The sequence below is a fragment of the Dipodomys spectabilis genome, unplaced genomic scaffold (genome assembly GCF_019054845.1).
Source record: "Dipodomys spectabilis isolate Male_0828 unplaced genomic scaffold, ASM1905484v1 ptg000107l, whole genome shotgun sequence".
Lineage (NCBI taxonomy): Eukaryota > Metazoa > Chordata > Mammalia > Rodentia > Heteromyidae > Dipodomys > Dipodomys spectabilis.
The window spans coordinates 5,678,355-5,749,958 of record NW_024870784.1 but is presented as its reverse complement, the minus strand read 5'-3'; the positions used below and the strand labels follow the sequence as shown (position 1 = coordinate 5,749,958).

General features: G+C 51.2%; 1 protein-coding gene across 5 annotated transcripts; it reads right to left on the bottom strand.

Annotated features, from left to right (window-relative positions):
- Positions 1–25,023: 25,023 nt before the first annotated feature.
- On the bottom strand, positions 25,024–53,141 carry B3galt5 (beta-1,3-galactosyltransferase 5). Of its 5 annotated transcripts, XM_042687360.1 has the most exons (5): positions 44,077–44,246; positions 43,646–43,865; positions 31,249–31,479; positions 28,869–29,035; positions 25,024–28,038 (listed from the first exon to the last, which is right to left on the bottom strand). In XM_042687360.1, exon 5 carries the CDS (start codon positions 28,036–28,038, stop codon positions 27,109–27,111), a length of 930 nt encoding a protein of 309 aa, XP_042543294.1. In that variant the 5' UTR covers positions 28,869–29,035; positions 31,249–31,479; positions 43,646–43,865; positions 44,077–44,246; the 3' UTR covers positions 25,024–27,108. The 5 variants fall into 5 exon arrangements, with proteins under 5 accessions (XP_042543294.1, XP_042543293.1, XP_042543295.1 ...); XM_042687359.1 differs by lacking the exon at positions 31,249–31,479; XM_042687361.1 differs by lacking the exon at positions 43,646–43,865 and having other exon boundaries at positions 44,077–44,091.
- Positions 53,142–71,604: the final 18,463 nt, after the last annotated feature.

The window sequence follows — 71,604 nt, the reverse complement described above, 5'->3', positions numbered from 1 at the left end:
GCGCGCAGTTGTGAAGTGGACATCTTGCCAGACTCAAGGGTGGCCTTGAATTTCAGCCACTCCTCAAGTCACTTTAAGGCCATGTAGAAAGTGCAAGAGTCCATGATTTTGTTACTCAGGCCCCGCCTGAGCAACCTTGAGACAATTATCAACAAGACCGCTTGGTGCCAGGTCCGGCCGCCCCTCTGTGCCGGCCTGGGATGCTTTAACTTTACAGAAAGGAGACCCAGCCGCGGGAAAGCCATCTTCCAAGACTGTGAATCCCTCCATTGAGCCCAAGGCCCAGCTCCGGACCCTCTAACAAGGGAGGCAGAAGAGGAAAGATCCCTGAGGCGACTTCCTGGAGTGTCAGCCAGGCCACCTGCTCTCTTTCTCCTCCATATTGCTTTACCAAATGTCCTTACCACCTTTGGGCCGCCCCGATTTGGACTGTGAGGTCAGGGCCCATTGCTGAGGGCCCTGAGCTTGGCAGGGAGGAAGGTGGGGGGGGGGGGGTGCAATGCTGTGCCCAAGCCTGCAGTGCAGACCTAGGCACCAGTCCCCAGGTTCCAGGATGGAGTGGCTCCATCCACTGAGGCAAGACCGATGGTGATGGGCCGTCAGGTCCTGGCACTTCCACCAGCTGTGGTGGGGCAGCTGGGATGTACAGCAGGTGCAGGGCCTCCTCCCCAGGACCCCCCGCCATCGGTGGGCTTCTTGTCTTCCTGAGGCCCGGATGGCTTTGCCAATAAGATCCTCGATGGCCCTGTGAGTTCGTGCAGCTCCTCACCCAGGACGGAGGGTTGGGGCACCCGCGCCCGGGAATCCACCTCTGGGAACAGGCCTGGATGACGAGCTCCCAGACACCAAGCGGGAGACGGCCCCAATGGCGGAAACAAGGCTGCCCGCCGGAGGCTAATCCACACCAAAGTCAACCACTCAACAAAACAGAAGGGCCATCTTGACCCCATCCTCTCCAGAGTAGCCGTTCTTAAAACTCATTGTCATACGGTGAAGGAACTGGGTTTTGAATTCCCTGCACCAGGTCCCGCCCTGCTTCACGTCACATAGACAGACGAGGGAAAGTCGCTCGCATTGTCCCCTGAACCAGGCCTACACAAGTCTTAGCGGCTTGTTGGCGGAAGCTGTGCCCGCAGGAAGCTCGGGCCTGGCCGAGGCCCCGCTGCTGGACACGAATCAGCGCTACCCCGCAGGGCACGGCTCGCCGTGACTCTAGGGAGCCACTGTTTCACTCAGAGTCACACAACAGCCTAGAACCCTTCCTCCCCAGTTTGAGAGTGCCCTGAACTGGATGGCACCCTCTAAAGGGAGGGGCCTGGCCCAGGGGGGCACTGTTAGGCAGTGGGAGGGACTCCGCTTCCCTTCCCTCCCACCAGAGCGGCCTGGCTGGGTCTGGGGTCCCCAGACCTCACCTGATCCAGAAGCAGGCAGTGAGGGATGGCCGTCTCTCCACTGAGTCCCTGGAGGCTCCCGCCCCCTCCTGGAACTGAACCTCCGCCCCGGGAGAAGGAGCCTGGAGAACAATCAGGCGGTGCCCTCTCAAACCCAGGAGTGCCACCTGCTCTGTGCACAGAGGCCGGCACCGTGGCTGGAGGGGCCAGAACGGTCGTCTCTTCCGGGCCCATGTGCCACAGTGTCATGGAAAACAGTCAGGGAAGAAGCCAGCGGCACTCAGAGTACGGAAGAAGCCAGCTTTCCTGCACCCACGGGCACGGGGCACTCCCAGCAAGGTCTGAGCCCGACCTGCGGCAGCGGCCTCCTGGGCTCTGGGTCTTGGTCGCGGGAGGAGCACAGGTGTTGTGAGTTCTGGTTTACCCCAGAGCTTACAGTGTCTCAAAACCTACATTTCCCGGCAATGTCAGGTTGAGCTAGTTCTGATCGTGGCAGGTTTTCCTCATCACAGACGTGAACCGCGAGTCCCCCAACCTTCCTGGCTTTGGATGCTGCCTGCCCTCCAGGCTCTTGCGAGCTTTCTGGGTGATGCTGCTGCCTCCCCACAGAGAAGCCTTCGCTTCTCCACCTCTGGATGGCCACTCCATGGTGACAGAACTCTTCAGTCCCATCCCTGAGCACCCAGTGACCCAGGCTCCAAAGGCTTGAGCATGAGTCTAAGCTGATTTCAAATCCCATCGCTGCCTTCATCCAACTCTTTGGTCTTAAGGAAGTTACTAGAACTCTCCAAAGTTTCCAATTTAGGAGAAAACAAACCCACAGACCCTCCAGTTATATCTGAAGTGCAGGTAAGCGACAAATCATTGCCAGTTATAAATATTTCCCATGTGTTTACTAAATAAAAGGTGTCTTTGCTTATCTGAATATTCAAGACACGCCAACACAAGATCAAAGAGAGCTGTAGATTATCTGAAATTAACTAGAAGTCCAGTGTATCATCTGACAGCCTTACCATTCCCATATTTTGATCATTAAAATAGAGTAATTCGACTTAACTTTCATGGGGTTACTATGAGCATTTTGTTTTGTTTTGTATTTGTCAGTCATAGGGCTTGAACTCAGGGCCTGGACACTGTTCCTGAGTTTTTCTGCTCAAGGCTAGCAGTCCGCCACTTTGAGCCACAGCACCACTTCTGGTTTCCTGTTGGTTCATTGGGAATCAGAGTCTCACAGACTTTCCTGCCCATGCTGACTTCAACCTCAATCCTCAGATCTCAGCCTCTTGAGCAGCTAGGTTTACAGGTGTGAGCCACCAGCATCCAGCTACTATGAGTATTTACTATGAGTAAAGCATGACAGACTTCAGAGGGGTGAATGTGATCAAAGTATACTGTAGCATGTACAGACATGGCAAATGAAAATCCCCTTTGTGTGACTAATTAATGCAAACAAAGAATGCTGGAAAAGATTGCATCATAAATGCCAGTGCAACCTTTACTCATCCATCTATTATAGGTTGGCTCTTAACAGCTTGGTGTATGCTGGTTACCCTGGGAAGTTACTGATGGGTTCCCATTTTCTCATTGAAATCACCTGTGTTTGGTGATTACCTTAACAGGTCAGCAGAGGGACCAGATGTTTCTTGTAGATTGACTGCAGTCCTCTGTTGTAACCACCAGATGGCACTGCAGGGTAATAAACTGAGAATTGCGTGTACATAACTTTTTATTTCACAAAATCGTGGGTTCCACAATCATACACATACACAGTACACTTTAATGGTATCTTCCTCATTGTCCTCTCTAGTCCCCTGAGCCCCCTACTGCCTGCCCAGTTTCCCCTCCTAAAATTCATGTTTCAATTTGCTCGTCTGTTTCTTTTTAGATCTAGATTTCACATATGTGAGAAAACAGCTGTTTTGGTTTTTTTTACTTAATATCATGATCTCCATTTCATCCATTCTCTTGCAAATGATATAATCTCATGGTTCTTTGTGTTTGAATAATAATACTTCCCTGTGTATATAAAATGTGACTTTGTATTTCTCCATTGATGGGCACCTAGGATTTTGTACTTTTAATCATCTTAGTGCTAGCCTCACGTGATTCTGTTTTTTTCTTTTTCCTCATGACTAGTAATAATAAATATCTTTTCACAGCTGTATATGTGTATATCTCCATGGTAGAAGCATCTCTTCAAATCCTTAGCACATTTTAAACTTGTTATTGACCTTTTTACTTGTTGAGCCATTAGAGTCGTTTGTGTGTGTGTGTGTGTGTGTGTGTGTGTGTGTGTGTGTGTGTGTTCCTTATCAGTTGATAGGTTCTTCATTAATATTTCTCCCATTGTGACATGACTGTGCCAGGGATCACAACCCAACCTTCCGTTCTATCCTGGTGCTCGGTATGTCCACCTTTATGCAGAACACCGTTTGATTGCTGTAACAGGAGGGCAGGGGAGAGGACAAGTGGGAAGGGGGAGGGAAGGGAGAGGGAAGGGAAGGAGGAGGGAAAGGAGAGGAAGGAAAAGAACCTGGGCCTACCCAATAACCCTCTTTTGAGCCATGTAATCTTGGGACAGTTACTTGACTTTTTTGAACCTCTCATCTAAAATGACACGGTAATGATCACCTCTGATCCAGTCGATTCTGATTACAGAATGGTATCACTGATGGAACATTAGGTTGGTGTCTGATATGTTGAGCCAGAGCTTTGAGAGAGCGGCGTCTCGATCCACAAGCCTCAGGCAGGCCTCACATGTTGCCCTTGCTTTTATGTGCTGACTGTGATGAATTCAATTGCTTTCTTTTCTTTTTTTTTCTTTTTCCTGCTGGCTGGGGCTTCAACACTGCCCCCGAGACCCAGACACTGCCTCTGAGCTGCCTTGGCTCAAGGCTAGCACTCTACCAGTTGAGCTATAGCTCCATTTTCCAGCTTTTGGGGTAGTTCATTGGACCTAAGAGTCTCATGGAATTTCCTGGCTGGGCTGGCTTTGAACTGCCCTCCTCAGATCTCAGCTCTTGAGTAGGCACGATTACAGGCCTGAGCCACCGCGCCCGGCTATGAATTAGATTTCTGTCTCAAGCTTCCCAAGCCAGCCCTTTCCCCGCAGAAGCAGCCTTGCTGATCGTTTAAGGCAAACTCCCTTATCTGGATGGACACTGTGGATCAGACCGCCAGGGCGGCCTCCCCTGCTCCCCTCCGCGGGCCTCCGATAGCATCTCAGTGCAGGACAGAGTCTCGGGTGTCACCAGACTGGCATCTGCGGGGACAGGGGACACCTCCTGGTTCTGGGCCAGCCTCACGCAGAGTGTGGACGTTCCCTCAGGCCTCCCAGGCTGCGGGTTGCTGCGGCCTGAGGACAGAGGCCCGGCTTCAGAGGCCGGGTCTTGGGGCCTGGTCGGACTGCAGGTTTCTGAGCACAATGCTTCACTTTCTGGGTTTTGATTCTAGGTCAGGAGAGCTCCTCCGCCAAGGCCAGACATGGGTGGAAAGGGTGTCGGCCAGGCCTACAGGACAGCAACAGGGCAGCGTCCCTCCAACGCGCCCTGAGCTGCTGACACAAGGCACTCACTTGGACCCACGCACTTTCTTAACGGGGATTCTTTTCATTCATTTACCTGTGCATAGATACAAGGGTATGCCTTCAGACTTCTATAGCTTTCCTAAGACCTTCGACCTCCTAGATGCTGGACGCAGGCACCAGGCAAAGTGTCAGCCTTGCTGTATCTGCATACTGGCCTCACCCTTGGGATCCTCCTGCCTCGGCCTCTGGAGTACGGGGATTACAGGCGTGCACCGCTATGCCTGGTAATACCCCACCATCCTAAACATACCCTCGTGGTGACATGGGGCTGTGTGGGGCATGAGAATCACAAAGTGGCGCACCTGTCGGCACGAGCTACGAGCATTGCTTCTCCCCAGGGGCCCGGGCTGACAGGACGATGGAAGTTAGACACTGGAGAGAAACGAATGCCCTGACCACGGGGCTGACCACGGGACTGAGCTCCCTCCACAGTGATGTGTCTGCAAGACATGGATGTGTGGCCACTGGCTCTTAATTCAGCACCTACTAAAATGCTCCCGTGCCCTGCATCAGGAAAGTGGCAGCCATGCCGGCCACGCCAATTCCGAGTTCTGTTGATGACATTCTCTTAAGACGTCAACAGCCATGACTGGAAGGCCAGCCCTGCTCCTGCCTTAGTGTCCTTGTGTCCCTCCGAGTCCCTGGCATCACCACAGAGCTCACGAGGAGGGATCCAGAGGCTTCTGTTAGCACCAACGACCCCTCTGCTCACTGCCCCGGTACAGCAATGGCTGGCCTCCGTGCACTTTGTGGTTCTGTGTGGTGGCCTCCTTTGTACGTGTTAAATGCGTTTGCGAGATTGGGTAGGCAGGCAGAGCGGGGATAGGAAAACACACAGAGCCAGGGAATAAACGTAGGGCCACTTCTGCCAAACCACCTGCTTCACAAGCAATGCTGGTGTTAGGGTGGTTCTGCCTGTCAGTGAGGCAGACAACAGGTACCTGGCCTGAAAGATCTCAGGTTGGACACCTCCAGCTGGGCCCTGGAAACCCCTTAGCAGGTAAACCTCTCCCCCTCCCATAGAGCTTGATGCCAACTTCTTTCCCTCCAAAGGATATTCCACCTCCTCCGGGGATGCACAGCGTCTGCAGCCGCTTCTGTCTGCGTTACTGGGTCCTTGTCTGTCAGTGGAAATTGTAAACCTGTTTTGTTTTGTTTCGTTTCCACTAGGGATACAGTTAAGTCGAATGCCCGCATGTGTCCTCCGTGCACAAATGAGCTGCCCGTGGGGCCGGGTGAGATGCCAGGAGGTGGAGCTGTAGCTCAGCCGCGGGCAGCGTGTGCTGCATGAAGACACTGTAGGCTCCGAGTTCCCGTACCTTTCACCTCCCCCATATCACATGACCCAGTGGAACCAAACCCTTCCTCCGAAGCTCTGCTGCTGCTTTCTAAGAGGCCGCAGTCACCTGATCCCCTGCCCCTTGGACCTCATCTTCTCCACCTCTGTGCCTGTGGATGCTCACTGCAGGGGACACAGAATCACCTGGAGGACGGAGGGAGCAAAGAGCCTGCATCTCCACTCCCTCGTATAGAGGCGGCGAATCCCTAGGTCAGGGTTTCGATACGTTCGGATGATTCCGGTCCAAGTTGTCACCATGACACGCACTTTAAGATGGCTGGATTCCGTTGTGAGTTCCCAGGTAGCGTGTGACCTGAGCTCAGAGGGGCTGATTGCTCCCATGTTACACTCAGTCAGTAGAACACTGAGCACTTTCGACTCTATGCCTGGCAGCCAGGCCCTTCCTTTCTGGAGTTCATACACACCCGAGAGTCATGGGCGTATGACCAGTGGAGAAGGAGACCCCTTTCTGCCTGAGCAAAGCAGAAGATCCTACTAAAATTCCTGCCAAACTCACAGTCTCAGAGTCAACCTCTGCTGAGATCACAGGAACATCACCATGTCCAGCTCCCCTCGGCAGAGATGGAGTCTCTCAGACTCTTCTGCTGCGCTTGACTTGAACCATGAGCCTTATCCTCGGCTCTCTAAGTAGCTAGGATTATAGGCATGAGCCACCTGTGCCCAGCTTTTCTTATTTTTAAATAAGAAAACGGAACAACAGCAGTGATTAATTAGCAAGTTCTCCAGGTTTAAGTTGGGATCATATACAAAGATGGCAAGCCTTGTTTAAGGCTAAGATACATAGATCTATAACCTCATAAACTAGCACGGGCATTCCTGTAATTACCCTTTGTAGTATGCTCACAGGATTTAGGTGCCGTCGGATACACGTCAGTTGTGGGGCGATGCGAAGGGAATGCGACCTTCCTGATTTCTAGGTGTGGAAAATGACAGGGTATTTGCCGAAGCTGCTTCCAGGGGGAAATCCTGTGGTATTTACTCAAATTCCCAATTACACTCTTGGCACTTTGCCTTGAGATCTCAGTCCCGAAGGCCTTTTCCCTGGGATCTGGATTACGCTGTTCATTTGCTTAGCAAACACTTGCTCGGAAGTTTAACCAGAAGTGTGAGCAACACAGAGGAGCAGTGAGTAACCGCGGGCAAAGGCCCGGTGATGAGACTGTGTCTTTCTCTGAGCATCCTTCTGCCCTCAGCGACTCGCCCCCGAGGACAGGAAAGCAAGCCACCCACCCACACACGGGGCCCCCAGAGTGACGGGGCCCCTCAGACGCCCCCCGGACCAGGATTCTTCAGATGAACGTCGGCGAGAAGCCAGGTCGTGCGGATGATGAAAAGTAGCCATAGTTCGTCTTCATCCTGAACATATCCAGCCGGCCGGGTTTGGTGATCAAACTGACGCACCCAGAGCACGGGTCCGCGGCGCTCACTTGGGCGGTGTGTCCCGTGTTTCCGCATTGCACGAAGGAAGGCACGTGGGAATGGGTGGCATCCTTGCCAGGACCCGGTGAGGGGAAGCTGCCCGCCGGCGCCTCTCCAGAACATCCCGTCGCCCAAACCCCTTCCCTGCAGAGAAGCTGCCCTTCCACCTCTCCCTCCAAACACGATCTTAACCCTCACCCTGACCTGCTCGTGGGGACAGAGTCCCGGGGGTGGCTGCGACACACCCCCCCAGGGCTCCCCACCCCACCCCCACGCTGCCTGGGGGAGGAGGGGGGCTGCGTTGGGGCCGCAGAGCTGGCCTGTGCAAGCCAGGTCCCCTGCACCCGAGCACCCAGCACAGCACCGGACGCCTGGCTCACCACGATAAATCTCAACCTCAGTGGGTTCTCAGAACCCAGCGCACAGAGGAGGCGTCTAAAATAGCGCACTCAGTAATAACCCTCCCGCTGCTGAGGGCCCCTGTTGGTACAGAATGTGTTCCCTGACAGCAGGTTAGTTTAAGGCTGTTCTCACAGACATGTGGGAAAGATAAAAGATGGATTGACTGACTGGCCGATTGACTGGCTGATTGATTTAAGCTAAAACAGAAACTGGACAAAGACCCAGCTTGAGCACAGCACCTTCCTCATGTGACAATCTGAAGTTTACATGCTGAAGTCTTTACTCCCCAAGTGCTGGGCTTCTGCCTTCCAAGACCATTGTCAATGCTCCGTGACTCTAAGAGAAGAATGGTCAACATCCCTAGCCATAAAAGAAATGCAAATCAAAACAACATTGAGATATCACCTCACTCCAGTTAGAACGGCAAAAATCAAGAACTCTAACAACAACAGATGCTGGAGGGGATGTGGACAGAAAGGAACCTTACTTCATTGTTGGTGGGAATGTAAACTTGTTCAACCACTTTGGAAAGCAGTATGGAGGTTCCTCAAAAGACTCCACATAGAGCTCCCCTATGACCCAGCAATCCCACTTTTGGGCATTTACCCTAATGTTTACAAACAAGACCACACTAAAGCTACCAGCACAACTATTTACCATAGCTAAGATATGGAACCAACCCAGATGCCCCTCAGTAGATGAATGGATCAAGAAAATGTGGTATATATACACAATGGAATTCTATGCCTCCATCAGAAAGAATGACATTGCCCCATTTGTTAGGAAATGGAAAAACTTGGAAAAAATTATATTAAGTGAAGTAAGCCAGGCCCAAAGAAACGTAGGTCCCATGGTTTCCCTTATTTGTAATATCTAGTATATGTATGAGTCAAGCGGAAAAGGTCAGATAATGTGATGTCAGGAAAATGAACCCTTAGATGTGTATTTTAATGTTTTTTTCTTTCATGCATGTGTTTCTAACACATTTATAAGATTATCTCTTTGTTGCTTTGTATGTCCCTCCCCCACAGTATAACCCTTGCTTTCACTATATTTGATGTCATTATAACTTGTGGAGGAGATGGGGAAAAACCAGTTGTTTAAGGATACAGGTGGACCTGTTGCAACAATGAGAAGTACAAGTTGTCATGTCCAAAACGAACTTTACAACGTTGGTGGGGGGGGGGGGGCTGGGGGGGGAGGAAGGAGAAGGATTGGGATTGGGGGGGAGGGGGGAGGCTGGGAAGGGATGTGAAGGGTAAACAAAGGAGGAGGCTGCAATGCTTGGTAAGAAATGTACACATTATCCTGCCCATGTAACTGTAACTCCTCTGTACAGTATGTTCACAAATAAAATTAAATTAAAATAAAAAAAAAAACTGAACATAAAAAAAAAAAAAAAGAGAAGAATGGCTGCTGCTCCTCCAGCCACAATGTCTCCTCCCAGGTAGACAACATCAGAGATGCACAGGAGCTCCACAGGAGCTTCCGTCTCTGTCTCATCAGCTGCAACAAATTCGAGTAAGAAAGAGTATGGCGTGAGTATTCCAATAATAGACCGAATCTACTGCTTCTGGAATTCAGGCTGTTATTCATAATGTTTCATTGATGTAGCATTGACTATGTACTTATTGAAGATGAGGCTGGACATTAAAGGATGGGAAACAATTCATAAAAAAACACAGGCAGGTACCAAGATAATGATGCCCATGTTAAAATCAACAGAGAAGTATAGAGAGGATTCACTCACAAGAATACCCCATTCAGTAGAGCAGAATGATATGAAAATTTATAGTGAGTGCATATCTAACAGCTCCAAAATATATCAAGTGAAATCTGCAATGATGGTGGGAGAATCCTAATGTTTCTCTGCAAAAATTGACAGATCAAAAACAGAAAAGCAAAGGTGGACATGGGTGACATTAGGTAAGATCTATGAGATAGCGGAGAAATGCTCCCAAATTAGGTAGTAAGGGCGTTCGTCAGTCTTCAGCTCGAGTTGGAAGTTTATGAAAATGCCACATACTAACATGTGTGGACTGCAACTACAGAGGAAGAATTACATCGCTTCAAGACATCGGTGGAAAGGGAAAGGGCTGAAAGTTAATGAGCAAAGAACCTAATAACGCCAGGAGCAAGAAAAGAAACAGCAAGTAAGACGGATGGAGAACCCCAGCTGTCAGCAGATGCTGACAAGAGGCGGCTGCACACTCTCCGCTTTTTTGACACTAATTGAGAAGACTCTCATCAGAACTCCCGAGGATGCCAGCCACACCGCCATTTTGGTGGAGCTAGGAGAGCTGGTGACGTGGAGATCAGGGGGGCATCTGGGCCTGGGAGACCTTTCCCAGCTGCTTGTGTGCTGCTGCATCCGCAGCCTGCCTGTGAACCCAGGCGCTGCTTCCCTTCCCGGGAGAACTGACAAGTTCCGTGCTGGGGACACTGGCTGGACAGCAGGCAGAAGCTGGGGGGGGGGGCGGAGCTGGTGCTGGGGACACTGGCTGGAAAGCAGGCAGAAGCTGGGGGGGGAGCTGGTGCTGGGGACACTGGCTGGAAAGCAGGCAGAAGCTGGGGGGGGGGGGGGAGCTGGTGCTAGAGACACTTGCTGTGGAGACACTGGCTGGACAGCAGGCAGAAGCTGGGGGGGGGGGGGGGGAGGGGCAGGGGCTGGTGCAAGGAGTAAAGGTGCCAGGAGCAGACGTGTTTCGGAGCTCACCTCACAGCCAGGGCTCATCAAACGCTACCTATGTATACCCCACACACACCTCTTTTGTTTTTAATTTTTATTTTTTGTGTCGGTCCTGGGGCTTGAACTCTACCATGTGAGCTACAGCTCCACTTCCAGCTTTTTATGGTGCTTAATTGGCGTTAAGATGCTGAAATATGGACACAGGATGACCCACTGTAACAATGAGATGTACAAGACACTATGTTGAAAATGACCTTTACAACTTGGCGGGGAGCTGTGGAGGGAAGGGATGGTAGGGGAAAAACAAAGGAGGGGTAACAATGCTTGATGGGAAATGTACTCATGTAGCTCTAACCCCTCTGTACAGTATCTTTACAATGAAAAAGCATATTAAAAAGGAAGAAGAAGCTCACGGACTTTTTCTGCCCAGGCTGGCTTCAAACCACAATTCTCGGCTCTCAGCCTCCAGGGTAGCTAGGATTACACGTGTGAGCCACCAGTGTCCACCTGTATCTTCCCTTTTTAAACATAAAAGACAAAGAGAGTAACATGACATAAACCAAAAACCCAGCCATAATCAGGGCTCAGGTGCATTTAGTACATACTACAATTGTGAGTAGCAATGAAATCCAGCAAATGTAGTTACTGCCCAGCGAATGATATTACTATACACCCTTTAGGATGGAAGAGTCTTGAACACACAGGAGTTGGCCAGGCGACAGGCCTGGCCACGCACTGCGGGTGGGTGGTAGCTCGGAACCCAGCCGTGGACGTCAATTTGGCAATGGCATTCACTGCTCAGACAGTTCGGGCATCTTGCTCTTTGATATTTACCCAAAGGCTTTGCAAAGTTCTGTCCACACACAACACCTGCCCACAGAGGATTAGAACAGCTTTGTTCATAATTGTAAAACCTTGGAAGTCACCAGATGTCCTTCAGGAGGCGAATGGCTGTACCGTCGTACATCCAAACAGTGAGCTACGGCCCAGCACAGAAACAATGAACAAACAAGCTGCCCAGCAGCGCTCTAGTGCGCGAACAGAGCCGGTCTGTAAAGGCTGTGTGCGTACTTACCATGAGGATCCAACTCTAGGACAGTGCAGATAAGGCCACAGTTGGACAATATAAAGATCAGGGTTGCCTGACCTTGGGGGAGAGAGGGCCGGCATGGGTGCAGAGTGGGAGACGGAGGAAACAGCTGTGCTGTCTGGGGATGTGTCTTGATATTCAGCCCCACCAGGGGGGAGCCCTGACGGCTCCAGACCAAGTGATGTGTCAGTGTGGGGTCAGGAACCGTAAGGGGTGAACATGGGGGAGACGTTGAGCCTGGAGGGGTGGAGGGGCTGCGATGGAGTCAGCCAGGGCTGCGGGGAAATCCTCCTACCCTCTCCTCTGCATTGTGATGGACTAGGTGAAGGCTTTTAGATGTAAAAGTATCTCATGCTAGATACATAAAACACAAAGACAAGACTGCTCCAGGAAGGCTTCTGGGTGACCTGTCAGATAAAGATGCTTTCTTCTGCTTCCTGTCCTAGAAGCTAGGATTTGAGAAGAAAGCTCAGGTCTGGAGAACGGTGAGAAATCCCCAAAGAAGTCTTTCCCGAGCTCTGGAAACCCGGACCAATGACTTCCCAGCCTCCGGGAGAGACGGCCACCAAGACCTCCACAGGGCCGGGCTTGATCACCTAGAGCCTCTGTTTTAAGAACCACACCCCAGACTAAGGTAATCATGGAGTCTTGTCTTCTTTAAACAAGTTTTAACTTGGTGTGTGTGCGTATATACACATGTGTGCATGTATGTGTACTGCATGGGATGAGCGGGAATGTTGGAATGATCACAAATGTTTTCATGCCTATGAAATGATATAGTTTTAGAATCAAAACCATACCACGGAAGTCGATCTGGCCATTTGTCCCTCATCTTTTGATGTCCCTGCTTTGTCTAAGATACTCCAGTGGTTACAGCCAATGAAGCACTCACCACACAGGACCTTTGTCACCTGGCCAGGCTGAACAGAGGGAGACAGGTCTCCCATCCCAGTTATGTGGGAAGCAAAGGTAAGAGGCTCTCTGCCCAAGGATGACTCAATGCTATTTGAATCTGACTGAACAGGGAAGCAGAGAGACTGAGATGTGACGCAAACGTTAAGCACCTGCCTCACAAGGGAGAGGCCCTGAGTTCAACCCCCAACACTGCCAGCAAACTAAATAAAGAAGTATAGCACATGCAATTACATACAGTACACGGTGGTTATGATAATATAGGACGTGCTTGTTGTGTATTACACTATACTTGGTACTATTGTTTTACAATATACTCCTAGCGATTGTGAGAAGCCCTGGGCATGGCGGGAGGCGGGCCAGGTGACCTGGGAACTGCCTCCAACACCTCCTGTTTACCAGTCCCCAGCCTGTAGCAACAAGTCCCACCCCGCATCGTGAGATCACGTAACGACACGTCCTCGCCAATCAGTGACGCACAGCTCTACAAGGACCTGGCTACCAGAAGGAGCAGCAGAGCTGGCCAGGCCCAGAAGCGTGGGCTGTCACGGTTCTTTATGGCTTGTCAGCACCTGTGACATTGTACTCGGAGTCTGTGCCTCATTGAGATTATGATCATTCCTACCATCCTTCATACAGGAAAATCCACCAAAGAAAATTTAAGAATAAACATCCATTATATGAGTTTAAGCTTCATCCGCATTTAAAAATAATACTTGAATCAGGCGCTGGTGGCTCACGCCTGTCATCCCAGCTACTCAGGAGGCTGAGATCTGAGGATCACAATTCAAAGCCAGCCCGGGCAGAAAAGTCTGAGAGACTCTCATCTCCAGTGAACCACCAGAAAACTGGATGTGGCTCAAGCAGTAGAGTGCTCGCCTTGAGCTGAAGAGCTCAGGAACAGCGCCCAGGCCCAGAGTTCAAGCCCCACAACCGACAAAAAAAATGACACTCAAAGTCTTCCCAGATGTGTGCTCACTGTGTGGTGTCAGAGCTGCCATTTCCAGTGATGCCAACAAGCCTCTTTCCATGTCACCCTTGCAGGCCACCAAGTGAGCGGGATAATCAGGACAGGCCGCCTTCTGTGGCCTTCCACAGCCATTGTCCACAGCTGCAAGTTCCACCGGGCCTGGGCCTCCGGCAGAGAGGACAAGCCTCGGGCACGCCGCTGGCACTGACCCCTGGGCAGGGAACTTGGTCCCAGACCAACTTCAGGAGCCGCTAAGGAATCCACGGGAGTTCACGGGTCATTACGTGAGCTCACCACACTCTGCCATGGTAGAATGGCCTGCCAAAATGGATGGGCAAGGAGAAGGAGAAGCGGACGAACAGACAGTGGTCCCAGCACCAGGAACACGGACGCCATGTGCTCTCCTGTCAGCCGTCCTGGGGCAGGAAAGGAGAAGGTGTGCTGTCAGTCATTAACGGACGGCCTCAGGAGAGCTGTGAGTGGTCTGGCAGGTGCAGGCTGTGTACACACATGGTCTTCTGCACCATTGCCAGCAGAGAATTTCCTTGCTGCTTACCCAGTCCTTAAATATGTTAACCCAAGCGGGATCAATTGAGTGGCTTACTGAACAGGTGATCTCTGAGTCACACAGAAGGTTCTAGAAAGCCTCTGTCTTCCCATGTACACATTCCTGACTGGGGGGAGAGGGGCGGGGGGAGATGGCCATGCATCCACCCTCAGTCAGGACAGACCTACATCCTGGCTTTCCTTAACCTTTCTAACACACTTGGTCTTTCCAAGGTGACATATGATTATTTCCTCTCATCTTCACCATCATCAAAAGCGACAGCGATCGCTTAGCTTTTATTTGTTCTTGTCTTTGCCGAGCTTTTCTTTTCTCTTTTGTAGTGGTGACAGAAGCTCTCCTAATAAGAAAATAAGAGATTGGAGACCAGAAATGCAGCTTGGAGCCCCGGTGCTGTGAGACTGGAGGCTTCTGTGTCCCCACGGGATGGGTGGAGCTGTGGCGGCACAGCTGACAGTGCAGGACACCAGGGCAGCTCCCTGGGACCTGAAAGCCACCGCCGAACTCCCTGGGGGGCCACAGGGTGGCTCCCGGCAGCCATCCAATCACCGAGGGAGAGGGGGGAGGGCGGGACTTGTGATGGCTATGTTCACTGAGAAATACCAAGCTGCACGGGGGGAGTCTGTGGGTCTTTGGTGGAGTCCTGGGGACGAGGACAAAACATGGCATACGTGAAGGAGAAATAGATGGCAGACATTCGGAGAGAAAAACAAACCGGAGGAGCCCCCACCCACCCACCTGCCAGTTTTCATTGACATTTATCCCACTGACACTCCCTGCCCGGAAAAAGCCGCTTCATCAGTCCTGTGTGGCCAGTCCCCATTTCATGGCACCGCTGATCTCAGGTAAGCTGTCCTGCAGTGGTTAAAGTGATGCGTCCCATCAGGGCCGTCAGCACTGTCCTACGGCGCGAGCCGAGGTCCAGGGGCCGCTCAGGAGCTGTCTCAGAGGATCTCCTAGGAGATGGCCGGCGTGGAGCCATGCCCTCCCGAGGGGAGGGGCTGGGGCTGCTGCTTTGCCCCAGTGGCAAGGTGTCATGTCGGAGATGGGGTGCCAGAGCGGGCTCTGTGAGGGCTGGGATCCCCCCAAAAAGACTGCCAACATCGCACCACGAGGTTTGACTTGCTGCCACACGCTTTCTGTCGGCACTAATTAAGGTTTATTGTTACAACCAATAGAAACTGACTCAGGCAAAACGCAGCCTCCCGGCAATGGCAACAGAGCGATATCGGATTGCTGACAGAATCGATGAACACTCTGGCAAAGCCGGCGTGTACCATGGACAGTGGCCGGGGTGGCCATGGTGGATAAACCGGGGCCAACAGCAAGCGTCCGGTGCTTCAACCCCCGCAGCCAGAGGCAGCTCCACCCAGACTTCCCCCTGCAACACCCACCCCTGAGCCGGGCCCCTGCTGTCGTGGGTGAGTGACCAGGCCAGGCCCCCCGGACCCCCAAGGCCTCTGTGGCTCTTGACTTCATCTTACACCTGTCAGCCTCCAGAGCTGTGAGAAAAACCTTCCTGTTCTTGTCGAGCACCTGGCTTCAGGCGTTCAGTGCTGGCAGCTCCAGAGGACTGAGCTACACAGCCAGGACACACAGTCCCTAAAACCAGGCTGCTTACATAGCCTGGGGAGGAGGATGTGGCTGAGCACTGTGTGTGCACACGTGCTTTGGGACCTCCGAGGGAGAGGCCTGCTCCGCACTGAACCTTCTCCCCTTTTCTTGTGCCAGATGGAGCACAGAGGCAGACGTGGTGGCAGACCTGTTTTTCTCCCAAACTCTCTTCCGATTGTTCCTTCTCATCATAGTCTTAATTTCCAAGAAACCTCTTTCATTCCTGTTCTTTTTTTTTTTTTTTTTTTTGTCAATGGTGGGGCTTGAATTCTGGCCCTGGGTGCTGTCCCTGAGCTCTTCAGCTCAAGGCAAGTTCTCTACCACTTGAGCCAGAACACCATATCCAGTTTTTGGGAGGTTCATTGGAGATAAGAGTCTCATGAACTTTCCTGTCCAGACTGGCTTTAGACCTCAATCCTCAGATCTCAGCCTCCTGAGTAGCTAGGATCACAGGTATGAGCCACTGGTGCCCGGCCAGGTGTTAGATTTTTAAGTGATATGATTTAATGCGTCATTCAAAATTTTAAGATAGCCCAAAGTACGGAGAGCAAAAGTAGAAAGTCCTTGGCTCTGGTAGTCTTCTTAGCAGCGTAGGTCAAACTCAACTATGCGGACTAAGCAGCAGGGAAGCTGGGCCCATTTGTGTCCACGGCCCTGGAGCGGCTCAACGTTGCCTGTTTTCTATCTGAGATGAGCATGTGTTTGCTTGGAGTACTGCAGCTAAATGAGCGAATGGAAATGTTATCTAATCTAGAAGCCACCTGGTTGTCATCAGGGAAAGGGCTAACTGCTGAGTTCCAGTCTTCCTCTGCTCACAAAAGACCACACACACACACATACACACACACACACACACACACACACAGACAGGAAAGTTGGGGTGTGTCCAAATGAGAAAATCAGCAGCTGCTGCTGCCAGGTGAGATGGCTGGGGCTGGCCAGAGCCCCGGTAGAAGCTGGACATGATGGTCATGGTCCAGAGACATCGGCCATCAAGTGAATCACCTAGAATTCCAAAGATAGCGCTGTGGTTTTCTGCCCAAGTAATTCCTTAATGTTGTGGCTCCCTGTGGTTCCCTTTCCCAGGATGGGATGCACTGCTGTTGTGAGTAAGGAATTCAGGACAGCACTGCTGTTGTGAGTAAGGAATTCAGGACAGCACAGCTGTTGGGAGTAAGGCATCCGCAGGCCTTTCGGCTTTCATTCGCTCTTCTGTGTGACAGTAGACAGCCCTGAGGCCAACGTCAAGGGAAGTGATGGTCGCCGCAGATTTTCCTTTGGCTTCTTAATGATTCAATGGACGCCACTGTGTCTGTCCTGCAGTGGGGACAATTCTACTCATTATGCAAACAAGACTCACCTGAAATAATGTCTACAACCAACCATTTACACATGGCAAATGCTTATGATCGGCTGACGGATAAGCTTCTCAGGAGCGGTGGACTCATGAGGAGGGAATCTGGACACTGCCTGAGAAGGAGGTTTTAAGAGGTATCTTCTAGAATCTTCTCTCAGACAGACAGACAGACAGACAGACACACACACACACACACACACACACACACACACACACATCATTCGTCTGTGGGAGCTTTATCCCTCTGTCTTCTGAGCTTTGCTGAGCATCTCTGCAGTGGACCTGGATTACTGGACTGGGTGATCCTTTGCACGGAACGCAGTATTCCTGTCGCTGCCCCTCTGTCCCCCTCGCAGTCCTGACTGCTGTCCACCTGTGGCACAGCAGGCCGGAGGACCTCCTGTGGAGCCATCCCCAGAGCCAGCCAATGAGGCCCCTCCTCCCACAGGCGTGGGGCTCTGGGTCCATAATTCCTGTCACTGCAGAGGCTTGATCCCACAGGAGGCAAACAGCCGCCACATCCTGAGGTCAGCTCCACTGAAGCCGGGAGCTCCCTTCCCCGCCCTCCCCCAAGCCTGGGGGAGGATTCAAGACAAGCCTGAGAAGAGGGAGGGGAGAGGCGGGAGGAGGGGGTGGGGAGAAAGTTGGAAGAGGTGGCATCGATCCAGATGCACTGTCTTTGTGAGCTGCTTTGCTACATGGCGACTCCGTTACACAATTTCTTAAAGATAACAATTTTTAAAAGAAAATAAATGGCCTCTGCTTACAGCTTGTTGGGATTATGTTTCTATTGTTGACCATTAAAAATACCTCGGTGTTGGGGTTGGGAAGGTGGCTCAGTGGTAGATCGCTTGCCTTGCATGAATGAGGCCCTGGGCTTGATTCCTCAGCACCACATAAGCAGAAAAAGCCAGAAGTGGTGCTGGGACTCAAGGGGTAGAGCGCTCGCCTTGAGCTGAAGAGCTGAGCAACAGCGCCCAGGCCCAGAGTTTAGGCCCATCACCGACCCAAAAAAAAAAAACAACAAAACCTTAGTGTGAGCATTTGTTTTCAAATTCTACTTCACATCTTTATTACTTAGTAATATCCTAACAGAGTGCTGTATTCGGGCAAGCATTCATAATGGGCCATTGTAGTATGGACCACAGAGACGGAGGAGGAGGAGGCTGCTGGCTCACGCTTGTAATCCCAGCTACTCAGGAAGCTCAGATCTGAAGATCAAGGTTTAAAGCCAGCATGGGCAGGAAAGTCTATGAAACTCTTTTCTCCAATTAACCACCAAAAAGCTGGACGTGAAGCTATGGCTCAAGTGGTAGAGCGCTACCCTTGAGCACAAAAGCTAAGGGGCAGTGCCCAGGTCCTGAGCTCAAGTCCCAGAACTGGCACCAAAAGCAAAAACAAAGGAGAAAGAAAGAAAAGAATATTACTGGAAAGAAGAAGTCTCAAAATCATTGAAGAAGGTAGTAAGAGTGTACTGTGTGCTGTGGAATGTTCTAGAAGGGAGCTGTGGGTGGGTGTGGGACATGGTGGACGCTGCGCCTACAGCAGGGGAGAGGGAGCTAGCAGCAGGGAGGACCGGACAGGGTGGAGGGGGCTTCGCTTCCCCACCGTGCCCCAGGGGGAAGAGGAAGCCAGCTGGGGAGGGCCCGCAGCCCTTCACCTGGGAAGTTGCCCATCCCTAGGCATCCGGATCCCCACGCAGCCCTGCTGCCCCCAACTTCTTTTTGGTTCCCGAGGCTGGCCGGCCAAGGATGCAGCAAGGGGCCAGACAGCTTCCAGAACGGGGAGAAACGGACACCAAAGCCGAGAAAGAACAGCAAAACAGATCTGTGTCAGACTTTATTTCCAGTGTCAGGACATTTTGAAAGACTCAGGACCCCAATCTGTACCTCAAAGGTCAAGTATCCAAGTCCTCCAAAGATACGATCAAATCAACCCATAGCACTTGAATTCTTAAATGACAGAAAGAATACCTGAGAAAGAAATTCTTAAGGATGCCCCTGCCTCATAATGCCCCGACTTATCCCGGGCCAGACCCCTCACCCCGACACTGCTACGCCCCAAGACCCACCAAGCTGCGGTGCACAGTGAGCGTGCTTCCAAAACCCAAGGCAAACCGTAGGCCCCGGCTCACAGACGGCCAGAGTGCCCCGTACTTCCGCAAACACATACAAACGACATCCCATTTCCAAAAACATCTTTTTCCAAACACAACTAAATACAGAAAACATCAAGATGGAAAAGATAGTCAGTTTGGACCACACATTGCCGGCTTTCCAGAACAGTCCAGCTTTATCCTCGCATCTATTTATAAGTCAAGAGCCTTACATTCTACTCATAATCTGCTTTTTAGTAAAGATAAATACCAAACACTAGCAAATCATAAATAAATACAGAGACCCAATGAGATTCGGGATGAGGGTCCCCGTAACACACAAGGGAATAAAGAGTTTCCAAAATCACCCAGTGACAGAAAATTTTTGCTTTCATTTCTTACCATTTTAGGAAAAGCTAACAGTTGACCACCAAGTCTCCTTGGGTGCTGCCAGGTAATTTCCAGTCATGGAGTTTTTTTAATGTTTTATTTGTCCAGATGAAACAAACCAGCTCTCCATCGACTGGTACTTCCCAGAATAAAATACACCTTAGCTGTCAGCACCTTGGTTTACCTTGCAAGGGACTTCAGGCAGGACTGTGGAGGCCTTGGAGCTGATGATCCCAGGCCTGTGTCTGTGAGAGGAGTCTCTGAGCCTGGCTGTGTGGCCTCGCTGAGCAGTAAATTCAGCATGTGCAGGGCACTGGTTTCTCACACCAGAGAATGGAGGTGGCTGAATTACGATACTCTGCAGACACAGAATGATAGGGGTTGAGGTACTGCGTGTGCAACTGATATGCAGCATGCTTGGGGCCTGAAGTCCCACCCCCAGCATCTAAACTCACAGAGCAAGAACACACACACACACACACACACACACACACACACACACACAGGTGACAATTGCCTATGGAATGGATTTTGCCACTAGTATTAAAAAACTGGTTGTCAGGTATGGTGGTGCATGCCTATAATCCCAGCACTCGGGAAGTTGTTGCAGAAGAGGAGGATCATGAATTCAAGACCAGTCTGGGTGACATAGTGAAACCATATCAAAAACATAAAAATGTACAAAAGTAACCCTGTCAGATAAATTAGGGGCACACGTTTGCTAAAGACTTGCTGGTTCTGTCTCCCCGCGGTGGGTGCCAGCATGGCCCTCCGTGGCTCCTCGCTGTACCCTGAGGGTGGTTCTCCTCACCCTCTGCTCCAGGCCCAGCCCGAGGCTCTTGTGGCTCCTTTCCTGGGCATTGTACATCCAGTGCAGGGAAATCAAGGGAAGTTAAGAGTTCAGGAGATCGTGACAGATTTCTCCACACCATCCGCGCAGCAGTGTCACGCCCATTCCCCCCAGAGACCTGCAGCACGTATCTGCCCTGCACCTCAGCCGGGTGACACATGGTGGCATGTCCCAGCTGTTGCATCTGGAGATCTACTTCAAGAACCAAACAAACAGCAAGTGAGTGAGGACCGACGCTGGAGGGACCTCAGCCCTCCCTTTCCACCCGTTACCGGAAGGCGGACGCAGCCTTGGTGAGACCCCAGAGAATCCAGAAGATAACTATCAGCTGGGCACCGGTGGCTCAGGCCTGTCATCCCAGCTACTCAGGAAGCTGAGACCTGAGGATCACAGCCAGCCCAGGCAGGAACGTCCAAGAGACTCTTATCTCCAATGAACCACCAGAAAATTGGAAGTGGTGCTGAGGCTCACCATGGTAGAGCGCTCGCCTTGAGCTGAAGAGCTCAGGGACAGCACCCAGGCCCTGAGTTCAAGCCCCATGACCAAAAAAAAAGACCAGGTAATTCCAGGTGTCTCCTCTGCAGCAGGTCTGGAGTGGGGACAAGACAGAAAGAACAAGTCTGCGGGGAACCCCCCCCACCCCGAAACAGCCAGAATGCCAGGCGCCACATGACAGACGCTGAAAGGTAATTCCTAATTAAAGAAGAAAAATGTTATAAGAAAGCGAATGCTTCCCAGGGAGAGACGGCCAGGAAACACAGGCAGCGTCTCATCTATTTTTAACACGGTGCACAGCTGCTGTCACAGTAAGTCAGCCTCGTGAATTATTTAATCCTGGCAGGGCCGGTGTGGAGAGCCATCTGGGAGGCTGGGAGACAGCGGGGCTCCCACGGTCCTGACCCTGCCGGCCCGCGCCCGAGGTGCACTTCCTCCCCCAACGCCCTGCCACGCCGTCCCCCACCCACCCCGCCACACAGGCCGGCCTGCAGCGCACACCTGCCATCTGGTAAGTGTGGAGCTGATGGTGCAAAGCTAAGAACCAGGGATGCCTCACACTCACCCTGACGGCTGAGGGAAAGACGGCACCTCCCTAACCAAGTGGCTGGTGTCTGTGACCAGAGGCCTGACTCAGGATGCACGCATGTGCGCGCGCACACACACACACACACACACACACTCAGTGTGCTCTGTGATAGAGCCCAGGACCTGACTCAGGAGGTGCACACACACACACACACACACACACACACACAGAGTGTGCTGTCTGTGATAAAGCCCAGAACCTGACTCATGAGGATGCACGCATGACTGCACACACGCGCGTGCACACACACACACGTCTGGAGTGTGAGGGAGCACCGGTGAGGATGGCTGGAGCAGTGAAGGGTTAGGCTGCGAGCGGACGCTTGTTTAGATGTCAAGTGGGAGCGTGAGCCCGCCCACCCAGGCCGCTCAGGATAGGACGGGGCGGGAGAGGACGCTGTTCACCAGGCCCGTCTCAGGAGAACCACGGGGGTCCCGTGGCCACATCTGAGGCTCTGACCAGCACCGGCCCGGGGACATCATGCTGGGGTCTAAGCCCCAGGGAGAGCAAGACAGAGGCCGAACAAACACGTCCGGGGGCAGAGTGTCATTCCCGGAGGTGACCGCAGCCTGCCTTCGTGAGACCGCACGTGCACACAGCACTGCCTCAGAAGACACCCCCCTCCCGTGCCACACACAGACGCGAACAGGGAGACAGCCATACAGCCCCTCCCCACCAAGCAACACCACCCCACGAGGGCTGACACACACACAACACACCCAGCGCCACCCCACGATGGCTGACACACACACAACACACCCAACACCACCCCACGATGGCTGACACACACACAACACACCCAACACCACACCAAGATGGCTGACACACAACACACCCAACACCACACCAAGATGGCTGACACACACACAACACACCCAACACCACACCAAGATGGCTGGCACACACACAACACACCCAACACCACACCAAGATGGCTGACACACACACAACACACCCAACACCACACCAAGATGGCTGACACACACACAACACACCCAACACCACACCAAGATGGCTGACACACACACAACACATCCAACACCACACCAAGATGGCTGACACACACACAACACACCCAACACCACACCAAGATGGCTGACACACACACAACACACCCAACACCACACCAAGATGGCTGACACACACACAACACATCCAACACCACACCAAGATGGCTGACACACACAGGCCACACCCAGCGTCACACCAAGATGGCTGGCACACACACAACACACCCAACACCACACCAAGATGGCTGACACACACACAACACACCCAATGCCACACCAAGATGGCTGACACACACAGGCCACACCCAGCGTCACACCAAGATGGCTGGCACACACAGTCCACACCTAACACCACCCCAAGATGGCTGACACACACACACAGGCCACACCCAACTCCACACCAAGATGGCTGACACACACAATCCACACCCAATGCCACACCACAATGGCTGACACACACACAGGCCACACCCAACTCCACAAAGATGGCTGACACACACACACGACACACCCAACTCCACAAAGATGGCTGACACACACACAACACACCCAACTCCACAAAGATGTGACACACACAATCCACACCCAACACCACACCAAGATGGCTGACACACACACAGGCCACACCCAACACCACACCACGATGGCTGACACACACACAACACACCCAATGCCACACCACGATGGCTGACACACACAGGCCACACCCAGCGCCACACCAAGATGGCTGACACATACACACAGGCCACACCCAACACCACACCATGATGGCTGACACAGGCCACACCCAATGCCACACCACGATGGCTGACACACACAGGCCACACCCGTGCCAGGCCCTGTGCAGAGGGCTCTGTGTGGATGGCCTCTCACCACGCCTGCGGAGTGGACGTGTTAGGAGTGGCTGCTCTCCTTGGGCGGGGAAGGCAGGTGCCCTCCTGGCACTGATGGCTTCCGCAGGCGCCCCAGCTGCGGCCTGAGGAATGTGAGCCCCGGCCCGCACTCCGGAGGCAGCAACACCAGTGCCGGGGCCCTGGTATAGCCGTCCTCACAGATCACCGGCGGGACACTGGCGGGCACTGAGGCCGGGCTCTGTACTCAGAGGGAGGGGCACGAGGGCTGGAGCAGAGGCTGGCTGGGGCAGGATGGCGTGTGAAGGCTGCGGCCGGGGCGGGGAGACGGCCCACAGACCACACTGTTCCTCTCCGTCTACCGGGGCCCTGAGCGTGTTCCTTGCAGAGGGAAGAAGACAGGATGTGGGCTGAGGAGCCTGCCCTGGGCATCTGGCAGGTCACACAGCCAACAAAAACCGGCATGTCTGGGGCTGTGTTTGGAAACCCTTCCTTTCATTCACCTATTATTATTATATCAGATTCACCCCTTCCCATCTAAACCGCCTTCCAGAAAGGATAATTCAGTGCTAAACAATCAATACTTTTATTGAGCCTCTACTCATTATTGCTGGGTCCATGTAAAAATTCAGGGTTTGTCAGCGAAGACCACGGAGATAGAGCGCACAAAGCTTACATCCCAGTCTACTGGAGCATAAACAAGAAACAAAATAGCAAAATGGCTAAGTTGTCATACATAAATCTTACAGGCTTTGTTCAAAATTGTTGAGTGCAATTAGAAACATAGAAGGCCATGGACTCGGGGTGGGTGAGCTGAGCAACAAGGAATTCACATGTGACCAAAAGGACTAGGAAAGGAGTGAGCCAGGGGAATGGCAGGATAGGGAATTCCTGGCTGAGGTGCCAGCCAGTGCAAAGGCCCTGTGGTAGATGTTCAAGAAAAAGCATGGTGACTGCTGCGGCTAGAACAGCAAGGCCCTGTGAAGGATGTCGCTGCAGACAGGGCTTTGATGAGGATGGGAAGTGTGGGAAGCTCAGCGTGGAGGCGGGAAATGCCCAGCTCATCTTTCTCTGTGTTACTGTTACACCAAGGTACCTGAGTCAGGGAAATTTACAAAGGAAAGAACTGGGTTCAGGTTCTGGGAATTCCAAGAGCCTGATGCGTGGTGCGGTGTAGCCCAGGGTGGAAGGTCAAAGGTCAGAGTGGAGAGAGTCAGACTCACTTATTTTTTGGGTTCGTCGTGGGGCTTGAACTCTGGGCCTGGGCGCTGTCCCTCAGCTCTTCAGCTCAAGGCGAGAGCTCTACCACTCCAGCCACAGCACCACTTCCTGTTTTCTCGTGATTAACTGGAGATAAGAGTGTCAAGGACTTTCCTGTCCAGGCTGGCTTTGAACCAGGATCCTCAGATCTCAGCCTCCTGAGTAGCTAGGATGACAGGCGTGAGCCACTGGGGCCCAGCTCAGACTGGCTTTTATAGCAACCCACTCTAGCGTTAACTCCTGCTGTGATACCATTAGAGAACAGAGCTCCACCACCTCCCGACCTCTCACACCCCACCTCCCAGCACCCCTGCACTGCCATCTGGGGGGGGGGCACCCTCAGCTCCGGCTGTGAGGGCAGGGCGTGGGGGAAGGGTCGGAACCGCAGCTGGCTGTGTGCTGGGCAAAGCCGGCGGGTGGGGCGGCGGGCGGGGCCACGGGGAAGGTGGGCCAGGAGATCAGATGACCTAGGCCTCCGGTTCAAAGCCAAGGCGCTGGCCGGGGGCTCCAGCTTTCCTCCCCCTCCATCTGGAGAGGCAGGCACTGAGCAGGGGCTCAGAGGGGGTTCAGGAAGTGCGTCTGGAGCAGCCCCCCCAGCCGCTTGCGCCGGGCGGGGGGAGGAAGAGGGAGGGACCTGGGTGTGACTCTGTGGCTTGCATCCTGCTTCTGCTACATTCCCACGGAGTCACCTCAGGTTGTTTGTTCTTCCTCCTGTCCCGTCTTGCTGTTAACTGTAAACCACAGGTGTCGGCATGCACGCATGCACACACGCACGCTCGCACACATGCACACCTATGGAGCCACCGGGAACGTGTCACTGAGGTAGAACGCAGAGAGCCCTGCCAGGGCTGGGCCGGTGGTGTTTGGTCACAAAATGGCCTGTTGCAGATGGCTGGGAGCAAAGCTCCCGGGACCTAGCCAGTGTCACTGCCAGCACGCCCCTCAACTGGGGACCCACACCGCACCCCACAGGAGATTGTGCTGTGCAGCCTTGGGCCAGCCCCCGGGCCTCTCTGGGTTCCACATCCATCCTACCCCAGAGAAGACCGGACTGTGCCGACAGCAGGTTCCTTCCAGTCCTGGATCACAGAAACACGTTCCCCTAAAGAACACAACACTGCTTGTCTGGAGAAATACTATGGCAGGCACGGTGCCCTGCAGGGAGAGGTGGGGGAAAATGGCCTCATCTGTCCCCAAGGCCAAGGGCTGGGGGCCGGGGCTACACTCGCCCCCCCCCCCCCCCCAACGCAGCCGGACAGCCGAGCCCAGGCCCAGACCTCCGGCCAGACAGATGTCATCCATGACGCATCGGGGCGGCCAGCTGCTGGACTGAGCTGGGCAGGGCTGTTCTGAGCTCAGGGGTTCCAGAACCCACTTCTTCCAGCTGAGCCCTCTGAGTATGGTGCTGTGTGTGCGTGGCCACGCACTGGCGTGCACGCGCGCACACGGGAAGAGCCGTGCAGAGCGGACACCGGGCCTCCTCCACAGCTGAGCGCTGTCCCCACAGCGGTTCCTGAGTTCACGCGAGAGCTGGGCCCACGCCACTGTCCCTCTCAGCCCGGAGACGGGAGAGAGAGGGGAGAGCCGTGCTTCGGGGTTCCGGGCGGACAGGCCTCTGCGTCTCACGCAGACACTGCGGCCAGGCACCAGCCCTGGCCAAGGAGCCTCTAGTCTTCACCCAGCCCCGCAAAAGAGGTTCGTGCAGACATCTGGGGGAGAAAATGACAGGTGAGACGCAAAACCACAGCGCTGGGCTGTTTCTTGGCCGCGTCACAAATCAGTGCTGCTGAGCTGCCTCGGGCTGGAGCCAGAGACACAAGGAGACCGAGGTCGGGCCGCCATCCACGCTGTGTCCTGAGTCCTGAGCCCAGACCAGGCCTGCAACCGTGCTGCATCACTGGGTCCCGACCGAGGCCAGGCCCGCGTCCGTGCTGTGTGTTCTGGGATCCTGAGCAGCTGGACACGAGTGCACCACACTGTGCCCTGCTGCGCTTGGCGCTGACCTTACACACCGGAAGTGCCCCACGGAGGAGGTCTGCAGCTAGTCCCTGCTGATCAAAGACAAGTCACCAGCCAGACCAGGTCCCCTGAGATGCAGACTGCTGTCCCGGGCGGGGGGGCGGGGGCGAAGGGGAACAGCCAGAGGAGGGAAGGGGCCTCCTCTGGTTTGCGCAGAGGACAGCAGAGGAAGTCTGGGGGCACAGCAGGCTCCCTCAGGCCGCCGTCTGACAGTCCTCCTCCCGGGCGCCCTCCAGGGCCTGCCAGTAGGCCAGCAGCTCCTGGGGCGTGACGAAGTGGCAGGCCACGATGGTGCGGAAGCGGCAGGCGGAGAAGCGCAGCCCCTCGGGGAAGAAGGTCTGCCGGGAGTGCAGCTCCTGCGGCCGAATCTTCAGCTTGGCCAGGCACAGCCCCACGAAGACGTCCTCCAGCTTGATGAAGGGCACGCTCTCCGAGACGTTGTACACCTGGCTGGCCACGTCGCTGGACAGCACGTAGCCGGTGCCCGAGCAGAAGGGCGGGTATTTGTCCCAGGGGTACTCGTACTTGCTCACAAACCACTTATTGAACCTCTTCCTGATGGGGAACTCGTTCAGCTTCAAGTAGCCAGTGAAGAACCCGGTGGTCCTGTTCTTCTTCAGCAGCAACTCGGTCAGATAGTGGACGTTGACGAACATGTCCGAGTCCGTTTTCATCACAAAGTCGGCCTGCGGGCAGAAGTGGTGGACCCACTCCATGCCCATCAGCGTCTTCAAGGTCAAGTTGAAGTAGACGTCCTTGAAGTCCTTCTGGATGACATCCCCGTACTGCTGGCTCTCCCGGGCCACCGCAGCCATCTGCTCCGGGCTGGCCGTAGCCCCCAGGAGGAAGAAGGCCCTCACCTGCCTCCCCCTCACCGTCATCTCCCTCCCCCACGTCTTCCGGATGGCCATGCGCGCGGCCACCTGCCGGTGTGAGGAGGTGACCAGCAGGACCAGGAACGGGGGATTGCGGCTGCAGTCGATGGCTGGCAGCTGAAGGAACTTCCCGTGTTTCTTCTTGAAGATGAACGGCTCCTCTGGAAATGGAGTCATGCTGAAATACACACAGAGCACGCCCACCACCAAAAGGCACGCGTACACCATCCTCAACTTCAGAAAAGCCATCTGAAAGAAGACATGCAGGCGGTTAGACCAAGAGGGCGGGAGACTGGGGGCAAACTCCAGGGTGGCGGGAGGGCGAAGTCCTGAATCGCCACCCCTCTGCCCACCGGAGGCGAGGAACAAACTGTCACTCGGAACCTCCAAAACAGGTGCCATTCCAATAAAACCAAGCTGGAGGCACGGCTCAGGTGGGAGAGAGCTGCCTTGCAAGAGTAAAGCCTTGAGTTCAGACATCAGTACGGCCAAGAAATGGACAGCTGTACATATATACATACATATACAGATGCTAGAGAGCCGGACGATAGATAATAGAGAGAGAGATGGTTGGTAGATGATAGATAAATAAATGATAGATAGATAGGCAGACAGATAGATCTGGACGGATGATAGCGAGTGCCCGGCTCACTCCTGTAATACTACCTACTCAGGGCTGAGATCTGAGAATCTCCGTTTGAAACCAGCCTGCACAGATGGGAGTCCCAGATTCCTTGTTCATAAGTACCTGGGACCAAATCTTTCAACAGGTCCTCTATCTCTGTCCTTTAATAAAAAGTGGTCAGATAGCCGGCAGGACTAGAGGCCATTCTTGGTAGGATAAAACAGAAGAAGTCTTTGCAGTCTTCCATGATCTAATTAAGCACTGCCAAAAGAAGCAAGTCCAGTTCTCTGATTCACACAGCAGTCTGGAGGTTGCAAAGGCTGATGTGATGTGTCTAGGTGACCTTTCAAATCTCCTCCGCTGTATGTTCTTCTTCTGTCCACCACTTGCTACTATCCCCAGCAAGTAAAGGATGTTAGTGTTCTAGCAATAAGGAAGCCGATTGATTACTCACGTTCAGCTGGAGAGGAGACACGTGGTTTGGCTGCTCAGCCTCGGGCTAGTTCCAGGAGGAAAAGTGCTTGGAAGAGCCGCTGGCATCTGAGAACCCGAGCTGCGTTCTGTTACATTCCGGCCTGGGTCTGTTCATGGAGGAACGGTCGCTCTGTCTCTCAGGCATCACTGGAGGAATGAAAAGGGATTCAAGTCACCCGAGCCTCACTGTGAGCAGCACGACGCTGCCACCTCCCCATGTGTCCCTCAGCAAGCCCTGGAGCCTGACTCCCGGCATTTCCCTCTCAATAGCGCAGGGAGCACGAGGAGACGAGGCCCGGCACCTGACTAGTCTGTCCGCAACAAGTGCGGTGTGCAAACATCTACGAATCTTTGGCAGGTGAAATCGGTCCCTGAGGGCTTCCTAAGGAGGCAAGAGAAACCCTCAGCACACTTCCAGCTCCATTTCTTGCCCTGCTAATTTACCTACATCACAGACCGTGTGGCCAATGCCTCAAGAACTTAACACAGGTTCAGGCAGGCGCCCATGGTCCATGCCTGAAGTTGCAGTGGCCAAATACACCCCCAAAGCTACCGGGGGCTGCAGTCCTGGAGCCCGTGCATGTTTGCACTGGAGCTCATTCATGTTTGCGCTGGAGCTCATTCATGTTTGTGCTGGAGCTCATGCATGTTTGTGCTGGAGCTCATGCATGTTTGTGCTGGAGCTCATGCGTGTTTGCGCTGGAGCTCGTGCATGTTTGCGCTAGAGCTCATGCGTGTTTGCGCTGGAGCTCATGCGTGTTTGCGCTGGAGCTCGTGCGTGTTTGCGCTGGAGCTCGTGCGTGTTTGCGCTGGAGCTCGTGCGTGTTTGCGCTGGAGCTCATGAATGCGCTGGAGCTCATGCGTGTTTGCGCTGGAGCTCATGTGTGTTTGCGCTGGAGCTCGTGCGTGTTTGTGCTAGAGCTCGTGCGTGTTTGCGCTAGATCTCGTGCAAGTTTGTGCTGGAGCTCGTGCGTGTTTGCGCTGGAGATCGTGCGTGTTTGCGCTGGAGCTCGTGTGTGTTTGCGCAAGAGCTGGTGCGTGTTTGTGCTGGAGCTCGTGCATGTTTGTGCTGGAGCTCGTGCGTGTTTGCGCTGGAGCTCATGAATGTTTGCGCTGGAGCTCGTGCATGTTTTTTGCACTAGAGCTTGTGCACGTTTGCGCTGGAGCTCATGCGTGTTTGCGCTAGAGCTCGTGCGAGTTTGTGCTGGAGCTCGTGTGTGTTTGCACTGGAGCTCATGCGTGTTTGCGCTGGAGCTCATGAATGTGCTGGAGCTCATGCATGTTTGCGCTGGAGCTCTGCGTGTTTGTGCTGGAGCTCGTGCGTGTTTGCGCTGCAGCTCATGTGTTTGCGCTGGAGCTCATGAATTTTTGTGCTGGAGCTCATGCGTGTTTGTGCTGGAGCTCGTGCATGTTTGTTTGCGCTGGAGCTCGTGCGTGTTTGCGCTGGAGCTCGTGCGTGTTTGTTTGCGCTGGAGCTCGTGCGTGTTTGCGCTGCAGCTCATGAGTGTTTGTGCTGGAGCTCATGAATGTTTGCGCTGGAGCTCATGCGTGTTTGCGCTGGAGCTCGTGCGTGTTTGCACTGGAGCTCGTGCGTGTTTGCGCTAGAGCTCGTGCGAGTTTGTGCTGGAGCTCGTGCGTGTTTGTGCTGGAGCTCATGTGTGTTTGTGCTGGAGCTCATGAATGTTTGCGCTGGAGCTTGTGCATTTTTTTGCACTGGAGCTCGTGTATGTTTTTTGCACTGGAGCTTGTGCACGTTTGTGCTAGAGCTCATGCGTGTTTGCGCTGGAGTTCGTGCATGTTTGTGCTGGAGCTCATGCACGTTTGTTTGCACTGGAGCTCTTGCATGTTTGCGCCAGTACCTTGCACCAAATGGAGGGGAATTTGACAAAGCACCTAGTAAGGGAGGAGGCAGAGCCCAGGACAGTGTGTTTCTGGAGAGATCACTGTGTACCCCAGGCCCGTGGCCCCAGGCTGGCCAGCAAGCAGGAGCCCTTAGCACAAAGTGACCCCACTCACCCAACATGAACCACCCCCCGGAGCCCCTTTGGCTCCAGAAGTCCCAGCTCTAAACATCCAGTGGCCAGCCAGTCAGAAAGAGGAATCTAGAAGTGGCCTGTGCCTTCCAGGCTCTGCTCTGTGGCCCAGGAGCCACACAGACCTGGATACCAAGGGTCAGAACTGGAGAGACTCGATGATACCCGAAGCGCCTGCGCCCCTCGCACCCCAGCTCCTCCGCGTGGCCCACGCTGCCTCCTCTGGTGACAGACCAGGCGGCATGTTAGGACACCACGCATAGGGTGAATCAACAGGAAACAAGTAAAACACATGAAGCGGGAGCCATCGGGGCTGGGAGAGCTTACCTGAAACGCATCTGAAATCGGCCTGCCATGTAACTCCCTGACAAGTAAGTATAGGCAAAGTCCTAGATGCTTCGCCTGGCCCAGGCGGGAAGACTTAGCCTGAAGACTGACCCAGGGTTACAGACCACAGAGACAGAAGGATCACAAGCCCATGTTCCCAAGGACGAGACTCTGAAGGGGCGTCTGGAAGTTACACTGGAGATGGCTGAGGGAAGGGGAAGATCGTCAGACCTAAATGGAAAGAGATCCGGGGTGAAGTCACACCATGAAGCCAAGAGACCCTCAGGGCCACTGTGGTGACCAGAGGGAGAGGACTGAGGAGCGCCGGAGCCCTGGGCCAGCCACGCGGGGGGGGGGGGGGACACGGGTGGTAGAATGGGTAGAGCGGGGGTGTGGGGACACGGGTGGTAGAATGGGTAGAGGGGGGGACACGGGTGGTAGAATGGGTAGAGCGGGGGTGTGGGGACACGGGTGGTAGAATGGGTAGAGCGGGGGGGGATGGGGACACGGGTGGTAGAATGGGTAGAGTGGGTAGTGGGGGGAGAGGCGTGGGGGGCCGGTGTGCTGCGTGCCGGGCAATCCAGCGTCCATCCCGCTCACCCTCACGATCCCGCTGGCCACGTGAGGACAGGACAGTGGCGGCAGAACACGGCACAGATGACACAGAGCAGAGAAGCCGGAGACCCCCCTCCCCACGGGAAACAGACAGGGAGCAAAATCTGGAAAAAGTGACACGGACAAGATGCACCGCACCTGTGAACAAAGCTTCCTGGCGACCAGCCCCTACCCGCCCCAGGAGCACAGCCTTGGGAGGCCTGGCCTCGACCTTCTCCTGACGAAGACCAAGGCAGCCAAGCCTCAGGGACACTTAGCTCCACTGATTTCTATCTCTTTAAAAGGACCTTCCTCCACGAGACACCCTGAAACATGAACCCAGCCTGGCACACGCAGAGGAAAAGAACCTCCAAGAACAAGCTGAGTCAGGCATCACCTGTGACCTTCCAACCAACCACCCCCGAGGGTGGGGGGGGGGGGAGCAAGATCCCAGGCCAGCCACTGCCGAGTTGGCAGCTCCAAGCTGCTACCCGGTGTCCAGCTAGCTGCCCGCCACCCAGCAGGGGGAACGAGTGTCAGACACATGCAGAGCAGACTGCACAGCTCCGTCAGTGTGGTGGCTAATTTTATGTCAACTTGACTTGGCTATGGGGTGCCCAGATGTTTGGTCGAACATTGTTTCTGGCTGTGTTTGTGAAGCATTTGGGGAGAGAATAGCATTTGACTTGGAGCTCTCCCAAGGAAAGCGGACCTCCTATCAAGCAAGCTCAAGGGCCCAAGTTCTCATGCCAGTAAGAGAAACAAAGATGGTGTCCCAGGGGGAAGAAAGTAGACAGAGAGCTCAGGAAGCAGAAGGAAACGGACCATGCCCTGTACCTTAGTGTGCGCCATGACGGTTCTTCTAAGCTGGCAGGAGACCTGGACAGACCAGCTGAACACTTGCCTACCTTATAACAGAAGCCAGGGTCCCTTTCACAAGAGGGATAAGCTCATGTGTGTTTTAATTAAGAAAGGTGGCACAGAGACCAAGAGATCCATGGAGCCAAACTGACAGCTGCACCCAGGATGCTCCCCGCCAACACGTCCCAGTAATACACAGTGGAGACTGACCTCTCACAGTGTCCCAGGTCCACCAGGCCCAGTCGGGGTAAAGGAAGGGCAAACTACACTCGAAAATCGATACCACACAGACAGTTTAGCAAAAGGTAGAAGATAGCATGACTTTCTGGGAAAGAAACTGTCTAATCTTCAACTAGGTGAAAGATATCAACAAACCAGTCTGGCCAGCCTGCCCCTCATATCAGGGGCCGCCACCAAGGGGCTTACCCTCCCCCACACCAGAGGCTACCACCCACAGGCTTACCCCCCCACACCGGTGGCCATCAGCCAGGGTGGCCATAAAACCCACGCCAGCCCTCCTACAAACCACCGCCCAGAGGAGGGTCTTGCGCCCTGACCTGTCTCAGGCCAAACACACCTTTCTCAGACAGACTACTCAGGAGAGGGTCTTGCCTGTTGCAAACACACCAATCATGAGCCCTGGCCAGGCTGCCATCCTGAGGCCACTGGCCTGAGAAGGGACAGCCTGCTTCAAACATATCAATCTGACAGACCGCCTGAAGGGAAGAGAAAGGGAGACAGGGAGGAGGGAGAAGGAAGAAGGAGGACACGAAGCCAGGACCAGGGAGACGGGGAGGAGGGGGAAGGAAGAAGGAGGACAGGAAGCCAGGGCCACGCTGTGGGACAACTGGTTTTGGGGTCCACTGTTAACTCTCCTAAGCTCCTTTCACTTCCTCTTAACTCTTTCCAACTATGCTCATCCTTCCTTGTTTTATTTCTGTACTACCTGAGAATAAGAACCCAGAACCCACTACACTCTTGTGCATCGTATGTTTTTATTTTTTAACTGTCATTAAAAAATAACAAAAACCAGGAGCCGGGCACACCGGTAACTCACGCCTATAATCCTAGCTATTTAGGAGGCTGAGACCCAAGGATGGAGGTTCAAAGCCAGCCTGGCAGGAAAGCCCATGAGACTCTTATCTCCAATTAACTACCAGAAAACCAGAAGTGGAGCTGAGAGACAGCGCCCAGGCCCAGAGTTCAAGCCCCACCACTGACAAAAAAAAAAAAAACACCATGAAAGGAAAAGCTGTTAAGTGGGAGCTCAGAAGACACCCTCCAGAAAGTGAGGCGTCCACTAGAATACAGCCACCAAGCTACATCCACACACCTGACAGGGGCTGCCGTCCAGCACATGTCAGGAACATCCACAAGTCATCAAAATCTGAATGAACCTGGGGGCGGGGGGGGGGGGGGGGGCGAGGAGGTCCACACTGGGTGAAGCCAGCCAGGCTCAGAGACAAAGGACACATTTTCTTGCATATGTGGGAAACTGACCTAAAATGAAGACACATAAAAAACATCCAGGGCCATATGCACGTATACCGACTAGGGCACAGTACACACAGGGTGGACTCACATGGTGTAACCCCTTTGAACAACTAACAGACAGTCTAAGGAAATGAACACACGGAAGTGGGACACGTCTGAGGCGGCAGGGTGGGGGATGAGGGGAAGGGGCGGGAAAGGGAGCCAGGACTCACGGATGCACGCCATGATAATATTTAATGCACCCATGAGAACACGGAACTAGGAAACTTGAGGGGAAAGGCAGGGACAAGACGGATGGGAGAGAACGATGGGAAACGCGACACGGATAGGCTGTGTCACCCATGGAAACAGACACACTGAGGTGCAAGCGCTTTGTACAATGATTTCAAGACAATAAGCAAAAGAAAGGAGGGAATGAAGAGAAAAGGATCAAAATGCCTAAAATTTAAAGCATGGATTATGCATAGGTATTTCCCTCTCTCTCTCTCTCTCTCTCTCTCTCTCTCTCTCTCTCTCTCTCTCTCACACACACACACACACACACACACACACACACACACACACACACACACACACACATGTCCAAAACTCTAAACACCCAAGAAAGGTCAACGTGACTCATCATCAGATAAAACCGTTATGAGCCACCACTGCCCCCAGGACTAAAACCAAACGGGTGGCAACACTGAGGGGTGCCAAGTTTAACAGTGCTTAGCACCCCTGTAATTCACGCGTCAGAAATGACCAGAATTGATTCTGGGTGTCAGGCCCCAAACAGGAGAAAGAAACCACATAGTAACTCAAAACAAAGTAAATTTTGACACAGAGCATTATTTGCTATGATGCTGGATTGGAGTAGCGAGAGATTAACAGTATGAAGTTAGGAACATTCTAAAGGGGGCTGGGAAGGTGGCTTAGGAGTAGAGTGCTTGTCATGCATGCATGAAACCCTGGGTTCAATTCCTCAGTACCACATAAACATAAAAATCTGGAAGTGGTGCTGTGGCTCAAGTGGTAGAGTGCTAGCCTTGAGCACAGAAAGGCTCAGGGACAGTAGGCCCTGAGTTCAAGCCCCAGGACTGACAAAAAGAAAGAAAGAAAAGAAAAGGTTGTAAGAATAAGCACACAGGACTGAGAGTGAACTCCAAGGGAGAGTTCAGAGGCCCCCAGGGGAAGACGTAGACTTAGCTAGAAGGGTAGAGACACACGCACACACATACACACACACACACACACACACACCAATGACAGAAGTCCCATGTCAGCTACATCAGTGGAGCAAGCTTGAAATGCACCCTTTGGAACGTGCCAGAAATGGGGGGAGGGAGGGGGTCAGGAGCTCTTCTCTGCTAAGAAGTCTCGCAGAGCTGTCCCAGGGGAGGCTGCTTCCTGCTACCCTGCCCTGGGAGCCTGACCTGCCCATGAACCAGAAAGGAAAGAATCTCACATAGGACATCTCCAGCTGCCTGTCGGACAAGCTTTCAGGGTTGGATTACAGAGGGCAAAGATTCAAAGGTCCAGCTCTATATTCATGGTCATTGAAAGAGGTTGAGAGATGATAAACTGATCAACAACATAACCATTGTCAAGAAGTTTCCAGCAACGACAGGATAGATAAAAGCTTCACAGGCATAAACAAAATTACAAATGACTGATAACACTACAAAGTAACCCAACAGGTATCATGCCCAATAAAGAGAGCCGGGCATGACTAGAACACAGGGAGACTGCATGTATACGAAGCAGAACCAGACAAAACTTACCAATGTAAGCAGTTATTTCTGGGGAGATAATCAACTGGGCAGGCGAACAAAAAAGCTGGGTATATTCTATTGTTGGAATGGTGGTGGTCTATCTAGACATATGAATAATTTCCAACCCCTTTAAATCTAAAGAGGAATCTCTAAGCAGGTGACACGTTCTATAGAATTTGCCATATTTATTTTACCAAAAGTCTGACTTTTTTTTTTTTTTTAACTATTGTTGGTGGTTGGTCGTGGGGCCTGGGCACTGTCTCTCAACTCTTCAGCTCAAGGTGAGTGCTCTACCACTTGAGCCACAGCGCCACTTCCGGTTTTCTGGTGGTTTATTGGAGATAAGAGTCTTACAGATGTTCTTGCCCGGGCTGGCTTTGAACCATGATCCTCAGATCTCAGCCTCCTGAGTAGCTGGGATTACAGGCATGAGCCACCAGTGCCCAGCTTTTATTTTATTTTTTTAATTTTATTTGTCAGTCATGGGTCTTGAACTCTGGGCCTGGGCACTGTTGCTCAGCGCCACTTCTGGTTTTCTGGTGGAATGTTACTCATCCATCGGCAAGAATCATACGATGTCATTTGCAGGGAAATGGATGGACCCTGTAAAAATTATGTTAAGTGAAGTGTGTCAGGCTCAGAGAGACAAGCGGCACATGTTTTCTCTCATGTGTAGAAATTTGGTCTGAATTATAAACATATATAAAACATATGAATGTACACACGAACGTACTGACAAAAGCCAGTAGACACAGGGGGAGATTTTAGTGGTGTAATTCCTTCAAGAGACTTACAGTTTAACAAAGTGAGTACCAGGAAGCAGAAACGTGATATGATGATGGGAAATCCCGATGAGGAGAGGCCGACGAGGGAGAGAGACGTGAATAACCACAATGACCGGCGCATGGAAAATGCAACCAGGTAAACTGAGGGGATGAGTGGGGTGGGGAGAGATGGAGGAGAATGATAGAAGGGGTAGCGTGGATCAAGATGTGCTTCACTCACAAACATCTCTTTGTACAAGGACTTACAGATCATTTTTAATTACATTAATAACAGTTTTAAATTATACATCTAGAAAACAAAACCAAGGATGGAGATCATTCTGGAAACCCAGGTCTGCCCAGGTCAATTTCTCGTGAGCTGCACTGGTCTCTATCTGCAGCTTTTGACCGTGCAGAGTGAGGCAGGCTTCGCAGACCGGGCTTGAAGATTGCTATGTGCCAGTGTGTCAGTGCTCTGGGCACCGCAGGCCAGCTCACAGTGTCTGGCCGGCCCGTTCCGGTGGGCTCCCTCCCCTGGGTCTCTGCCCTCAAGCCACACATATTCCCTTCCAGTGTCCTGAGCTGACTCTTGCCCCCATATCCTACCCACTGCTGGGCCGACTGATGCCAGCCTCCCCTCAGATGCCAGGTCTTCAGCAAAGCTCTCCTGACAATGCCCGGCAGCGCCCTTCGGATTGTTCCGTGCAGACTTCTCGTGGGGGTTGTGTCTCATCCCTGCTTGTTCCACCGCCTTCAAAGATGCTTGTGTTGGGCGTGTGAAATAGCTAAAAGCCGAACACTCGGCTCCTCCCTCCTGTCTCCCTCCCTACCCCACCCCTCTCTCTTTCACACACACACATTTGCATCTGTGTTCTTTGATCTGAGCCAATTCCTGTTATGGTCAGTCATGTTTCAACCACTACATTGGGCTCCAGGAAGAACAAGATTTACCAGGAAGCATCTTGTGCCAAAAGGCAAATCTCATCTCCTTGATTAGGCAGAAGCTACAGCCGGCCTGCCAGGCCTCAGGAGAGCGTGGCTGAGCGGCTACCGCAGGCCATGCCTGAGACTTGAAGCTGCTCACACCGTCCTCATCCTCCGCCCCAGTGCTCCCATTTAACCTGTAGCCATTATCTGCACCTCTGAAGACAGCCAGAGATAAACTGAAGCGCTGTCTTCCCATGGCTGCCACAGAACAAATCTCCTTTCTCTGCCTTTCACCATGTCTTTTTATTTGGTATGGGGTGGGGGTTGGAGGAGAGTTGCAAGACCGCACATGGGACCCTGGAGGCTGGTCCTAGGCTCTAAAACCCTGGCCTCTACCTCCCCCACAAGCCCACTCCGCCCTCAAGGGCATCATGGAGTTAGCAGCAGGAAGGAGGGTGCAGTCCCATTTCTAGCCACTGGACTGGAAAATGCTGCTGGCCTGAAGTTCCTATGCGGAATGACAGAATTACTCATGAAGAACACACCTGCAACTCTCTCTCCTGCTAGCTAAGTCCAGCAGCCTAAAGAAAGGCAGGAGGGAGTATGAAGCCAGGGCCTTGCTCATACTAGGCTTAGGGATCGGGTTAGAGTTAGGGATGGTTTGGGTTAGGAATTGGTTTTAGGTTAGGGATTGGGTTTGGGTTAGGAATTGAGTTAGGGATGGGGTTAGGCTTAGGGTCAGGGAGCGGGTTACAGTTAGGGATTGGGTTAGGAATTGGGTTAGGGTAAGGAATTGGTTTTGGGTTAGGGATTGGGTTTGGGTTAGGAATTGTTAGGGACTGGGTGAGGGTGAGGGTCTGGTTTGTGAACAACTAGGATTTCCTTGGGATTCTCTCCTATGCAGCCCAGTGTGGGGCTCTGGGAATGAGTTTCTCTGGACCCACTCTTCTATTCACAGCCTTCTTACCTACCCAGAAGAATAAAGAGATTTGTCTTCCAAGCCAGCTCTCCCCCTCGCTTCTCTCCGCACCAGCCCAATCCTCACGTTAGTCACCTTGATCTAAAAGTAGAAAGGCCTTCCCTGGCACCTTGTCCCCAGCAAGAACGATGAAGTCACTTCTGACACTCGGTTGATTGCTTCAAGCCATGGCTGGCCACAGAATTCACCCATGGTGAATAGCCCTTCCTCTTCTGAAACATCCTGAAAGGTCTCATCTGTCCCCTCACAGACAACCGCAGACTGCTACAACTAGAAAGCCATGGTGCGTGGGTTCCCAGGGGGCAGAGGTATGAATGAGCAGCTTTTTCATTTGTCTGGTATGTTTTGACAAAAGCCGAGCCTAAGGTCTGCAAGCCACAGGCGGGAAGAGGCAGGAGAGACCACTGGGCCAGTCCACAGCCACACGGAGGTGTCCCAGAACCGACAGTAAAAGAAGAGTCTGGGTATGGGGAAAGGGGCAAAGGCAAAAGCACCTCTGTGCTGCCTTCCTGCAGTGCATGTCTACAAAATGACAGGATGTGGCTGACTAGGTGAGGAGACTGTATACAGCAGTGCTGCTGTATACAGCCGGTGCTCATGTAGACGTCACCTGGCCCTTCTTCCTCCCTTGCGCGGATCTGGTAGGATGGCACTCAGCCTCTGGGGAGGGCTGGGTGATGCACACCCTCTTTTCCCCGGTGCCCTGGCAATGACCTTGGGTGGGAGGGGCTTATCTGCAGCGATGACAGGGGTTCCTCTGGCTCCCGTTGTGTGCTAATGATCTTGGGGAAACTGAGATAAATCTACTGGTCAGACATGAACCAGGAATGCACTTTGAACTGTTTTTCTAATAACTGAACTCGCACAAACACAGGTGACTTCTGCCACTTGAGATCCAGACCACTTTGCCTGGTTTGAAGGAGATTCTATGTGTAGACTCTGGACTTACTGAGTTCAATATAAATGTCTCAGGCTCAAGTCAGTCCAGAGGGTGAAAGCCACCCAGGTCCAGGATTTGAATTGCCAAGAGGCTCCATCTCAGACTTGCAAGGCTACAATCTAGTTTCATTTCCAGATAGGAGTAGTCAAGAGTAAAACCCTGCAGAGCCGAAGACCATGATCAAGGAAAAGGAAGCCTGGAGCACACAGAGCCAACCACACCAACCAACCCTGGCCGACAGAGCCACCGGAACATGAGAAGTGAGAGAGAGGACTTCTCCTACCCTCTGTCAGGTGTGGGAGGGTCACGTGACCAGCACTCCTTCCCATTCCACAGAAACACACACTTTTCTTTTTCACCTTCCTCTTTTTCCAATCCATCCTCCACGTCACAGGGTAGCAATTAAATATAGGGTGTTTTTTTTTCAAGTTCTTCATCATGATCCATTATTTACTGCATCATAAAGTCAATCTACTAAGACTAGTGAAGAAGATAAGATTGCCTTGTAGGACAGTAGGGATTAAAGAAAGCAAATGTATTTGAACAAAATTTGTCAAATAGGAGGAACTCACAGATGTTAACAGCTATTAACTTACACTGATACTGTTGCACATTGTGCACCTTGGTTCTAGAATTCAAAGCTTCATTCTCTTCAGAAAAAAAAAAAAAGAAAAAGAAATTCTACCATCATCAAGAAGAAACCCTAGCCACTGAAAAGCTCCTCCGTCATCATCAAGAACGAAAGCGTTGGAGATAGTCAGGACTATCTCCTCTGCATGGGCTTTCTCTTGATTCTGGAATTCTTTCTTTTGATGTGCAGACACTGCTTCGTTTGATAGCATCCCGTTCACCTGTTCTTGCTCTTAGCTGCTCGACTACTGGAATCCTATTCAGAAAATAATTACCCGGGCCTATACCTTTCAGAGATTTCCTTACAATTCCCTGTGGTAGTTTTAAGATATTAGTTATTTCATTAATACATTTGATCCACTGGGAGTTGCTTTTTGCACAGGGAGACACAGGTATCTGGTGTTTTAGTCTTCTGCATGCAGATAGCTGCTCTCCCAGGAACTACTGAAGACAGTAGTTCCTCCAGTGTATTGGTTCCAGATACTTGAAGCTGTACTGTTTTATTTTTTAGTCTTCCAATCTGTTCCACTGGTCTTCATATCTTCCTTTGTCTTAGAACCAAGCTGATTTTGTTACTATGACTCTTTAGTATAATTTGAAGGCCAATATTGTGACACTTGCAGCACTGCTTTTTTGCCCAAAATTTCTTTTGCTATTCGGGACCCTTTAGGCATCCATGTGACTTTTCTATCTCTACAAAAAATGACACTGGGATCTTAAGGGATATTACATTAAACTGCTTTCAATAGCACATCCACATTCACAAAATTACTCCTGCTGATTGCTACTCGTTGGAAAAAGGAATGATATTCAACATGTACAACAAGCTCAAAAAAAATAAAACAGCAAAAGAACAAATAGTTCAATTAATAGACAGCAAATGAGTTAAACAGCCAGTTCTCAGAAGAAAAAATATAAATGGCTAAAAAGGACATGAAGAAATGTCTGACATCCTTAGTCATAAAGGAAATGCAAATCAAAACCACACCAAAATTCCATCTCACCCCAGTAAAAATGGCAATCATCAAGAAAACAATGAATGCTGGTGAGGATGTGGGGTTCTTAGGAACCCTCATACACTGTTGTTGGGAATGTAAGCAACCACTATGGAAATCAGTATGGAAGCTTCTCAAAAACAAATAAAAATAGACCTCCCTTATGACCAACTCCCCACCCCTTTGTTGGGCACATAGCCACAGGAGAGTAAACATACAAGAAACGCAACTGCAGGCCCAGGTTGACTGTAGTATTGTCTACCACAGACAAATGTAGATTCAGTCAATAACCAATGAATGGAGTAAAAACATTGGATATACAATAGAATATCAGAGATGAGTTTGAGCACAACAAGCCAAAGTCAAAAAGCCAAATTCTGTCCATTCTTACTCATTAATATAGACCGAAAAAGATGATGCTGATGCCTTTTAAAAAAAAAAAAAAAGCATTTTGAACAAACCAGAACAAAGAATAATGTAGGTAGCCAATCTTCAGTTTACAGTCACATAAAGATTTTGACATTATCAAGAAAAGAAAATCACCATGGCCTACAATGGATGGAGCCAGCCCTCCATCCCCTCCCCTCCCCTCCCCAAGATGAACCCGGACAGCCAATCCCCTGATCCCACAGCCACAGCATTCCGTCTGAGGAGAGAAAGGCACGACAGTCATTTCTCAATAACAAGTCTTTGGGGTCAGGAAAAAAAAAAATGAACCAAGAAGCAATAGGATAATGTATCTACCTTGCCATATAGCTCCAAGGGGCTGAAAACCCTGAGGCTGGCAGAGCGGGCAGGAAGTAGTAAGAAATGCACAAATATTTGTTGAGTAAGTTATTGAAATGAATAATCTGGACAGTTTGTAGGCACGAAACAAAGGACGTGCTCTTCCCCACATCCTAGCTCCACCCCTGCCTGCCCCTCCCTTCCCTCTGCAGGGGTGTGGTGATCCTGCCTTCCTCCCTGCCACTGTGGGTGTTTGCAAGCCATTCTAGCAGAAAATAGGTATTCCCCTCACAACTTTTTGTTCACCCTCCTGAAGAGCCCGCTGAAGAACAGCAGTCCCCTGAAAATTGCCTCATTCCCTCGATGAGTCCCGGAGCCGCTCAGATCCTGTCTCTGCCCCACCGTGGATCTGAGAAAATGACTTTGTCAAACATCAGCGTAGCCTGCTTGAGTGAAGAAAGAATGAACTCATCGGCAGACCTGCTCTATCACCTTCTCCCAAAGCCCTCCCACCCGCCCTTCTCCGCCATGCCCGACAGCCCCGGATCCATCAGAACTGTCCAACACCACCAGTCCAGCTGCGTCACCCACGTCACCCTGGCGCTGACACCTGTCCTCCTCCACTGTGCCACCACATGGTGTTTCAGCCCTTGCTGAAGGCCCGCGGGGGACCTCCTCATCACCCCCTCAGTCCAGTGCAAACTCTCCCCTGCTTTTCTAATGAGCAGACCGCACCAACATCCCCTTGGTGGTACCAGCACAGTTCCTTATTACACCATGCTCTAGTTCTCTTCTTCTATATTGCAAATGGCATGGGCACAGGAAATATTTTATCACGTATATATATATATACATAAATCTCAACACCCCAGTACATTTCACATAATAAATGCTCAATAAATGTTTACTGAGTGACTTCATGAATATTGACTGCTAGGGGTGAAGATACATTCCTCTAAAAGTCAGACAACCTGAGTTTATCTGGACATAGGATCTTTGCTGAAGTAGTTCTCACTGGAGTAGAGTGGGCATCTACTCTAACATGTCCAGTGTCCTTTTAATTCGAAAGTACTTGGGCACTGACATCCACAGAACGTGACAGGGCAGACCACAAGAGACAGTGGCTTGGGCTGGGAAGGTGGCTCAGTGGTAGAGCGCTTGCCTTGCATGCCTGAGGCCCTGGGTTCCATTCCTCAGCACCACATAAGCAAAAAGAAAAAAGCCGGAAGTGGCGCTGTGGCTCAAGTGGTAGAGCGCCAGCCTTGAGCTGAAGAGCTGAGGGACAGCGCCCAGGCCCAGAGTTCAGGCCCCATGACTGGACCCAAAAAGAGAGAGAGAGAGAGAGGGTAGCTCTCCTATAACCTAAGGAACGCCAGACACCAGCAGCAGCAGCAGGAAGAGAAGCCACCGGCTGGGCTCTTCTGGTGCCACCGTGTGTCTGGGCACCCACAGGCCCCTCTGTGGACATCCTCAGATCCAAACAGAACAGCCACCTAGGGTGGAACATCATATCCCCTTGTATGGAACCACGCTGCCTCCAAGAAGATTTTGAAAGAAAGATATGAATGAGTGAGATGCTGCTCACGTAGTTTCCCCACCAGATCTTCACTGGTGCCTGGGCACATCCTCCACACTGCCACTGTCACCAAAGAGAAGGTGGGTGGTCGAGTCAGCCCTGAAGACAGTGTGGGACCTTGTCCCTCCCCATCCTTCAGTTTTCTGCCTCGTCTTACCTCTGGGGCCCGCCTTCTGTCTTCTGCTCAGGTCTAAGCAAAGATACCTTGGCAGGAAAATTACACCAACTATCTTCCCTGACGCCAGATGAGCTTTTCCAACTCGGTGACCAGGAAATGAAGGGAAATTCAACCGCCGTCACTGACCAAGAGCAAGCATTTCCTTGTCTGTCATTGAAATCATAAGCCCAGCACAGATGCCAGGATGCGCTGGGGGAAACTAGGAGGGGAAGAGGAAGAGGAAGGAGAGACAGAGGGTGAGGGTGCTTTCGCTCAGGTACAGACTGTGAGGGGCAGCGCGTGAGGCCCTGGGAAGCGGAGCCTGGCTAGGATGTCAACCATGGTATTGGCAGAGCTCAGACTCAGCCGTGCACACAAGGTCCCCTCCCGCATCTGGGTTTTCCGTGGAACTTCTTTCCAGCTTTGCTTACCTTCACTCCGCTCCAAGTCTGGCTACAAAGACATGGCTCTCACCGAAGATAACTTTGGCAGGAAAACCAGAGATTTTAATGTGAAATGATTCTCAGCTAACACATGACACTTCTGAAAGGCTTGTTAAAGCTGTTAAACATTGATAGACTTGCTAGAGAGTGTCTCTTAATTTTTCACAGGTTATCAAGCTTTGCGAGAAGCTTGTTTCCAAACAGGCTGGGAGTGTTTCACCATAAAAACCCAAACTAGCAATTGGCACTAAGAACTTTATTGAAAATGTATATTCCATTTGAATTAGACAAATCAATGGGGGGTACGAAATTTAAGTCTATACTGTAATAAATGACTTCTTGGCACTATTTTAACATTCTAGTTATTTTCTTTTTCTTTTTTTTTTTTTTGTCTTTTCTTTTTTGGTACTGGGGATCGAACCCAGGACGTTGCACTTGCTAGGCAAGCGCTTTGCCACTGAGCTACATCCCAGCCCTTATTTTCATTTTAAACCAATATTGCTATTACATGAATAGATACAAGAAAAATAGGCTATCACCGTAGTCCCAAAGCAACGCAGGTAGAAATTAACACCAGGTGTCATAAAGATAGAATCCCAACCACTTAGAAAGATAATTGACTATGGGTTCAAAGGAAAAAGGGAATGCACAATAACAGATTATTTATGAGATATAACAATAATAATAACTATAGTCTCACAATCAAATTGTCCAGAGCATTGCTTGGAATCTAAACTGGATAGAACCTTACCTGTGCCAGGCCGTGAACCTGTGTGAACACCTAACCATGCAAGTCACTTTTCTCCATAAAAGAGAGGTGAAAAACCTAAATGAGAATATAATACTTGAATGATCTTGTACAGGTCAAGTGAGCACCTCCTAGTACCTGCTATGTGAGCACTTCCTGCTACCTGTTGTAGTGTGGGTGTTGGTTTGAGTGGCCTCCCCACTAAAGGCTGAGCCCAGAAGGCAGCAGCCTCAGAAGTACAGACCTTCCGGAGGTGAAGTCTAGGAAGGGGCCTTCGCCAGCTGGGGTGCCCTGGAAAGAGCTGTGGGATGCTGCCCTCCCTGTCCCTACTCCAGCTCAAAATGTCTACCTGCCTGTATGTGTCCTCCGCCCAAGACAGGCCGCCTCACAGGAGACCAAACATGGTCAGGAAACTCCCTGAGCTTGGGCTTGAACCTCCAAAGAACAGCTACATGAAAGCTTTCTCTTTATAACATAGTCACCTCTGGTGTTTTGTTGTGGTAAACTGAAGCTAATATAATCCAATGCCTAGGAAGTAGGAAGTACTCAGGTGATAACGTAGACAGACCTAAAGAACTCTGCGAGTGTACTCGATGCGTATAGCCCTGAGATTCCTGACACCTGCTCGGGATATGATCTTTTCCCCTGGTTCCATTCGGTCCACTGCACAGGTGACCGACAACTCTTAGGAATGCTGTGGGGTCAAATTCTCCATCTCTGACGCAGCACTGAGGAGCCTGTAGCAGCCCAAAGGGAGACAGCTGAGGGGCAGCAAGGCCCAAAGGCCTATGGGAGACATGTCCTTCATCCATAAACCCACTGGGATGTAGCCAGTGTCCCGTTCGAGTCAGCCTACATCAAGAGGGACCGTGACATGACAGCAGCCAGGAACCAATCAGCGGAGCACAAAGAATGGAACTTAAAAATAAGGACAAGAAAGGGGGGTGAGAGGCTCAATCAGATGCATAAGAGAAAACCCAGACGAAAGTCCCGGTGGAGTGGACAGACTGACGCCTTGTGAGTATCAGCCCTGCCCGCAGCCCATGCATGGTGCTAAGGATCTCCTTACACCCTGATGTCCGGCTAAGATATCGAGCCAAGTGAGAGCCCTGCAGAGCCTGCACCCAAACCGTCCCAACCACTCCCTCCCTGGCCTCCCGGAGGCCCAGGATCAGAGGCACTCAAGAAGAAAGAGGATGTCCAGCATCATCAGGGCCAATCCTGCAGAAGACTTGTGAGCCAGAAGCTTTGACCTCCAACACACAGGGTGAAGTCACCATGGCTAAATCAGAGCCAAGAAAAAGATGGTGTTGATGGTGTCCATAAAATTTCCACCCCCCTCACCCCACCTCCACGGAGCCACCTGTCCAGTGAGCACAAGGCTGGGGATGTGAACGGTGGGAAAGAATGAACGCAGAGGTCTGGAAGAGTAATGATGGTTGCTGGGAAATGTTGAAGGGAGGGGAGAGCAGAAGGAAGCAGACGGCCCTCAACAGCTACCCAGGAGCCAAGCTCACAGCGGTGAGAGCCTCAGATGTGTGAAAGGTTCAGGGTTTATCAGCAACAGAAAAAAGCCGACAGGGAAACGGGCCAAGGACAGGGACAGACATCTCTCCTGAGAAGACCGATAGATGGCCAAGAGACAAGTGAACATACTGGATGTGGACAATCATTGGGGAATGATGGTCCCATGATACATCTAAACAGAAAACGGCAAATGCTAGTGATAAGGCACACAAGTTGGAGCCCTGGGCATCGCTGGTCAAGTAAACAACAGTACAGACACTGTGGGAAATAGCATAGCAATCCCTCCAAAAAGAATAAAATGACCAGATGATCCAGCAATTCCAACCTCCCACAGTTGGACTCGGCAGCTCTGCACGTTTGTGCTCACAGCAACGATGTCTGCCAAAGGGAGGGAACAACAAAGCACCCCTGAGGAAAGCATGGATAACCATGGACGTACACCCACACCACGGAGTGTCACTCACCCTTCACAAGGACGATAATTCAGAGACATGAATTTAAATGTTGGCTGCTGGGGTCTGGGGAAGCCGGGTGGATGGAAATGACTGGGAACAGGTCTGGTTTCCTTTTGGAGTGATGAACATGTTCTGGAGACAAATAGGGTGTTATTTGCCCAATACTGTGTGTTACAAAATGCCGTAGGATTGTGGTCAAAATTGCAAGTTTAACTTAGGTAAATTTCACCACACTGTCCAGGGAGAGAAAAGGGACTAGGGGTTTGTTGACGACTTTACAGATGAAATTTGATGTTGATAAATTACATCCCCAGCAAAACTACTCATTAAGAAAAGGAAAGAGCCAAGTGCCAGTGGCTCATGCCTGTGATCCTGGCCACAGAGGAGGGTTTGACCTGGAGGATTTGAAGGTGCAAAGCCAGCCTGGGTAGAAAAATCCATGTGACTCTTATCTCCAGAATAACCAGCAAAAAGCTTAACTGGAGGCATAGCTCAAGTAGTAGAATGCCAACTACGAGCGAGCAAGCTAACCAAATAAGAAGCCCTGAGTTTCAATCCCCATGCCACCAAAACAAACAAAAAACAGACAAACAAAACAGTAGGAAAGAAGAGCTAACAGCCAAAATTCGGGCTAGAGTCCTTTCTACCAATAAAGGACCCAAACTGACCTTCCCATCTAGAGTGCCCCTGTGCATTAGAGAGAGGAGGTGGGAGAGGGGGAGGCAAAGTTGTAAACTGGGAAACTGATGGCTTCACAGGTTTAGTGCTGGGTTCTTGAACCCATTCTACTTACAGCTAGTGAGTAGAATGAGGCTCAAAATGGGAACTCAAAGGTCAGATGCCAAACTTATCTGAAACTAAAGCAGCCTGTGAAGACCACATCCCACAGACGGATGAGGAAATCAGATACACACTGACTGAATGGGTTTGATGGGGTTGCTGCTGGGTCAAGACCAGGAACAAAGTGAGTCAGAGGCCCAGGATCTCCAGAGCTACACCACACGGAAACCACCTTTGCCACTTCTTTTGCTGGGCCATTTTAACTTTCCACAGAAGGTTTGACCAGAGCTTCTCCTTTGTCTGATGGAACAGCTCACGCCTTTTAGAACACTACACTTGAACAAAGAGCTTCTAGAGACATGTGTGAATACTGTGTCTTAGAAACCACCCAAAACCAGGAATCTAAAAAGTGCTCGTGTCAGGTTAGGCCTCAGTGAGACAGTGTAGGTGTAGGATGTGAAGTGAGAGACATAGCAATGGAGGGACAAATACAGCAGTGGTGTCACTGTCACTATGTGAGCAAATGAACTATGTACAACTTGAGGGTGGAGACAGGAGGGGAAAACTGGGAGAGAGTGAGGAAAGCGTGGGATTGTCCAAAAAGAAATGCACTCTTTATGTGACTTATGAAACAGGAACCCCACGGTACATCGCCTTTATAATAACAACAAAAGATATTTTTAAAAACAACAATAAAATAAAACATATGAGACATACATAGTTCTTTGAATAAACACCCGAGAAAATTCCAGATTTGAAGTGTGGTTTTGTGATCTGTCACTCCAATGGCTTCTTCTAGGGAGTTCACTGGTAAACTGAGTCTTAAAGCAGAAAGGCCAAACAAGATCCCAAGACAGTGAAAACCAGAAAATAACGACTGGAGAGCATCTTGGAACCCTTAATTTTATTTATACTAAACTGGTCAGCTAGGAACTAGAGATGAGGTAATTTGGCCACTTCGTCCTTGAGAAAGTGAAGCAAGGGAACAACACAAAGTCCAACTTCACTCATGATTACTGTCCTCTCTCAGAGTGAACAGGGAGCAGCGGTCAGTAAGAGCTATGTTGGGGAGCCAAGCACTCCCTCCCATCCACGCCTCCACCTTAGCAATGTCAGCGCCATCGCATTTGCTGGTTCCTACTTCCCGTTCCATTCCAATTCCTCAATCCCTTAATTCACGTCCATTCTTCCCCAAAGCTACGTGGACATCATGCCAGACTTCCTATAAAACTGGGATGCCGAAAAGCCACTTGGACTTCCTGTGCCCCGCCTGGCTCACGGGTGTGATCACTGTTGTTTAGATGAACTTTTTGGCCATGAGTTTCTCTGCTTGGCTCACAATGAACCAAAACACGTACAAGCACTCAAAGAGGGGTGAGCCTCAGCAGAAATTTTCATGTGCATTTTCACACATATGTGGAAGCTAGATCTGGAAGACGCACATACAAATGCATGTAGACGCACACAGACGCGCGCATGCACGCGCACACACACACACACACACACACACATGCACCCACCTATGTAAATTGCTGTGCTGGACCTGGGGCCTGAACCCGGGGTCTCATACTCTCACTTGGCTTTTTTGCTCAAGGCTAATATTTTCCCACTGGAGGCACACCTCCACTGCCAGTTTTTTGCTGGTTAATTGGAAATAAGAGCCTCATGGACTTTTCTGCCTGGACTGGCCTAAAACCGTGATCCTCAAATCTTAGCCTCCTGAGTAGCTAAGATGACAGGTACAAGGCACCGGCGCCCAGCTTGTGACATCCTTTAAATGGGAAGCTGGTGGCACATGTCAGCATCTAGCATGGCTGGAGGGGCTTCTCTGTTATTTGTTGGCTGCTCCCAACATACTTGCAAAGCAATTATTTTAATGTCTCAAAACCACAGCCTGAACTTTGAGCAATATGAAATCTGAGTACCTTGAAAACAACTTTTCACACAATTACAGGAAAAACAGACCACATCTGCCAATCATTACAACGACAACACACAGTGCCCACAAAAATCTCACTCTTCTTCATCCCTCAGGTATCAGAACAGCTGATTAACCAAAAGAAACAAATCAGATTCACAGGAGAGGTGCAACCAGGACAATCTGTTAACCTAAGACATGAGGAAATTAAGTAATTGTCCAAAGATCACAAAACAAGAATCTGACAGAACTGAGTTCATGACCTCTACAGGAACGTTCAGGATACAAGTGAAAGAATAATCAGCCACTTTGCGAGCTCATTTTAGTGGTCACACATCTGCTAGCCCTTCAGCTCCTGTTGAGGATGTAGAATGACAGTCAAAATTAGACATAAAATTTTTAGATGTGTTTGTGAAATAGTCTCGTTACATGGTACTCATCTCCTAATACAGGTTGTCAGCTGGCAGTTAAGTTCATTTATCATCAAAATACCTATTAGTGGCCAGGCTCCAGTGTGGCTCACACCTGTAATCCTAGTTTTGCAGGAGGCTGAGATCTGAGGATTCCAGTTCAAGGAAAGCCAGCCCAGGAGAAAAGTCTGTGAGCCTCTTATCTCCAATTAACCACCGAAAAGCTGGAAGTGGAGCCATGACTCAAGGGGTAGAGTGCTTTAGCCTTGAGCACAAAAGCTCAAGGACAGTACCTGGGCCCTGAGTTCCAAGCCCCAGGACCAGCAAAAAGAAAAAAGTCTCTGTCACTAAATCTTCAGACTCCTTTCCCACTGAATGCCATTTCCAATAACCATGCAACCCTGGAAAGAGGAGGGACATTCCATTCAGCAGCCAATGGATGCAGACGGCAGGGAGGTGCGTGCATTGGAGGCACCCCCCCCCCCGCCCCCAGCGGGTCTGAGGTCTGGGCTTCACCAGCACTGGGTTATGAGAGTATGCCCGCTGTCACCAGTGTCCTCACAGAGCATGAGGGAAAGTGCCGGAACAAGGGTGCCCCTTCTTTAATGTGGGGGTGGCCATATCTGCTGTTGCCATGGGGGTGAGGGGGAGGTGAGTCTTCCCAATGAAATTATGATGAGCCCAGGTGAGGAATACGTGAAGATTCCCAAGTCAGCGGCTGTGGGAACGCAGCCATCGGGTGCTGGCTGCAGTGCGGTAGCACAGCGGACAGGACTAGAGGAGATGAGGGACTCAGGAAGCAGGCTGGCCACGTTACCTCCTGAGCCCGGAGGGAAGTAAAGATCCTGCGGTCTACTACAATCTCTGTCTTCCATCATCCCCACCCCGTCATTGGGCCTCAGCAAGCACAGGTGCTCACAATAAAGGGCAAAGAAAGGAGTCAAAAATCTACGGTGCTGTGGCTTAAAGTGGCAGAGCACTAGTATTGAGCAAAAGAGCTGAGGGGCAGCGCCCAGGCCCTGAGTCCAAGCCCACGACCAGCAACAACACCAACCAACCTACAGGAGGCCAGCACCAAGACAGATGGGACCCCCACCCACCCCAGGTCCAGGCAAAGAGGAACCGATACAGGACGACCAGGAGGGGACTGGACAGAAGAAATGTAGAGCAGGAGAAGGTCAGCAGCAGAACCGCTGTGTCCTCTGGAGGATGTCCACTAGGTTCATCCAATCTAGAGTGGGACCAGAGTAGGGAAGCGGAGTCTACCAGACTCAAAGAAAGACTCCATCCTCATCAGCATCCCCCTCACTGGGAGAAAGGATGGCAGGGCCAATCAGCTTTTCAAACCATTGGAACTGGGATTGAGGATCTAGTCCCGGCAGAAAGAGGAGTTCAGTGGAAGGGACAAGTACAACTCCGGGACCAGGCGCATGCGCAGAAGCTCTTCCAGGCTCCTCAGTGCTGGCTTGAACCAGCAGCCATCCAGTACCTGTGTTAAAGGGCTGGGTTAGGACAGCCAGGCCCTGGAGTGCCCCCACCCCTCCACTTCCCAAACAAAGGAAGAGAACCCTCACATTACAAGAACACCTGCCATGGTGGGTGTGCGGAACCTCATGACATCTGATCTCAAAAGAGCTCCTAGTTTTTTCGAAGAGCCCACCTAGAAATCCCACACACACAAAAAAAGACCTCTGTGCCTGGAAAACACTTGTTAAGATAGAATGGCCCAAGGCAGGCTTTTGAGGTGTCGACACAGAAAGCATTTGCTTGCAGCCAGAGGCTGATGCCAACAGGCCTACACTGCCCCTCCCTAGACATCACTCGGTAATTGTTTCTTAATCTGCCTTAGTGAAAAAAGATTACCCAGGATAGACTGACTGGAGAAGGGGGAAGATGAAAGGTGACAGAAAGCAGGCCGTGCAGGTTTGTGTGTGTGTGTGTGTGTGTGTGTGTGTGTGTGTGTGTGTGTGTGTCAAACTCAGGACCTCATGCATGCCAGCAAGCACTCCACCACAGAGCAATATCCCCAACTCTAATTAAAATGTCTTATAACTAATCCTTTCCCAAACTCGTACAACACTGGCACCAGGCACTGGGCACAACTCTACCCCTGCTTCCTCATTAAAATCTATTCCTGAAGGGGGTGAGCTGCTCGAGAAGCATAAACTGATGTGTTGCACTGAAACCCCTTTGTACAACTACTTAAAGATAATTAAAGAGGAGAAAGGGGGAAAAATATCTATTCCTCCTTCCCTTGGGCCAGGCATGGGAATAGTAAATGAAAGAGACAGCAATCCTAAAATTCACTGACATTTCCAAGAGCTTGCCACATAACGTGATTTTCTTTCATTTTTGTAACACTACTATAAAGGAATAGAGAGAAATAACTTTATATTCTATAACTGCGGGTTCCCTTTTGTTATTTGGGCATTGGATTCCCCAAAATCAAAACCCTAAACAAAATAAACCAGAAAGAGAGAGAGAGAGAGTAAGGAAGGGAGGGAAGGAGGGAGAAAAAGAAAGATGGAAAGAAGGAAGGAAGGAAGGAAGGAGGGAGGGAGGAAGGGAGGAAGGGAGGGAGGGAGGGAGGGAGGAAGGGAGGGAGGGGAGGAGGGAAGGAAAAGTTATTCAAATGCAAATGTTTTCTGTACACTTTACCATGCCTATTATACCAGTGGCCGCGCCTGCACACCCATGCACACGCACGCACGCGCGTGCAAACGGGCACAGACACTGCAGAATATATGTGTATCTAGAGAGAGTTGCTTACTAAGTCTGCACCAGCCTCCCCTTTATTTCCTCCCCGACACGACCTGCACAATGGTTGCCCCTCACACACACACACTCACGCACAGTCCCGGCTCCTCTGAGACCTGCGGCCCCTGCCATCACCCTGGCCGCCCCGCTCTCCGCTCTCCCCGGTGACAAGATGGCTTTCCCCTCCCGCCCGCCCGTCGTCGGCCCGCGTGCCCGCGCTGCAGGAGCGGGAGCGGCCCGGCGGGCCCCGGACGACGCCCCGGGGTGTCCGCACGCGCGCGGGCCGCGCAGGTGCCGCAGCGCAGCGCCCCCCACCCCCCGCATCCCGGCCTCGGCCCCCCTCCGAACCCCCCGCCCGCCGCCGCCCTGCCCCGGGACAGCTCCCTCGGCACCACCGCCGGTGCCGTCCGCGCATCTCACCTGCCGCGGGTCCCCTGGCTGGGGCGGAGGGCGCCGCGGGGCGCGCGGGGGGGGGGGGGGGAGGGCGCGCGGGGCGCGCGGAGCCCCGCGCCCGCCCGGGGCCCTTCCCGTGCGCGGGGACGGCGCGGCCCGGGCTAGACCCCCGCCGACCTCACGGCCAGGCCAGCACCGCCCCCCGGAGGCGCTGTCCGCGCCCAGGATGGCTCGGCCCGGCCCGGCCCCGCGCACGGAGGCGGTGGGCGGAGCGCGCGATGCGCACGGGAAATCTGATCGGGGAGCGCGCGCGGGCGGGGGCGCGTGTCACGGGGTCGGATCCCGCCGCGATCCCCGCTGCGGGCAGGACCCCCCACCTCTCCATCCCAGTCCCCCGGCCTGGAGCCGGCTGGAGACAGGCCCCGCCCGCGCTGCCCGCAGATGCTCCGCCTCCAGAGCCGGTGGGCAGAGCGCGGGTCCAGCACCAGCGCTTGACGCGGCCGCGGCGGAGGCTGCTCAGATCCCCTAGGCCCCGAGCCTTCAGGTTTCAGACCCACACACACACCCAGGGGACAAGGACCCCCCCCCCAAGCCCTCACTCTCTTCTTCTTTTAAGATGCTGTTTGCCCACAAAAGGTTCGCTTGGGAGTCAAGGTCAGGTGGCTGCCTGAATCCTTCAGCCCCAGAACGAAGTTCAGGACCCTGCCGGAGGCCGTGTGGCCAGCAAAGGTTAAAATCATCGGTAAAGGATGCCGAGGTAGGCCAGACAGATTGGGCCCCCTCCTTCCTCTGGCGGGAAAAGTCTCTGTATTTATGTACAAAAATGCACCTCGTTCTGTGACTCTGTGTGTGTGCGTGTGTGTGTGTGTGTGTGTGTGTGAACTTGGCCCGTGCTGTCCTTGAGTTTTTGTCTTTTTTTGTTTTTGTTTTTGCCCAAGACAGCCCCTCCAGCACTTGATCCACAGCTCCACTGTCAGCTTTTTTGCTGATTAATTGGAGACAGGCATCTCACCGACTTTTCTGCCTGGGCTGGCTTTGAACCTTGGTCCTCAGATGTCAAGTCTCCTGAGTAGCTAGGACCACAGGCGTGCACCAGGTCTGCTTCTCGTTTCTTAAGGACTGAGACCTTAGTGTCTACCACAGTGCTGGCCACTCAGGAGGCCTGGGAGGCGAGCTCCGCCCTGGGAGCCGGGCCATGTCCTGGTCTCAGACCCCAGGGCTCAGGCCACCACCCTTCTCCCATCCAGGAATCTGACTTGTCTCACCTTCACCTTCAAGGCTGGGGAGCAATGTCGGCAGAACACATGGGGGGGATGGCCACACACACGGTGAGGGAGCTGAGAGTCCCATGCCAGGAAGATGCGGGGTGCTTTCAGGAAGGGGAGGCAGCGGCGGTGGGCTGGTGTCTGGGAGGGTGGAATAACGGTGTGCACATCACCAGCCCCATTATTAAACTCCCACGCCGCACAGAGCCAGGCTGGGAGGGGAAGCTTCGGTTTCCTGGGGTAACGTGGGTCTGGCACGTTCCTGCGGCTCTCAGCCAGGCAGGAGCCAGCCTGAAGGGTGCCAAGGGCAGGCCTGCCCACCAGGAGGAGGGTCAGGCTGCGGTCTCCACAGCCCCACCCACCCCCCCTCCAGGCCACAGGCACCCTGGCCCACCTGACTCAGGCCTCTGAGTGGCACAGTCACCTTGGCTCTGAGTCACCCAATCCCACAAGGCTGGGAGCCTGTGACAGGTGGCAGAGGTCCCAGTGAAGAGAGGGAGGGGGAGGGGGAGGGGGATGGGACACAGTGTCTACTCTGAAGGGCGGGTAGAGGGGCATGGGGGGCCGGGAGAATGGCCCAGCTTGAGACACTGGTGCTGAGCTGCGAACAGAGCTGTGGAATGAGCAGGAGATGAACAGCCAGGTGGCTGCCTGGCGAGAACTCGGTGGTACTGCGTGGGAAATGGGACCTTAGGAGAGCACAGGCCCACAGGTCCACGTGTTGGAGTAGCCGAGCCCCGTCTCAGCATCTGACTGGGCCCAGTGGGAAGGCAGGTATGCGGCCCGTGGTGGCGGGCTTGCCTGGCACATTCCATGTCCTGGGTTCCATCCCCAGCGCTGAAAACAAAACTTGTGTGCGAAGCCCTGGCCTGGTCTGAGAGCCAGGCACGTGGCACCTCTGTCCCTTGTGTGCCCCCAGCCTCCACAACGTACCCCAGAGCCTGCCAATGAAGACAGACCCAAGGGTCACGAAGCCCCCGTCCCCCCAACGCCGTCCCAGCTCCCGTGGCATGCCAACGGCATGCCGGGACGCTCTTTGTTGTGGCTCATTCCTGCGGGGCCGTCATGTGCATTGTGTGATGTTTAACGGTGTCCCTGGTCTCTACCCAGTCTGCACAGGAACACACACATGCACACACACACACTTAGACACGTGTGCATGCCCATATGCACATGCATGCACACACATATACTTGCTGTGTCTGTAGATTTTTCAAACGTCCTTTGGAAAACAAAATCACCCCAGCTGAGCACGACTGTCCCGTCAAAGGAATAGGACCAGCACCCCCAAACATGCACAGAGACATCCACAGACGATGGCCCACGAGAGGGCCCCTCAGCGAGGCGGGAAAGCTGGAAGACAGGACAGGGTCCTGCCTCCTTGTCGCCCAGCCCTGTGCTGCCTGTCTCGCCCCCCACCCCCACCCCAGGTCTCTGCTCAGACAGCCTGGGCGTTCCCTGGCATCCAGTCTGGGGCTCACAGCGCTCTGCATCGTCAGCCTCTGTCCCGCCACTGTGGTTCTGGATGTGTCCTTGTTGGGAGCACATCCCCAGTGTGGTGACAGTCACCGGTGACAGGAGTTTTAGGAAGTATGGCTTAGAGAAAGGTCATTGGGTCACTGGGGCTCTGCCTTTGGAGGATGGACGGTTTCTGTGGTACCCCAGTTAGATACTCTACAAAAGAGCAAAGGGTGGCCCTCCCAGCCCTCCATGAGACCCCTCACCAGGTGTTCCTGGGTCCCACCACACATGACCAACAGGAGAGGGGGAGGGGGGGAGCAGCCCTCACTGGAGACAAGAGACAAGGTCGATGGTCGATGGTCCTGCCCCAATCAGTGTCTCAGCCTCCATATCTGAGAGCTAAATCAACCTCTTGTCCTTCCAAAGAGCCCCACCTCGGATATTTTGTTACGGAGACACACATCAGACTCATACACTCTTTACCCTATTTGTTCATCCCTGCGGCCTGATGTCTGGTGTAACACTGCACTGGTCCTCTACCTCTCTGTGCCCTGTCTCCTCTGCCAGGCGAGACTTTAGGGCACATACCCATATCCCAGCGAGGCCCCAGCCTGGCACACAGCAAGTACACAATACCCACTTGATAACCAGGACCATCCGCAGATGGTATCAGTAACGCAGCGGCTGGAGGTGGGCAGAGGAGCAGGCAGGGGCTCTTGGCACAGTGTGAGGGTGGGAGCAGCCCCTTCTCCCCCTGCTGACCCCCGACCCCAGCTAGCAGTCAGGGGATGCGGGGAGGGGCTTGACTTCCTCTCACTCATCTCAGGAAGGCTGAAGCCAGTGAGAAATCCCCGGACTCTGATTCCAGGGTCTGCGTGCAGCCAGCCGTGGCTGAGAAAGTCCCGGGTCTGCTGCACACGTGCAGAGCGGCCCGGGAGCTCGGAGCGCGTGCGAGGCCTTGAAGGCGCTTTTCCCAGGACAGCCACTCTGCTAATTGTGCTGGTCGCCGGTGAGGCCCACAGCGCACCTCTGAAACGTTAAACAAAGCTCTCTGGCTGCCAGCAGGCAGGGCTTGGGCCTGGGAGGAGGCCGGGGCCCATAACGGCATGGCCAGCGGCCCCTGCGAGGGGCCGGCCCCGCGCTGCCTCCAAGCCCGGGTGACCCACGTGCAAGGCCACAGCTCGTCACGTGGACAGGTTGGGCAACAGTGACTGCTCAGTCCAGGGGGACAAAGGAACACGCTCAGAACGCCACCGGAAAGGGGAACGAGAGGGTCAGGTTAACAGAGGGACACTGCATTTGGGTGGCCCATCCTCCTGGAATAAATAGAGCCCTCCATCGCTGAAGCACAGAGAACACAAACGTGCCAGCCCCTACACTCACCTGAGGAGATTTCCCCGTCATATTTCCTATACGTTGTTTTATTCAGGGGTGATTCCAAAATAATGCAATTTTGTACCACATAAGAAACCCAAGAACACTTGGAAATTGACCGGTGATGGCCAACTATGGTAGCATGCTCTTACAATCCCAGCTACCCAGAAGGCAGAGATCTGGAGGACTGAGGTGCAAGGCCCAGACAAAGAAAGTGAGACTCCATCTCAACTGACAAGCCGGGCAACGCTGTGTGTATCTAATTCAAGCTACTACACAGGAAGCGAAGGTAGGAGGGTTACCATCCAAGTCAGCCAGGGGGAAAAATGGAACTACAGAATTTTTGGATGCTCAGAAGCTGAATTCACCCTCAAAAAGCTGTCCACAGTGGTGGGGTCTTCAGTACTCAAAGCCCACAGACAGCTGGGAAATAAAAGATGAACTCTGGAGACGGGGACCCCAGAAGAGGAACAGGATTTGTTGGTTTTTGAAGTGAGGGGCTAACGGCAGATGCTGTGGCTCACACTTGTAATCCCTACTACTCAGGAGGCTGAGATCTGAGGCTCGAAGTTCAAGGCCAGTCTGGGGCCACAAAGCCCATGAGACTCTTAGGTCGAATCAACCAGCAGAAAGGTGGACATGGAGCTGTGATTCACATGCTTGAGCGCCAGCCTTGACTGAAAAAGCTAAGAGAGAAGCTGGCACTGGTGGCTCACACCTGTCATCCTAGCTACTCAGAAGGCTGAGATCTGAGGATCACAGATCAAGGCCAGCCTGGGCAGGAAAATCCGTGAGACTCTTATCTCCAATTAACCACCACAAAACCACAAGTGGCACTGTGGCTCAAGCGGTAGAGTGCTAGCCTTGAGCTGAAGAGCTGAGGGACAGAGCCCAGGCCCAGAGTTAAAAAAAAAAAAAAAACCACTAAGACCTGAGTTCGAGCCCCAGCACAAAATGGGGGGGAAAAAGTGAGCAACTTGTTTTCAAATGCAGCGTGGGATCATGGGATCTTAGAACATGATGATGACAGGTCAGAGGGCATCCTTCGGTACCCAGGGCCTCCTATCCCCCACCAGGCCTCAGAGGCCGTTCCTCAGCCCTGGGCTCTGCAGGTGACTGCTGCTTTGATACCCTGCCGTAGAGGGGGGCCCCTTCCAGCTCGCTCCCACGAGCGAGCGTGCTCTCTCTCTCTCTCTCTCTCTCTCTCTCTCTCACACACACACACACACACACACACACACAGAGGAAGCTGCAGGAGGCCGGGGCCTCCTGTGCTCCCCGCCACTTCCTTCCTCTGCAGTTAGAACACGCAGGCATGCAGGGCAGGTGGATAAAAGCAGGGTCTGTGAGCGATGTGCTACCACACACAGCCCCCTGCAAAGACAAGGAGTGGAGCGACTGAAGGCTCAGGGAGGTTTCGGAGACCCCCGTCCTCAGTACCAGAACCTGCAGATGGAAAGCGTTTGTCCCACTGTGCCTCCATCAGGATGCCTGCACACACCCCAGGGCCAGGCCCCGACTTGCTGGGGTCCCCTAGGTGTCCAGGGTCCGCCATGGTGACACCTTGGATATACAGGTGCTGGTCTTAGTGAACAGCCAGGAAGTGAGATCCTCCCCCCACCCCACCCCCCCCACCCCCGCCCTGTACCAAGCGCCCAGCTGCAGATCTCCAATTGCCACTAGTAGGGAAGTGCTACCTGCTGCTCTGCCTGATGAATCTAAGAATAACGCATGAGGGGTCTGCTTGCCGTAACTGGCTTGGTTCAGTGAAGCCTGAGTAAACAAATGAATCAGAGACGATGCGGGAAAACCCATCAGACCATCTTTTAGAAGCAAAATGACTACTGTTCCTGTACGGCTAGAATTCTGTTCTGCCACTCAGACACTCTACACGTGTGATTGTCACTCCCAGGATGACTGCAGGGGGTGCTTTTGTACCCCACTGCCCAGGTGAGAACGTGGAGCCCCAGAGAACTCAGAGCTATTTGTTTCTGTATATAATAATGATAATAAACTTAGTTTTTGCTTTTTTGAAAATTAACACTAAATAACGTTGTTAAGGCTAGAAGGAAATTAGCCATTAGCCTACTAGGCAAAAATAAGTGTGTGTGTGTGTGTGTGTGTGTGTGCGCTTGTACTCAGGACCTGGGCATTGTCCCTTAGATTTATCACTAAAGATTGGTATTCCACTACTAAGCCACAGCTCCACTTCTGGTTTTGTTTTTCTTTTGCTAGTTAACTGGAGATAAGAATCTCATGGAACCAGGCAGTGGTGGCTCACACGTGTAATCTTAGCTACTCAAGAGGCTGAGATCTGAGGATCAGGGTTCAAAGGCAGCCAGTTCAAGTCCCATAACCAGAAAAAAAAGAGGAGGAGGAGGAGGAGGAGGAGGAAAGAATCTCATGGATTTTCTACATAGGCTCAGATTCTCAGATCTGAGTCTTCTGAGAGTAGCTAGGATTATAGGTATGAGCTGCCACACAGGCCAATGGTTGTAAACAATGTCTAGACAGTCAGGGGTAAGGTGAAGCCACATTGTGTGTGTTATGTGTTCTCAGGCTTGCTGAGTTGCCCCGCTGAGGTGTAGGTGAAATCAGACTTGTTCCTCCCCTCATCCTGGAGCAAATGGGAGCTGGTAGTGTTCAGCGCAGATTGACTTCAAAGATGGAAACCCTACAGCCGCAATTAGCCGCCGAGCTGGAAGCTGGATGAAATCCCTTTTCAAGAGGAGCTAAGGAGCTCATTACCCTACTTTATCAAAGGCAAAACATCGAGAAACAGGCTGAGAGAAATGAGAAAATGTAATTAGAGAGCAGATGAAAGCAGAAGAGGAAGAGCCACGAAAAGAAGCAGGCCCTGCCTCTCGAGTTGGGAGAGCCTGGTACTGTGTTCCCCGAAGCCCCATCTGTCCCTTCGTTCACAGGTGCTCAGTAGGACTGTGAGAGGATTGCCTGCTTTGTCTGGGCTGTGGCAGCAAGTCGCTGTGTGTGATAAACACATTTACACCCAGTCCCTGGTGGCTCACGCCTGTAATCCTAGCAACTCAGGCTGAGATCCCAGCGTCGGGACTCTTAGCCAGCCCCAGGAAAGTCTATGAGACTCTTATCTCCAATTCACCACAAAAAGACAAAAGTGGAACTGTAGTTTAAGTGGTAGAACACTAGCTTTGAGCACAAAAGCTCAGGAACAGCACCTAGACCCTGAGTTCAAGCCCACACAAAAACTGTATTTAGAAAGCACACACACACACAAAACAGCAAACAAGGTATCACACGCTGCAGGCTGGGGACACATCCGCACGGGGGGGGGGGGGAGCGGGGGGGGGGGGGAGGCTTGGAGGGAAAGGAAGCAGAACTTGCTGTCAGCTGTCCTGGGGGACGGGGGAGGGGGAGAATCACCTGGCCACTTAACTTCAGGCCCTGGCCACTGTGAGAGGACTTTGGGAAGTGGGTTGGGCCTCCAAACGCTCATTTCTTGCTTACACGCTGAGAAGCCACGGCATACACAGTTAATATTTAAACAGCATGTCATTGGGAGCCTCATACACAGCAGTCCCCTCCTGAAAAACCACCGGGAGACCACATGAGGCAGCTCTCTGGGGAATTCTGAAGCCAGCTGGACCAGTGGACTAAAATCAATACCTTCAGAAACCTTCAGAAACCAGATAACCAGGAGAGCAGAGCTCTGCAGAGGACGCAGGAAAGTGACCAGCCCTTTCCCCGTGCAAGCTTTTAGTCTTAGAAAAGTAACCATTGAAAGGACACTTGTTCATCTTATTTGATAGTGTAAAAAAATGATTTGTTTGCTGGACACCGGTGGTGCACATCTGTCATCCTAGCTACTCAGGAAGCTGAGATCTGAGGATCACTGTTCAAAGCCTATCCAGGCAGGAAAGTCTGTGAAACTTGTCTCTAATGAACCATCAAAAAGCCAGAAGTGGAGCTGTGGCTCAAGTGGTAGAACAGTAGCCTTGAGAGGGGAAAAAAAAAAAAAAAGCTCAGGGACAGTGCCCAGGCCCTAAGATCAAACCCAGAATTGGCACAAAAAGAAAAGAAAATAAAAAGGGATTTGTTTAATGCCTCGATGTTCAGCTCTCACAATCTCCTGACTTTTTTGTGATACTAACTGCTCTGAGATGTCCCGTTCTCCCCCGGTGGTCAATGATTTATTCTGTTCAGTTCTTCCCTGAACGGCTCCAACAGCACCAGTGAGGCAGAGAACCACCGACCCTTGTGCCTGGCCTGTCGAGAGCTGCAGGAATCATATCCTCCACATCCAACTACAGGTCCAAACTGCTCAGGGCTGTGTGGGAGGGTCGTAATGCTACCTGGGTTGCGGTTCACCTCATTTATCCTCCATACTCCCTCAGCAGCCCCAACCGCAGGACACACCTACAGGAGTCGGCTCTTCCCGTGATAATAAAGACATCAATTCTGAGAGATTAGGAATACCTAACGGGTAGAGATGGACAGGCAGAAAGGGGAAAATAATAACACCAAGAAGGCAGGGACAGACACAGCACACATCTGAGTAAATCTGCCAGTCTAGGGGCTGCCCAGCAAGGACTTCCCCAGCTCCCCAGCTCGGCCACAGCCTCTTTTCCACCACGGCCTTGTTTCCATTCCATCTCAGCATCCTGCCTCTCCTCAAATCACTGCCTTAGCTCTGAGGACACCCTGGTGACTCGGTGCCTGATTCGCCCATTCTTAGAATTCTCAGAATGCTTAGAATTCTCCACAATGATGGATATATCCTTAGCACAGTCCTGAAACTCCATCCATCAAAGTGCCTAAGGCTATGGGGCCCAGGACCCCCTGGCCCGGCTGCCCATCCTAAGCTTCTGGTGAGCGCAGACTTCCACCTCCGCGCCCATAAATCTTTCTCTGTTAAAACATCCCTGTGTGTCTGTCCCTAAATTCTCTCTTCAGAGAGACCAAGAACCTGTTATTCACCTTCGGCGTGTAAACACCTCGCTTCTCACAGGCTTACCTCCACACACAGCCCCATTCCCTGTCAGAACGCCCACAGAAGTTGGAGTGCAGTCCCTAGCAGCAGGTATCTGCTTGGCAGCTCCAGCAGTACAAGACCAAAGGCATCTGCGACTTTCATACCTTTAGAGTCTGATCATCAAACGTTATCAAAGCTACACCATTTCAGGAGGAGGGCTGGACCTGTGGGCAGAGACTGGGGCTTTCCTGGGCTCCTGCAGAGGCTGGGCCTCCAGCCCCAGGCCCCCCTGGTCCCCCTGAGCTGAGTATCCCAGAGCTCCCCCCGCAGCTTATTTTCTGAAACTCGAGGACTGTGTTGTGACCCTGGCCCGTGGATTTCCCGTGGACGTTCTGTGTTCACTCTCGTGTCTCATCCACTGATTTGTTTGGGGTTTGGCTGTGATGCGTGGGTCTGTCTTTTGGCTGTGCAGGGAGCAACTCTTGCCTTCCACAGACGCCCTCCTCAGCAAGCCTCCATCAGTCTTCAGACAAGGAAATTAATCAGTCAAATTACAAAGCCTCTCGTGTTAATTGCTTCGTAGAGACTTTCAAGCACTTTCATCAATCTAAACTCACATAAAAGAATCCCCAAGGGGAAAAAATTAATAGCTAATGACCCCACGTATTGGATCTTTTAAGCAAAAGCTGCATTTCTAGGAGCAAAAGGAAAGAATTAGCTAGAGCTGATTTCCTGGCTACGGCAGTTGAGAACTTTTTCGAACAATATGTTTCATCCAAGTGAATCTAGATTTTGGACCATTTTCTTGACTATTAAAATGGTGTAAAAATAGCTAACATACCATTTTAACTTCTAGAACATCCTTTATCAAAATTTCAATTAACCTGAACTTCTTAGATTTCCTATCCTGTTTTTCTGGTCTGAAACTAACATTGCTTTCATGTATATTTATTATTATTATCATTATTGTTATTATTTAAGCAGCTGTATTAGAGTTTCAATTGATGAGTACAGTGAATCCTGATCAGTGTCAGCCCCTCCCCTCCCCTCCAGCTAGCTGGTTCCATTCTCACATGTGAACATCAAATACTATGGCTCATGTACTCTCTCCATTTGTCTGTCCTCCTCCTCTTGACCTTCCTCTCCCCCAAAAAGAGGTGTCTAGCTTCCTGGTATTCTTGTTCTTCAGCTGTAAGATAGCTGTTCAAAGGAGTCATACCCTGAGTTAATCTGTATTATATATACATATATAAATGATTTAATTTATAGATATGGCTCTGCATACACTTTCATACCTGTTTATAATTGAAGTCTAACTTGCACATATGAGAAAAAAAAAGTGTCTTTTTCTTCCTGAGCTTACTTCACTTGGATTAATTCGCTTATCAATTTTTTCCAGGTCTACCCATTTCCCCGCAAATGACATTATCTTATTCTTCCTGATGGATAAATAAAAGAAATATATGCATATACATATATACACACATATGTGTATGTGCACACGTGTGTATAATCTTTTGGATAATTGCCCAAGAGCAGTATTGCTGGATCATAGTTCTGTGTTTAGTTTATTGAGGAATCTCCAAACTGCCTTCCATAGTGGTCTTTACTTTAAGATTATAAAAATATGTTCAGGTAGTAGGCCTGCCTTCATGAGCACAAACCTCTGAGTTCAAACCCCAGTGGATCAAATATTAAAAAGAAAGCTTGCTCAGCTAATCTGGGTTTTTTGATAAGCAACATTGCAATAAGACACGCCGAGTCTTGAGCTGCATATGCACTGTGGTCCCGTGGGACTAGCACAGACCTGCCAGACCCCCTGGGGTAGTCACTGTAACTTTTTGTCCTGGGGAGATGTCTAGACACACAAATGCTTATTTCCCATTACCGCATAAGCGCCTGCCTGTGGTATCAGCCCAGCAACACGCTGTAGAACCCTCAGCTCCTCCAGGAAGCCGCAGTGACCAGGAGTCTGTGCCATCTGGGTTCACGCGATGATCCACACAATGGTGGACTCCTACAACTCACTTCCCATAATGTTCCTCACCATCAAGGGATGGGTCCTTGTACTTTCATACATTCTGGTTTTCTGCTGAGAGTGTCTCATTCTTCACCTGTGTCAGGAGTATTTGCTGTTCATGGAATGTGCTCAGAATCACTTACTTAAAAGTCTTTATCCAAATGTGAATCACCTTGGGGTTTGAATTCACTCATTAATCTTCCCTTGAGATTGAGCACATTTTCCTGGTTCTTTGCATGTTGAGTGAGTACGACTCTCATCCTGCATAGCTTGAAAGCTAAGGTCATGTGAAAATCTTCCGGGGACTTACCACTATTATCATTATTAACAGGTCATCGACCGAGGCTTAATCAAGCCAAAAGTTTGGTCTGGCCTTCTGTGGCAGCGGCTTCCGTGTCTGCATTACCTCTAGCTTCTTCTACCTTCCCTTTCCCTGTTCTTCCATCAGGAACAAATTTCTACCCACGTTTCAGATGCTATGCACCTGGGACACAATTCAGGAGGAAAAGAACTCTCTGGAACACAAGGATCCTTAACCAGCTCCTCCAGCCTGCCTGAAACTTGGGGTTTACTCACAGCTGCAGCTGCCAGTGTGGACCCCAGTGTGTTCCATCTAGAGCCACAAGTCATGCCAGAGGGCAGGAGAGGGCTATCCCCGCCCCCACACTCAGACCTGCAGAGCCCCCTTTCCAAGCACTCTGATCAGGAAGAGGGCTTTCCTTCAGCCCTGTGTCACCCATTCACAGGACGAGGGCCCCCAAAAGGTCAGCAATACATGCGGAAGAAAGAGAAACAGAGAGCAATCGCTCAGTCACTCCAAACTTTGACATGTCTCCTAAATGTGCCTATTGTTTTGACTTTTGAGATTGGTCCCATAGTTAATTGCCTTCTGTGTGATTTTTTTTTTTTTTGCTAGTGTATAGCTGTAATCTGTGACAGAAGTCAGTTGTACTGGCATTAATCCGTATTAGCCAGCTCCACAATGTCTTGAGTCATTTTAGTTGAGACCATATGGATTCCTCCACAGGAACACAACGGCATTGTGTTCATTCTAAATGCTGTATTTGTCGTTTCACTAATGAAAGTGCTAAAATAACTGCATTCTTTGTTCGTGGACAACTTGATCTAAAAAAATCATTTTAATATTACTTTTACGAAACCCAGATACCCAAATTCAGAATCATGAGACTGTTAAAATGATTTTTACAGCTCTAGAGAAGCTAGGAATAGAAGGCGCATACTTCAAAATAATAAAAGCTATATAGGACAGACAGACCGGCAACATCATGCTAAACAGTGAAAAACTAAAAGCATTTTCTCCAAAATCAGTAACAAGGCAAGGATTCCACTCTCTCTACACCTTTTCAGTATAATTCTGGATCTTCCAGCCAGAGCAATAAGGCAGGAAAACAACATAAAAGGGATTCACATAGGAAAAGAAGAAGTCAAACTATCCCTGTTTGCAGATGACATGATCTGATACTAAAGGACCTGGAAGAGTCCACCCCCCAGATCCTAGAACTGATCAATAACTTTGGTGTTGGGAAAACTGGGCATCCATATGCTGAAAACTGAAAATGATTCCCTGTTTGTCACCATGCACTAATATCAACTCAAAGTGGGTCAAAGACCACAATGTCAGACCTGAAACTGAAATTACTGCAAGAGGAAGTAGGAGAAACACTAGAACTTATGGGCATAGGCAGAAACTTTTTGAAAAGAGTCCCAGGGGCACAGCAAACAGGAGAGAGACTTGACAAATGGGATTGCATCAAAATTAAAAGTTTCTGCACAGCAGACACAGTTGCTAAACTAGAAAGACAGTCAACAGCCTGGGAGAAGATCTTAACCAGCAATACATCTGACAAAGGCCTAATACCCAAAATATACAAGGAGCTCAAGAAATTCAAACCTCCCAAAGCCAATAAACCATCATTAAATGGGCAAAGGAGCTAAGGAGAGACTTCTCAGAAGAGGTAAGAATGGCAAAGAAACACATGGGGAATGCTCAACATCCCTGGCCATAAAGGAAATGCCAATCAGAACAAAGCTAAGATGCCATCTCACCCCAGTTAGAATGATCACCATTGTGAATTCAAACACAAATGCTGGCAGGGATGTGGGGAAAGGCACCCTATGCACCGTTGATGGGAATGTAGGCTAATACTCTGGATGGCAGCCCGAAGGGTCCTCAAAAAAGCTAAACATACTATGTGTATCTTATCTCATAAAATAATATTTATCAAGATGAACTCCAGGGCTGGGAAGGTGGCTCAGTGGTAGAGCGCTTGCCTTTCATGCCTGAGGCCCTGGGTTCGATTCCTCAGCACCACATAAGCAAAAAGAAAAAAGCCAGAAGTGGCGCTGTGGCTCAAGTGGTAGAGCGCTAGCCTTGAGCTGAAGAGGTGAGGGACAGCGCCCAGGCCCAGAGTTCAGACCCCATGACCAGACCCAAAAAAAAAAGATTAACTCCAGGAAATGGAAACAAGAGGGTTTTTTTCTTTGTTGTGTTTTTGTTTTCTTTTGGTCTTGCTTGTTTATCTGTCTTTGAGAGGGTAAGGGGGGACACAGAAATGGAGGGACAAAGGGTAAACAAATGCAGCAGTGGTACTCACTAGACACTCTGTTGAAAATGAACTTGTGGATAGGGATGGAGGGCAAAGCCAGGAGAGGACGAAAAAAGGGGCGACATTTCCCAAAAGAGAAATGTACTCATTATCTGGCTTCCAAAACTGTTAACCCTGTTGTATATCATCATTTTTTTTTTTTTTTTTTGTCAGTTGTGGGGCTTGAACTCTGGGCCTGGGCGCTGTTCCTCAGCTCTTTAGCTCAAGGCAAGTGCTCTACCACTTGAGCCACAGCGCCACTCTGGTTTTGTAGTGGTTTATTGGAGATAAGAGTCTCACGGACTTTCCTGCCTGGACTAGCTTTGAACCGCGATCCTCAGATCTCAGCCTCCTGAGTAGCTAGGATTATAGGCGTAAGCCACCAGGGCCCAGCTGTATACCATCTTTGTAATAACAATCTTTGAAATAGCTTTTAAATCTAGAATAATATCTTCAGGCTTCCCCAGATTGTCACTAGGTGAGCATGAATGCTGGCTCCTTTGGCTTATAAAAGGAGAAAAAACAAAATAATTGAACTTGTTGGGCACCCTCCAGATTTAATTAAGCATAGCTATCAGGAGAGCTCTTCTGCTTAATCAACCCTGGGGTATAAGAAAAACCCAATAAATTGAAAGCAAAATTGATCTTCCTAGCTTAATTAGAAACAATTTTTGGCTAATATAACTATGTTAGTGGCCTCTTGCTTTTCAGGTTGAAGAAGGTTAGTGAGGCACATGGTTTGGTTTTTTGACATGGAGTCTCCTTCTATTGCTCAGGCTGGTATCCAACTCTTGCATTCAAGGAATCCTCCTGACTCAGCCTCCAGGGGAGCTGGGACTCCAGGCAGAAATTATTTTGTTTCTACATTTAAATATGTTGCTCCTTGGAGAATAATCAGACATTATATTTTTAAATTAAGCACTAGAAATCTGTCCGCACTCTGTCTGAAATAAATTCCTATAATAATATAGCTACGCTCTTTATAACAGCATATGTATTTCACCTTAAAAGAGGATTTTTTTCCCTACATTTTGGTACTATTGGTTACCGTAAGTATAAACAGGCATATGGCTTACGTTAAATGGCTCACTACAGTTTAAGCATGATGTTCCCACTCCTTGCCTTCCTAACCATTCTCATTCCGTAACAGACTGGAGCCAAGGCAATAGTGCCCAAGTACAAAGGGGTCCACTTGCCTCTGTTTCCTGTGTCCTCATAGCTGGGCGCAGAGGATCAGCGGCAAGGTTGGGAGAGTCCATTCCATTTGCAGGGCCTCTTATCTCCTGGCTAGTATCAGGCAACTGGTCATCTTGTGAGGACCATGTTTCCCGGGGTTCATGCCACCCTGCCTAGCATGCAGAGGTGGTTATAAAGGCCTGACTTTTCCACTTGCCGTTTGTAGTTGTTTGTTTACTCTCTGACATGGTGAGGAAGGCAGAACATCACGGTGGAGCAAAGCTGCTCACCTCGTGGTGGTCAGGAAGCAGAGAGAGCTCACTTCTATAACAAAGCCGACCCCCTCCACCCCACCCCCCAGCCTAGGGAAGGGCTATGCATCCACAAATGGGTCAACCATAGCCCTAAGCCACAGGTCATGGGCTTCACTGCCACACAGGGGACGAAGCCTTCGACAGGCGAGCCTTCAGAAACACTAGCCACGACCTGATAGATGGCAAGGCCAACGGAACAGCAGCATTCAGACCCAGATGGTCCCTGGGCACCCTGCAGCACGATTGTTCCACAAACTCACTTCACCTGGCCCTAACTCACATGTCCACTTCCCCAGGGACCCTACCTGCAGGTGCCCTAAGGACCTCATTCACCTGTTTGCAGGTGTCAGCATGGAATTTGACCACTGCCTGGTCAAGCCATCAGCCATGACGGCAGCATCAAATACATCTACCAGCACTTCCCAAGTAGGTAACATCCACCTGCCTAGTTGCATTTGTACTGTTGTTGGAAAACGTCAAGAAAAGAAGGAAGTCTTATGGCCAGTCATCTCTCAATGAACTCCATGTTAAAGAGAGCACAAATGTTCCCATGAGGCAGACCCCAGAGACATGAGCATCAACCAGCACTGAGCTGGCAGCACAAGGGCACAGGGGGCCCATGACTGCCAATTCCTCATCCCCTGCTCAGCCAGCAGCTCTGTCTGAAGACTAAATGACCCTTCTGTGCTCTGACTTGAATCCTCAGGCCTTCGGGCTGCCCTGCAGCTGAGCCTGCCATCCTTCCCGACCCCCCACCCGCTAGTTTTGGAAGCAGGCAGCCCTGAGGCTGTGGTCCTGATACAGCAGGAAGCCAGCCCACGCTGTCCTCCTCTTCAACGTTGTCTTGAACCCCCACCTCGGCAGGGCAGGGCTGACTCTGTCCACAACAGAGCCCAGCCACACACCCAGCAGGTGAGAAAGTAAAATGGTTTCAGAAAAGCAAACAGTACACCATGGCCAGGTCATAGTAAACCTACATCCATTGAGATAAAAGATTTTTCAAGGAGAGAAAGGAAGTTAAATAAAAACGTGGGCTAGTGCAGACATTCACACACAGTGAAACCAAAGGAGGATGCTCTTCAGGGGGGAACACAAAGGCACAATGCCTACGTGCACCTGATCGTACAAAATAATATTTATCAAAATCAACTCCAGGAAATGGAAACAAGAGGGTTTCTTTTTCCTTTTTGCTGTTTTTGTTTTCTTTTCTTCTTGTCCTGTTTGCTCGTTTATCTGTCTTTGGGAGTACAAGGGGAGGCACAGAAAGCAAGGACGAAGGGTAAACAAATGTAGCAGTGGTCGTCACTGGACACTATGTTGAAAATGAATTTCACAACTTGCAGGTAGGGATGGGAAAGAAAGTGAGAGAAGGGGTAACATTGTCCAAAAAGAAATGTACACTTTACCTGGCTTACATAGCTGTAACCCGTCTGTACATCACCTTTAGACAACAATTAAAAAAAAACTTATTAAAAAAAGAAATGTGGGCTAGTAAAATGGAAGGAGCGTTGTTTGGGGAATCTAAGGCCAAGGCTGTGCTGTTAACGAGCTTGTAACCTTGGGCAAGGCTTGGGAATGTCCTCATACCTCCAGGGTGTGAATGTCTGGGTCTAGAAGAAACACACGGTGGACCTCAGCAAGTCCCAGGTAAATGAATGAATGAGTAACTATACGAGCTGCTAAGATCCAATGCAGAGGGTACTGAAGCACAGGGAAGGCTTTATTGATAACTAAACTCTTTTATCTTTTGGAGTAGCTATCTAAAATCATAAGCTTAACCATAATGTAGAGAGTTTAAACAACAAAAAGGGCAGCGTGTTTGGTTTCCCTTAGACAAGTTGAGACCTGCCTCTTTGGTGGCAGACTGGTGTCTTTAGGGGCCTTGAGCTACAAGGATTTCCAGGGACTCAGGAAGAGCACTGCATGTTCTGCATTAAAACAACAACACCCGTCTCAAATAAAATAAAATAAAATTTAAAAAAAAAAAAAACAACAACACCCTAAACGCAAATACTGCCCTGAGGGTCCCCGCATGCTTGCAGGACATCTGCTGCCTGAGAAGACAAACACCTACGGAGATTAAATGAACCTCTCCCCATATCTGAGCAAGAACAAGCACCCAGGGGCCTCCGGGGCATGCATCACGCTGGGCAGCGTGGCGTCAGGAGCCCCTGTGCACTGCTTTCTAGCCCTTGGGTATTTGGAAATCTGGGTACAGTGGAAATGTCCTTGTGAATCCCCTCAGCCACCAGCACGGTGAGCCTGGTGAACTTAAGTGTTCACCACCGCTGGATCCACTTCTTAAAGGAAGTAGTAGGGAAATCATTCGTTCTTAACTATCTCATGAAAACTTAGGTGTGTGAAGAAGGAAAGAGGGAAGTAAAATACCCTTATATATACAAATTCTGAACGTTATGAATCTTGTGTTTGGGAGATGGAGCACTTTGTATTCCTCCAGGGCACATGGAGTTCTTCCTATACTCAGTATCTCTGGACTCCAACTCCAGTCTCTCTAGGCAACCTCATTTCTCAGACCTTTCCTTCTTTCCTCCTTCCTTCTTTCCTCCTTCCTTCCTTCCTTCATCTTCCTTCCTTCCTTCCTTCCTTCCTTCCTTCCTTCCTTCCTTCCTTCCTTTCTTTCTTTCTTCCTTCCTTTCTTTTTGTCCTTCTTTCTCTCTCTCTTTCTTTTTCTCTTCCTTTCTTTCTCCCCTAGCTGGAAGATTCCATAGATGCATGGCTCAGGAATCAGCTAAGAATTCTGAAATCTATACCCAGCATTGAGGAACTGAGACTACCCCACATCCTTTTCATCTTTCCAGGATTACAGACACAGACTTTCCTATAACCATGGGGTTTCACCAAACTCCACCCTCCACGTTTTCAGGCTGGAGAGAATAATGAATCTGTATTGGTGCTTTATCTTTTCTAAAGGACTCTGCCACCTCTCAGGCTAAAAGCTACAGAAATGAATGTTCTCTCTCAAGTGTCAGCCCACATTGGCTTGTTTACGCTAGTTCTCTGAGGACCCGAGGTGTTGCTTGGCCATTCCAGAATCTGTTGTCATAGCCTGTTGAAATATTGGCCCACGAGGGGCTTACTGAGGCATAATGGAATTGAAGCTGCCCATAAGATTCTATTTCACCATAAATCACGTGATGGGTCATCAATAGAAAAGTACATTAAAGCAATGGTACGAAGAATAATGCAAATATAGGAACAGGGTTGTAACCAGCTAATACAGACCAAGAAAGTTCGAGTGGCATCGTTAATGCCAGACAAAGTAGAATTTAAAAACAATGGTAAGAGAGGCGTTACATGATAACAAAAAGTAAAAATCCATAGATGAATGCAGATGTTATCAGGC

What these genes read in the sequence shown, in the direction of transcription:
- B3galt5 (XM_042687364.1), bottom strand. Translation starts at nt 28,038, where the DNA reads ATGGCTTTTCTGAAGTTGAGGATGGTGTACGCGTGCCTTTTGGTGGTG.